This window comes from Acomys minous (assembly GCF_964271855.1).
Source record: "Acomys minous genome assembly, chromosome: 1".
Lineage (NCBI taxonomy): Eukaryota > Metazoa > Chordata > Mammalia > Rodentia > Muridae > Acomys > Acomys minous.
Genome location: NC_140483.1, coordinates 62,493,646 through 62,565,734, shown reverse-complemented (window position 1 = coordinate 62,565,734; position 72,089 = coordinate 62,493,646). Strand labels below are relative to the sequence as shown.

At 44.5% G+C, this 72,089-nt stretch overlaps 1 protein-coding gene and 1 long non-coding RNA gene across 3 annotated transcripts in view; both read right to left on the bottom strand.

Annotated features, from left to right (window-relative positions):
* The window catches only part of NCKAP5 (NCK associated protein 5), a 915,906-nt gene extending 906,553 nt beyond the window's left edge, over positions 1-9,353 (bottom strand). The window contains exon 1 of the mRNA XM_084799427.1: positions 8,962-9,353. The gene's annotated coding sequence lies outside the window, so the exon portion shown is untranslated. The remainder of the gene's footprint in view (positions 1-8,961) is intronic.
* A 33,121-nt stretch (positions 9,354-42,474) lies between these two features.
* Positions 42,475-45,886, bottom strand: LOC311605513. 2 transcript variants are annotated; one of them, XR_014781991.1, is made up of 3 exons: positions 45,743-45,886; positions 43,173-43,387; positions 42,475-42,639 (listed from the first exon to the last, which is right to left on the bottom strand). It is a non-coding gene; the product is annotated as an uncharacterized lncRNA (long non-coding RNA). The 2 variants fall into 2 exon arrangements; XR_014781992.1 differs by having other exon boundaries at positions 43,173-43,353.
* Between the last annotated feature and the right edge of the window lie 26,203 nt (positions 45,887-72,089).

Here is a 72,089-nt window from a genome sequence, read left to right as displayed (position 1 = left end):
CTCTCTTTCTCTCTGTCTCTCTGTCTCTCTGCCCCCCTCCTCTTCCCCAAGCCCCACCTCCTGGCAGTGTCTTAACTGGAATCTTTGCTTTTGTGTGTGTGAGTGTATACATGTATATATTAGTGCACTTGTGTGAATAGGTGTGCATACATGTGTACGAGCATATATGCATAGGCCATAGGAGGTCCTTTGGTGTCCTTCTTCAGGAGCTGTCTACCTTGTCTGTTGGGACAGACTTTCCAATTAGCCTGGGCCTCCTGGAATAGGCTAGGCTGACTGGCCAGGAAGTTCCAGGAATCCTCCTGCCTCCACCTCCCCAGCACTAGGATTACATGTATATACCACATCTAGCTGTGTGTGTGTATTCTGGGTATCAAGTTCAGGCCTTGTGCTTCCATGGCAAGCCCTTTGTCAACTGAGCCATCTCCCCAACCCTCACGCCTACTTCATGTGCCCACCGGCCTAGTTAGACATGGGTCAGGGCTGGATCACAGAATGACCTTATAGGCAGGACAGATGACGCGGCAGAGTAAGACAATAAGCCAATAGTCAGAACTCACTGGGATCGTCAGGAAGCTGAGGGTACAGACCCTCACTCCTCACCCTTCTATGAGGTCTTGATCAATACAGAAGATCTTGGTAAATACATCAATATAGCAGATCTGGAATCATATGTAAGCACAAAGCAAAGACTTATAAAGTTCCTCCTTTCTCCTGTATAAAACCCTTCCCTAGAAGGTGTAAGTCATAGTTGATAAAACTAAATCAATTGAACTTTTTTTAATTAAACATTTTTACCTTTTACATATACATTTATGTTATTACATGTACATACAATAAACTACCTATAGCAAGAAGAACCATGACACAATCAGGAATTATATAAATGTTACATTCTTAGTATTTTGGCTATTTGTATTTGGCAGCCTTGAAGAAAACATCTTTCCTATCTTGGTGCATCTACAATTCTGAATGTAAATCAATCTCCATCACATCTTGTCATTATGAACTTAAAACATCTATCTAGACCTAAAAACACCTTAAACCCTAAACAACTAAGCTTCATCGTAAAACTAAGAAACCTGGTCTTCAACTTCATCAGAGACCTGAGAAGGAATCAACTTGATCACTTGAGTATGCTGGGAGTGCAGATTAGTAGCTTTCCAAATGAGAAGATGACAAAGACAGTTTTCTACCTGAATAGTCACCCTCAACTGAATTTTTAAAATTTTACTAAATTACTAGATTGCATGAATTTATAAAAGGAAACTATCTAGCACTCCAAATTTTCTTAACTCGCCTTGAAAAATAGCATACAAGTATATATGTAATATAGGAGGCTTTCACCATCTATCCAACAAAGATAGAGTAGGAAAAAGTTAGTCACAATAAAAGCCTATCTTAGCAGTATTATCAACATCACTGAGTTTAATGGAAGCCATGCAATGTAGAATTTCAACCAAACAGAACCCAGAGACTTGAAGATTTTTATCTGTCGTCAGGCACGAGGGTGGAGGTGATCCAGTTATGGGAGGGGTGTTCTAGAATGTAGGATGCCTGCCAGAGCTTTAATCGTTTAAACTCAGATTCTCCCCCACCCTTCTAGAACCTGGACTACAGCCTCACACATTCTTTGCCAGTTATCAGCAGGGTCATCAGGGGTCACCAGGGCTCTTGTTCGGCTACTTCAGCCCATAGGATGGGGCTGCACCTTGCTAAGGTATGAAGTAGATTATGGTGCTAGATTAACCTCACTAGGCTGGAAACTAAACAGGAAGTCTTAGGTGACTGGCCAACATCCGGAACATTAAATGACAAGTGGGGTTAAATTAGAGGTTAAGAGCTTAGATTCTGGGGTTTGGAAGGTCAAGGGATTAAATCTGACTCCACCACACACTTAAGCAAGCTATTTGGCTAGGCAGAGTCTCTACTTCCTTCTTATAATTACTAATGCTTACTCCACCTGATCTTGTGTAGATTAAATAGGATAGCATATGTGGATAGCGTGTGGTGTAGTGCAGGGCTTACGATAAACCCCCAGAAAATGATGACGTCACCTAGCTCCCTGAGTACCCTATCCACGAGCAGGGTGACTTAGCTGTAGCTAGGTGGATATACTTCAACTTTGAAGGCCAAAACACATGAAACTACTGGCTATAGAACCATCTGCTACCAGAGACCTTTCTCCGACTAAATGAACCGCGCACGGATGGGGGTGGGGGTGGGGTGGGGGGGCTCCTGAGGCCCTCCCTCTCCCTGTGGAGGTGTGAGCAGTTAGCAGTTGCTGCAGGAGGGCACTCACACTCCTCAGTGGTGTAGCCACAGGCAGCTACTCTTGTTCAAGTAAATAGCCCCTGAGTAACACAGGCACCTCTAATTAACTGCAGTGAGTCACACTCAAAAGACGTAAAAGTGGGAGGGCAATGTGAGAAGAGGAGACAGAGTGGGAGCGGCAGGGAGGAGAAGAGGAGATAACGGGAAGACTCAGGACACTCTATACGTGTGGAAAGTTGTGGAAGAATAAATAAATACGACAGAGTCAATCCACTGTGCTTGTCTTCACATGTCACACGCTGACATTTGCTCTGCTCTAGGGTGGTGAAAGACTGGCGAGGGTCCTTTCTTAAGAGACTGCCTCTATGTGGGGAGGAGCCAGGGAAGGTTCCAGATACTCTATCCTAATACACAGACTAAAGGAAACTAAGATGGGAGGGTTGGGTTTAACTTGTTTATTTTTGATAATTAGGATTTTTCAAAGGGGAGGTGGTTTTTTGTTCCTGTTTTTTGTTTTTGTTTTTGTTTGTTTGTTTTGTTTTGTTTTGTTTTCTTGAGACAAGGTCTTGCTATGTAGCCCAAGCTATTAGATTTCTGGTCAATGTCCCTGCCTTTATTGAATTCTGTCACTCCAGGGTGCTGCTGCCTTTGCCCAGTCAGGTGTTGCCTGACTCCTTGTAGACTAAGTGCTATAGTGATACATTTTTTTTTTAAACCCAGGAGACCCCACAGCAGCTTGAGAGAGTAAAGAGGCAGATTCTACACAGCCATGCAGCTGTCTGCTCTAACAAAACAGAGGGGGACAGCAACTTAGGAAGAGAAGTTTGTTTACCTGACAGCTTTGGAGAAAGAAGGAAGGAAGGAGAAGAGGAAGAAAAAAGAGGAAAAGAAAGAAGCAGGAAGGGGGAGGGAGAAGGAAGAAGGAAAAGGAGGAGAGAAGAAAGGAGAGAAAGAGAAAGACAAAAGAGGAAAAGGAAGGGGAGACGAGGAGAGAGATAGAGAGAGAGAAAGAGAGAGGGAGAGAGAGAGAGAAAGAGAGAAGGCAAAAGAGTGAAGGAGAGAGAAGCAGACTGAATAAGAGCAAAAGAAACAGGAATAGGGAGGAGGAGGACAGAGAGGAGAGCAAGGAGGTACAAAGAAAAAGAGGAGAGGAGAGGAGAGGAGGGGAGAGAGAGAGCAAGAGGAGAATTGGAGAAAACAGAAAAGAAATGGGCGGGGGGGGGTGGGGAGAAAAGAGAGAGAAGAAGAAGAGAGAGGGAAAGGGGACAAGGATGGAAAGAGGGAGAGAGGAACTTTGGAACTATGTCGCCAGTCCTTTCAGGATGTCCCAGGCCCAGTCCTCTCCTGCTGGCATCACTTTGCAGGTGTGGCCGTCAATCAAATGAGCCTCTTTAAACAGTGCCAAGATCGCAGACTGGTAATTTGGCTGTTCATCCTCCCAGCAAGAAGCCCTGGACAGAAGCACTTATCGTAATGAAAAAGATAGCAGAGGCACTGTCGCCCTGGCGCTAGCCATGGTGCCATCCGTGGTACCAACACAGACACATTGGGCGATTCTATCACCCTGTTCCCAGGCTTTTCCTTGGACCTCTGCCCAGTGCCTGGCTCTTTCTGTGAGGTTTCATGTGCCACCTAAAACCAATAAGAAAAAAATCTTTCCTTCTACTTAATCCAGCCCAAAGTATTGTGGTATCTGTTACTGAATCAGACTGAAACAGAGAAACGTGGGCTAAAGAGATAAGGAAGCAGCAAAAGGGAGTAATAACAAGGGAAGCTTTGACAGTAACAAGTACAGTGAAGAGATCTAATGGGAGGGCCAACGCGCTGGCTCACTGGGCACAGGTGATTGCCATCAAGCCTGACAACCCGAGTTCAATCCCTAGAACCCATGTGGCGGAAGGAAAGACTCAACGCCACATATTATCCTCTGATCTCCATATACCTGCCATGGTGCAATTGAGTCCCTTATAAGACACACATACAAAATAAATAAATGTTAAAAGAACAACTGTGAGATAAGGGAAAATTTTTGACACGAAGTAGTCAAAAGGCCTAATTGATGCTATGTATGTGTGTGTACATGTCTGTGTACTTCTATGTATAAGTGTGTGTGTGCTTGTGTGCACATTTTTATATGTGTGCTTGTGTGTGCCTGTGTGTGTATGTGCGTGTGTGCGTGTGTGCGTGTGTGTGTGTGTGTGTGTGTGTGTGTGTGTGTGTGTGTGTGTGTAGCTGCATATGCTTAGGCATGTAGAGACCAGAGAATAGCCTTGGCTATTGATAAGATGCCATCCACCTTGTATTTTTGAAACAGGGTCTTTTACTGGCCTGGAACTAACCAAATAAGCTATGCTGGCAGGTCAGTGAGCCGCAGGGAAGCCCCTGTGTCTAGCTCCCTGACCCTGGAATTCTAAGTAGTGTCACTACTTGAAGTTGTTGCTGTTTTCTATGTTGGTTCAGGAATCTGAGCTCAGGTCCTCATGATTGTGAGGAACACGCCTAAGGGACCGAAGCATCGCCCCAGCCCTGATGAAGTCAATCTGGACAGAGAAGAGGGGAAGAACTAAGAAAAGAATCCCACGGAGATGCCTCCAGGCACCATGAACATCAACAGCATAGCCTTTCGCTAACTCTCCAAAGTAGAGAAGAACGTGCTGGCTATACTCTTTGGTGCACAGAGGAGCATGATTTGGAACAGTGACTGCAGAACCTTGATCAGGGGACCAGAGTTGCTCTAAGTTGGCACAAGACTCATGCCACCTGTACACAACTTGCTGTTGACAACTAGATCAGTTAAAAAAAAAAAGACCCGAGAGATGGCTCACTGGGTAAAGAGCTCACCTCTCAAATGTGGGGACATGAGTTGTGATCCTCAGAACTTTTCTGTTGCTGGGATAAAATACCCCAACAGAAAACAAGTTAGGAAGAAAGGCAAATAGTTCAGAGGGCATTCAGCCCATCAGAGCTTGCAAGGCATGGCAGCAGGAGCTACCGTTTGGCTGACAGGAGGCAGGAAGTGGGGCTAGGGTCCAAGACTCCACCCCTCCACCCTGCCCAAAGGATTGTATCTCCACCAGCAGCCTCTGCCTACTAAGGCCTCCATAACCTTTGCAAACATCTTCCCCAGCTGAAACCAAGTGTTCAAACTTGTGAATCTTAGGGGGGTCATTTCCTTTTCAAATCACAGCACTGTGTAAAAGACCAGGTGCAATGACACAACATCTATAACCCTAGTGACAGTAAGACAGGAGCTGAGATAGGCAGAGAGGAAGCTCACTGTAGTGACAAAGTACCAGGCCAGTGAGAAACTCTGTCTCAAATTTTAAAAAGTAGATGGTGCCTGAGGAAAAATATCCAAGATTCAGTGCCTGGTACTCTTCACATGTGCAGTGTGCACGCATACACATATGTACACATCACATGCGAGCAGAGAGAGAGAGAGAGAGAGAGAGAGAGAGAGAGAGAGAGAGAGAGAGAGAGAGAGAGGAGAGAGAGGAGAGAGAGGGAGGGAGGGAGGGGGGGAGAGAGAGGGACAGAGGCAGAGAGAGAGAGAGAGAGAGAGAGAGAGAGAGAGAGAGAGAGAGAGAAGGCACTCAGAGGTTTCACAGCAGTTCCACAGAACCACAATGTTGAAGCGACATTTGAATCACATCTTTAAAAAATGACCCACCCCGACACATGACAGAGTGGAAATTCAAAACAAGACTTGTCCTTGTCCACAGGTGACTTGAGAAGCATCATTCTCCATGTCTGGCCTCTCTGGCTCTTTTCCTGCAGTCAGTTTTCTCAGCGTCGTGTGGCCACCGTGACTCAACTCCGCTGGAACAGCTCAGAGGCAGCCACAGACAGCAAGTCAACAAACAGGTGTGGCTGGCTTCCAATAAAACTTTATCTACACAAACACACAGTGGGCAGGTTTTGGCCTGGTTTGTAGCTTGTCAACCCCTGTACCTAGCCACAGAAAAGAGACTGGACTTGACTTTGAGACAATAAAACCACCTGCTCTATCTTTCTCTTGAGCCTCCTCATCACGGTCTAAATGTACTAGTCAAATCTTTGTGTCTTAATCCCTACTTCAGAAAGGCGGCTGCAGCTCCTCCTTGCTCCCAGCCAGGGCTTTCTCATAACAATCCTGGCAGAAGTTCCTGCTTATAGAGAATATGTATCTGTAGGGTGATCAGCCATAAATGGGTCATCTATACATCACACTCCACCCAAAGGCTCAGGGGCCATTGAGGAAGAAGAATTAAAAAGACTGTCGGAGCCAGAGGTTGGGGAGGACCAGGCTGGAGTTGTCTTCTGGGTATGGCAGACTGTTAGAGTCATCAATTTGCAATGGATCAAGCCAACCAATACTCCAGCACAGAGGGATGAGGAACTTGGGAACCCCCTATCCTAATTGAGGAGGTACTGTCAGATCATGGTTGTGTGTGTGTGTGTGTGTGTGTGTGTGTGTGTGTGTGTGTGTGTGAGTGTGTGTGTGTTACTTTTTAAGAGAGAGAGAAAGAGTTGGGGGCTGGAACAGTGGCCCAGCGGCTAAGAACATTGGTGGCTCTTGCAGAAGACCCAGGTTCTATTCCCAGTACTCACATCGTGGCTCAAAATTACCCATAACTCCCATCCCAGGGGACCTGGTGCCTTCTTCTGATCTCTGTGGGCACCAAGTTTATATATGGTATACATACCACATACAGGCAAAACAGCTACATACATAAAAATAAATAAAATCTCTTTTTAAAATGTGGATATGTGAGATCTTGGTAACGGTGGTGCACACCACTAATCCAAGAACTTGGGAGGCAGAGGCAGACAGATCTCTGAGCTCAAGGCCAGCCTTGTCTACAGAGTGAATTCCAGGACAACCAAGGCTATGCAGAGTAACCCTGCCTCAAACAACAACAGCAAAAAGTAGATACATGTTTGGGAGGAAAGACAGAAACTAAGGGTGGATCTGAGAGGAATACAAGAGAGGGAATATTTTATACACTATTTTTATACACTGTGTAAAACACCCATGAATTAATAAATATTATTTTTAAAGGAAGTGCCTTCCTATGGAACATATGTCTAGAAAGAGAATCAGCCAGGAATATATGACTTTAAACCCACGTTCCGGGTACCCTTCACTCTGTTCTGCCTTGGTGAGTAACTCAGAGCCATTCACTCTCTGGGACCCGCCAATCAAGGCCAGGCTCAGCACCTTGCCACTCCATTGGCCAAGGTTTTCATCCCATTACTCACCACAAAGTTGCATTTGGGGGTCCAAATGGACTGCTGAAACCATTGCCTGTCTCATCTAGGGGTTGGGGGGTGGTGGCAAATAATTGCATGGGACAGGCACAGGTCATACATGTAGCCTTGTTTTCCCTCCAGGCTCTGACAGTGCCACAGGCAGGGAAGCTAACTATGTTCACACATGTCTCCATGCATACAGTACCTATTTCATAAGCATAGCCCCATGTGCACATGAAGCAAAGCGGGTCTTGCCCTGTCCGCTGGGAGCACAGCGTGCACGAGAGGACAGACTCTTTGCAGTGGTCCGTTCAGTGGGCAGAGAGCTGAGTCAGACTTCTTTCCTGAAACTCTTCTAGTCAATATTTCTTTCACTGACTCACGCCGCTCTTAATGGGTGAAACTTTGCTGTTGTAAGATCCCTTAAAATACCCTCCCGGGCCAACCACCGTTTATCTTGGCAACACGTAGCACAAAAAAAATTTTTTTGGAAAGTCTCTGCTTGGCATGGCCTCTGAGCTACTGGCACGTTAGAGCTTAATAACGCACACTGAACAGAGCTCGGGCGCCTGCAACACAATCCCTCACCGCGAAATGTGCGAGATTCTTTGTTCACCGTGAACGAAGCTGAAGCCAGAATGGGCCAACTGTGACAAGCAGTGATACGAAACAGTGGAGAACCTGGAACATCTTTCCTCTGGCAACTGGCCGGTAGGAATCGATGCCCAGTGCTCAACTACACAACTGCTCAGTGTTCTCTGCTATATAAGCTGGGCGGGGGCAGGAGACCCCCTGAGCCGGGGACTGATTGAGCAAACAGCGGCACTAAGATATTTCCTCGAAGTTCAAGAAAAGAGTGGATTGAAAGACAGTGCTAACATTAAGGAGTATCTCCAGAAGAAAATAAGTAAATAAAAGTCAGGATTTACCAAGACATTTCCAAACATTTTCACTTTTCTTTAGGAGAGCGAAATGCTTAGGTTCGGTTGTATGTTAGCCTTGGCGGGAAAACAGTAAGGTTGCAAACCTGGCTTGAATGTACAGGTGTGTGCGGCTGGTAACACAGCAAGGAGGGGCAACAGCAGCAAGAAATGAGAACTAAAGCTCAAACAGGCATTAGACGCTCAATTACAGGTTCCAAGAAGGAAGCAGTCCACTGTCAAACCCCACACATCTGGATTCTTACAAAGCAAGCACCGGAAGCAAGAAGCAGGGAGCCCTGGCGCAAAGGCGCCACGGTGAGTGCCAGAGCAGCCTCCACACGCTGGGTGATGCCTGCATGTATTTACACTGAATGGCTCCTAAAGAGTCCTCCAGAAACATCACACAAACCTGCAAACCCAAACTCCAGCGACGGCTCTGCTCCTCCTGAGCACAGCGACCTTAGGTCTCTCTACATCAGCGTCCACATGCAGGGCGACAAAAAGGCAAAGCAAAGCAAACTTCTATCCTTACCTAAAAGGCATAGCAGCCAGGCCAGCTGAACGCTCCGCCACTGTTAGCCTGCTCCTGTGTTCTGTCTCATTCCATCCAAAGTCCTAGTGCTATCCAGGAGGGCTCCTGGGGGTCCTCGGGTCTTCCTGTAAGAGTTTTTGATCACCGGCTTGCTTAACAAACACGCCTGTGTTCTGTGGGTGTTTGAATGCAGTACCACTCTGGGCACCCGGCCAACACTCAGCTTCCACAGGCAACGAGAGGGAAAAAACTCACACCCTCCAAAACAGGCTCCCCTCGCTGGTGTCTTTTAAGGTAGGGGAATCCAGGTGTCATCCACTGGTGGGAGGCTAGCGTGAAAGGTAGCTCCCGTTTCTGACTTCCCTACTGCCTTTGTGGGAGCCCCAAAGTTTGTTTTTCTTTCTCACTGCCCTCGAGTTCTGCTCGCGATTGGGGATCGCCCGGCTTGCCTTTCCACCAGCTGCACTTTAAATGTATTTTAATTGGCTGGAATGTCGAAAGAATCTATTTGGCAGTCGTTAACATGGGAAGCACGCCCAGGGCAGCTGAACAGAGGCCCCCAGAAGCGGACGATTACTTCATCAAAAGCGGCAGTTTGAATAGCACTGACTCCTACATGACTGCAAGGAACGGAGTTCTATAGCCAAGATGGAATAATTAATAATTTGTGGAGAAAATTCTTCATTCATCTAAAAAGCCAGAGCAGGGGGGTGGGGGTGGAAATCCCCGCAGGTAGGAGAGTTCTTTCTGAAAGGGGTGATTTATTAGGACCCCTGTTCCGCTCTCTACAAACATTGATTTTGTATAGCCTTACAAGAGGGACATATGCATAATTTGGTCTGGCTGAAAAGTTAAATCAAGTAATTTTCACTATAAAAAAGAGCCCCTGAGATACATAGTACTCTTTCACCCTTATACATTACAGTAAAGACTGTCCATGAGTAATATGCATTTGCTCCTTGTCTTTCTCTTGGTTCGTTGGTTGCTTGGTTTGTGGCCTCTCAGCTCGATCCAGCTGCAAATAAATTCACTGTGAGTCAAAATAGATAATCATCACCAACCACATAGAATTTACAGGCCTGATTAGAATTTGAAACATTACAAGAGGGGAAGGGCTGGGAGATGGCTCTGTGGGTAAGAGCACTCGCTGGGCGATCATTAAGAACTGAGTTCAAATCCTTAGACCACACATTAAAAAGCCAGGTGTGATTGTTATACTTGTCTAATCTCAGTAGGGGGATAGCTGGGGCTTGCTGGCTGCAAGCCTAGCTCTGCGGTCAGTGAGAGACCCTGTCACATGAGATTAAAGCAGAGGAGGTATCTAGGAGGATGCATAAACATGGGCGTGCATGTACTTGAACAAATATGAGTATACACTCTCTCACACACAAGCACATACACACACACACACACACACACACACACACACACACAAAGCCACTCAAAAGTGCCAATTTGGACAGATTCTGACATTAAACAATAGATAAGTGCACACAGATCTATGCATAAACATCTCAAAAAATAGAATAGACAAAGAGAGCCAGCCTTAAGTCAGATAAAAAGATGGATAAACGGAAGCGCCTTCACATTTTTTTCTTGGCTACAGATTTTCCAGGGAGCTGCTTTATGTATCTCCATGAGGCTTACAGATTACAAAACCCCAGGCCTTCTGGCTTGCCCTTGTGATCTCCTTCCTCCAGAGCACCTGCCTTTACTGGGGTACCCAGAGCGAGGCAAGCACCCCGAGTTTGCCTCTCTGTGGAAAACGTGAGCCAGGAAACACTGGCACATTCATTACCTTGCCTTTTCTTCATGTTAATAAAACTGTCTGTGGTTCTCAACAAGACGGGACATGAGGACCGGTGATGTATGTGTGTGTGTGTCATTCAGGAAGATTCGTTGAACTGCACAGAGGCAAAATTCAGCACACTGGGATGTAGAAGAAAGGACTGGGCCAGCCCTGTGATCTTCACAGTCCTGCAGGACACTGTTCCCTTCAAAAATGTGTATGTGTATTAGTGTACTGCCTTGTGATATTGTTTTTGATTATATTTATTTGTTTATTTTGTGTGTATAGGTACCCGTGTAGCGATCAGAGGACAGTTGGCAGGAGTCAGTTCTCTCCTTCCGCCCTGTGGGTCCCCAGGGTCATCAGGCGTGGCAAGCACTTCTACCTGCTAACCTATCTCACAGGCCTTCCTCGTGCCATTTTTGACTTTTTTCCCTGTTAATTAATTTATTTATTCACTTCACACCCTGGTCCCAGCCCCCTCCCTCCTCTCCTCCCACTCCCACCCTCACACTCTCCTCCCCTGATTCTCTCCTCCCCTTCTCCTCAGAGACAGAGAGGCCCCTAAGGCGGACCAACCCACTCCGGAACATCAAGTCTCGGCAGGACTAAGTGCATCCTCTCCCACTGAGGCCTGACAAGGCAGCCCAGTTAGGGGAAAGGGATCCAAAGTTAGGCAACAGAGTCAGAGACAGTCCCCGCTCCAACTGTTCGGGGATCCACATGATGACCAAGCTGCACATCTGGTACGTATGTGTGTGTGGGGGGGGTTTAGTTCCAGCCCATGCATGCTTTTCAGTTGGTGCCTCAGTACTGAGCACCCATGGGTCTGGGTTAGTTTACTCTGTAGGTCTTCTTGTGGTGTCCTTGACCCCTCCAGCTCTGTAATTTCTTCCATGAGACTCCTAAGCTCTGTCTAATGTTTGGCTGTGGGTCTCTGCATCTGTTTCCATCAGCTGCTGGGTGAAGCCTCTCAGAAGACAGTTATGCTAGGCTCCTGTCTGCAAGCACAACAGAGTATCATTAGTAGTGTCAGGGGTTGGCTCTCTCCCATGGGGTGGGTCTTAAGTTGAGCCAGTCATTGGTTCACCATTCTCTCAATCTCAACCTCCGCTCCATCTTTATCTCCCCCCTTCTCGTAGGCTAGACAAACTTAGAACGTTTTGTGGGTGGGTTGGCATCCCCTCCTCCACTGGAGGTCTCTCCTGGCTACAGGAGGTGGTGACTTCAGGTTCTATATCCCTGCTGCTGGGAATCTCAGCTAGGGGCGCCCCCATAGACTCCTGGAGCCTCCCCCATCCTAGAGATCTGTCCCACACACACTAATTTCCATTCTCTTTCCCATTCTTGACTTCTTAGCTGAACAAAAGTCCCTGTGGTTTTGTTTTTCTTTGGGTCTGGAAAACAGGCAGCTGCCCTTGGAAGAAACAGTATCTGTCTATGAGGTTTAACACACCGTTGACATTTTAAAACATAGGGACAAGCCTATTACAGTGTGTATCACAAGTGCTTTCCACACTGTTGTCTTATTTGGTGGTCTGCTCCTGGGTGGATCATAGGTCTAAGATGGAGAATGTCCACGGCAAACAGAGATGATCTGAGTTGTAAGCATTTTACTCTGGTTGACTACATCACCACACTGCATCCAGTGTGTTCAGAGAGTCTTTATCCCCACACTGGCAATCTCTCACTGAGTTATTCTATAGGCAGAGAAAGCCATGCATAACCAGATGTCTTCTTCTTCAAATTAACTTAGACTAAGGTAACTTTGGTTAATTTTGCCCAAATCAGAAGGCACTGCTAACCCGTCGCTATGAATTTCAATAGCTCCCAAGTTCTTAGGGAGGCAGGTGTCTCTGAAGAGCTCTCCATGACTTTCCCTGATGCCTGGATGGGAGCCTCCCTTGGCTTACCAGAAGGCATACAGAAAAGTCTTCCTGTCTAAGAGAGGAACTTGGTCTCAGAAGTCAAGCACTTCCTGTCTCCAGTATCTTGGGCATTACCTGGGCTTCTAAATGCTTGGTATGAGTGTTTAAGCAAACAGACTGGCATTCCAGAAAGAGAATTTCAGAGATTAACTAATTCTATTCTTTTTAAAAGGACATGTGAAGCAAGAAAATAATCACACCACACACAGAGACACACAGTCTCACAGTCTTTCTCTCTCTCTCTCTCTCTCTCTCTCTCTCTCTCTCTCTCTCTCTCTCTCACACACACACACACACACACACACACACACACACACACACACACAGAAGGGGTGGGGCAGGGAGTTTGTATCCTTTCCTTTTTTACACATGTTCCTACTTTGTGTTTGTGTGTGCACATGTTCAGATGTGCATTCATGTAGAAGCCAAAGATCAACATGAATCATTTACTCACTCTCTCTCTCAGCCTTATTATTTGAGACCAGATCTTGTCACTGAACCCAGGGCTTGCAGACTTGGTGAGGCTGATTGATCAGTGTGCTGGTCTGGATATGAAATGCTCTCCTTTGGTTTGGGCATTTCAACATTTGGTCTTCGGTTGGTGGAGGTTTAGGAGGTGCAGCCTTGCAGGAGGAAGTATGTTGAAGGGGATAACAAGGGGAAATAAAAATGGGGAGGAGGGCAGAAATGATATAAATAAAGTATTTATGTATAAAATTCTCCAAAAAAACTTAATAAAAAATTATCCAGTACATGGTTGATTATTCTCAATGGTGCATGTGTTGCCTCTTTTTAATCCTCACAAAATGCTGTGGAGTAAACAGGATTTATCCTCATTTTGCTAACTTATAAAGTGGGATAAAGACCTGCCAGACCTCTGTGCACATTGTCACCTCCAGGGGCATGGTAGAGATTTAAACTCTATTCTCTGTGGGGTTTTTTCCTTCAACTACCAGCCTTTCAAAAGCAAACCAAGGAACACAATACAATTCACTCTTTGGGAGCCTGTAACCCTAACACTGGGTGCTGATGTAAGTCAAAGGTCCAGGGCAAAGACAAGATATGGGTCTGGGAAACTATGAAAGTGAGAGGGGAAGAGGAGGGAGAATGGAGGAGAAAGAAGGGGGAAGAAAGAGGGGAGAAGAGAGGCAGGGGAGAAATAAAGAGAAAAAGAAGGAGCAGAGAGGGGAGGAAAAAGTAGGAGGGGAGAGAAAAGAGAGAGTCACAAGGAGGGAGCTACTTTGATTGTTCCTTGCATTCCATGATGGTGTTATAAAGCCACTGTGTCTACAAGAAGACTAGGGGTGAAGGAACAGCCCACCAACGTGTTGGAAAGCCAAAGGAAATTCAACACACACGAGTGCAGCTGCTGTGATGAAATCATAGTCTTACAATGTCCATTGTATCTTGACCATTGAAGACTTCAGCAGAGTCACCAGTGACAAAATGATTAGTGAAGGGCTTTGGAAGTTGTTCTTGCTAAGCAAACTTCCTAGCTATTGTCACAGGCAGTCTTGAGAAGACCTAGTATCCTCCAAAAATCCTATCACTGTGCTGTTGAGAAGCAGGTCAAGAGAGTGTTTTCGAGACCAGCCACAAACAGTGGTTTTTGTATGATGGGCCTTGGTCCAAGTTCTGATATGGATTAGATTTTTGGAAGTAGGTACCATGATTACCCAGATTTTAAAGTTGGAGGAACCAGGGACATAGAGAGTGGATTTGTCATTTGCAATGACAATGACATAACGGGGCCTTCTAGCTTCCAAACACCACCCTCCTGCCACTCACAGCAGCCCACTGAAGAAAAACCCAGGTCTGGCTCCCTTTACTGCATCTCTGATTTTCTGATATTTTCTCCAACCAGTGGGAGTGTTTCCCTGCCTCTTAACGCAGGTCTGCAAGAGGTCCAGTTTGACAGAGGTGTTTTACAAGTTTTTCATGGCTTGTTTTGGGAGATTCTGTCTTACAACTCAGGAAGATGGTTTGCTAAAACATAGAGTGTGTCAGTTTCATTCTGTTACTGTGATTCAACACCCTGATCAAAATCTACTTGGGGAGTTGTTTATGCTGCCAGGTCACAGTCCATCAAAGGAGGTCAAGTCAGGAACATGAAGGCAGGTCTGCTTGCTATTACACACAGCAGTGTCTCTGACCAAGGTACTTGCTCACAGCCAACGAAGTGCAGCAGAAATCATGAAGGAATTCTGTTTAAACCTGGATTTCATACAGTAGAGCTGGCCCTGGTGGCATGGACGCAGGTAAGCTAGACCCAAAGGTATGAGACTACAAGAACTGGGCCCACCCCTGCAGCATTGGGTGAGCTAGCCTGGGCAGTGCTATAGAGCTGGCCCAGGTATTGTGGGTTCGGGAGAGCTGGCAGGCTGACCAATTCAGCTACAACCCAGGTCCAGATCCAGCACTTTGAGTTGCCTCAACCCAACATCTACCCCATCTATGAAGTGCTGAAATGAGTGAAGGGGTTGGTCCTACAGATACAAAGCTGCAGGATCTCCATGACATAGGGCCACAATAGAGTATCCAAGAGGAGTTCTAATGAGGATCCTGTATTGATAGTATAGCAGAAGCCAGAGCCAGAACCAATGACTCATTGCAATGAACATTCTCAAGTCAAGATGTCTGGAAGAAAGGATATACTGTGAGATGCACTGTGACACACTACAATGAGAAATGGGTTTTTTGTTTGTTTGTTTGGTTAGTTGGTTGGTTGGTTGGTTTACTTTATTTTAATTTTAATGTTTTATTTTCTTTTGGGGGTAGGTTACAAGGGTGGAGAGTGGATATGAAGTGACGGGGAAATTGGTGAGATTGGGCTGCATGCTATGAAATTTACAAAGAATCAATAAAAATTAAAAAATAAAAATTTAAAAACCTGGCTTTCAGATTCAGCTGCCTTTCTTAGAAGGTTCAGGACCACCTGCCCAGGTAATGGTGCTATCACTGTAATCTGGGTGCGTCCACAATATTTAACCATCAAGGAAATCCTTCACAAAAAACATACCCATAGACAACTCTGATCTGGACAATTCTTCAATGGAGGCTCTCCTCTATGAAGACCTGAGGCTGTGGCAAGTTGATAATTAGAGAAAAGTGGGACACTGGGTAAACTTATTTGTTTAGGCTGAGCACCATTAAGGAACAATCTAGTGGGGCTTGGGAGATGTCTCACTCCATAAAGGACTTGTGCAAGCATGAGGATCTAAATTCAACTCCAAGAACCCACGTAAAAAGCCATGCTTAGAATCCCAACCCCAAAGAGACAGAAACAGACAGAAACAACACTCTCGGTTGGTCCAGGCACTAGTTGGACATTCCCTCAATCTCTGCTCTATCTTTATGCCTACATATCTTGTAGGCAGGGTAAAATTTGGGCCAAAGGTTTTGTGGGTGGTTTGGTGTTCCCCTTCCTCCACTAAGAGTCCTATCTAGTTAGAGAGTGTCTTCTTCAATTTCCATGATCCCTGCTACTAGGAGTCCCAGCTGGAGTCATCTCCATGTCCTCCCAGAAGCCTACTTCCTGACATAAGTCTACAGCTTACCAGATAGATGCCGCCACCCGTGGTTTCTCTTCTCTCTGCAGGCCCTCTGTCCTCTAGCCCACACTCTCCCCAGGTCAGATCTCTACCCTCATTTCTCTCTGTGCTCCTTCTCCAACCTGTTTCCTCTCTTGAACCTCTGTCTATCCATCTTAAACATGTCAGAGTGGCTAAGATCAAAAACTCAAGTGACAGTACATGCTGGTGAGGATGTGAAAAGGGGGAATACTCTTCCATTGCTGGTGGAAGTACAAACTTGTACAACCTCTTTAAAATCAATCAGGTGCTTTCTCAGAAAATTGAGAATAGCTCTACCTCAAGACCCAGCTATACTACTCCTAGGCATATACGTGAAAGATGCTCTACCATACAAGGACACTTGTTCAACTAAGTTCGTAGCAGCTTTATTCATATAGCCAGAATCAGGATACAACCTAGATGTCCTTTAACCGACAAATGGGTAAGGAAATTGTGGTACGTCTACACAATGGAATACTACTCAGCCATTAAAAAGAGGGAAATCATGAATTTTGCAGGAAAATGGATAGGACTAGAAAAGATCATCCTGAGTGAGGTAACACAGACCCAGACACACGGTATGTACTCACTTATAAGTAGATTTTAGCCTTTAGTACAGGATAAATATACTACAATTCACAGACCCAAAGAAGATAAGTAACAAGGAAGACACAAGGAAGAATGCTTGAGTCTCACAAGTTCTTCTTAAATTCTCTAGACTAAAAGATTATATCCACACTCTAAGATTTCTCTTGCTGCTACTCTATGTAGCTGCACAACTCAAGTCAGTTTCTCAAGAAAAGGCCAGGGACAGGGAGATGGCACAGTGAGTAAGCTCTGCCTCAATCATGAAGACCCATAGTATATATATTTTGATAATGTTTTCCCCACCCCTCCCAGATCATCCCTTCCCTACTTCCTAAGATTCTTTATCTCAAAAAAACAAACAAAATCCCCCACACGTACACACACACACACACACACACACACACACACACACACACACGAAAATCTAAACAAATAAACAAAACCAAAGACAAAAACTATTAAAATGAAGCAAAAAGCCCATAGCTGGGTGGCTGGGAGGAGGACAAGATGGGTTGATGTACTCAGTGAGACTCCTTTGGGGAAAGCTGATTTTCCCTCTGCCAGCTGGTACCCATTACAAATAGCTTCTTAGTTAGGAGTGGGACCCCATGTCCATTCTCCCATCTCAGTGCTGACACACCATCTTCTTGAAACTGTGCAGTCCCTGTGCATGCTGCCAGTCTCTCTGAGTTGAAATGGGACTCGGTCCTGTTCTGTCTGGGAGGCACTCTTAGTGCTCTTTCCTTGGAGTCATCCAGCCCTCTGGCTTTTACAGTCTTTCTACCTCCTCTCCACATAGATCCATGAGCATTGGTGTGTGTGTGTGTGTGTGTGTGTGTGTGTGTGTGTGTGTGAGAGAGAGAGAGAGAGAGAGAGAGAGAGAGAGAGAGAGAGAGAGAGAGAGAGAGAAGGGAATAGGAGAGGTGATTAAGACTGCATGTTCTAAAGTCTCTCACTCTCTACACATTGGAAGACCTGGATTTGATCTCCAGAACCCATGTCCTGGGCATGGCAGCACGTACTTGTAATCTCAGCACTGGGGAGGTAGAGACAGGAGGATCCATGAGTTTTGTTGGTGAATCCAAGGACCCAGATAGGAAAGATGACAGCTGCTGAGGAATGACACTTGAGATTGACCTCTGTCCTCTGTGCATATACACACACACACACAAGCATACACCCCAAAAGGCCTATACACATACATGATATGTGGCCTCATTTTATTGTTCCATGGGGCATTTGAACAAGGGGAGGGGTGTGGATTCCAAGTCTGCCTGAAAGAAATAAGGAAACATAACCAGCCATTAACAAGCCAGTGTGAGAATCCTTTAACTCAATGCAGTAATGAATACATACAGTCAAAGGATGATGAATCATTTTTTCAAAGAAAAATCTTATTAATGTTTCCAAAAAGCAGAAGAAACAAGCATAGTTTTATATTAATATCTGTGGTTATATTTAAAACCCTTAATCTTCCACAGCCAGCACGGGTAAAGGGCCTTCCCATCACTTTCCACATTATTCATTTTTCAATATCTGTTTTCCCTCATAGCTACTTTTGTTCCTTTTCATAACATTTCAGGGAAAGGTGTTTATGAAAAACAAACCATGAACTTTCACAGAAGAAAGAAGGAAGAAAGGAAAACTGAAATGGAAGCCCAGGCCAACAGCTTTTTTTTTTTAATGTGTTCACGGAAGATATATGTACATATATGGAGGTGTATGTACCATGTATGTGGTCATCCTCCAAGGCTAGAAGAGGACGTTGGAGTCCGTGTGATTCTTTCAGTTTGCATGTTGGAAATGCTGGGTGCTCTGGAAGAGCAGCAAGTGCTCTTAGCCACAGAGAATTTCTCCAGGCCTAGAGTGAATTTTTAACTATACAAATATGGTAACTTATTTCAGAGGCAGTAAATTGATCTAGAAAAGATAAACAGTGAAATTATTCATCGTTTATTTATCATTTTTGTACTGGAAAACTGGCCTGAATAATGATTGAGAGGGAAAAAACAATATATAATCATAGCAGTAAGCAACGACTTGACAAGATGGATGGGAAATGCGGTGTAGGAACAACAGACATGAAAGCTTGTAAAGAAGAAATCAATAGATGGCTGAAGGCAAGTGCTCTTCCTTAGAAGCCTAGGGTCCCTATGGTAAGAGGTCATCATAGGGCTTTACTTGAGGGTTGGGCCCTTTTCTTTTAAAAACTCTTTCTTTGGATGGAAACGACCAAGGCAATGACCAACAAGAAAATTACAAAGGACTTTAATGGCCAGTGTTGTGGTGTGCCATTAAATTTGTGGGGAAACTATACTGGATCAAGAAAACAAAAGAAAGAAAGAAAGAAAGAAAGAAAGAAAGAAAGAAAGAAAGAAAGAAAGAAAGAAAGAAGCCATCTGTTTAGAAAATAGGAAAGAAAGATTTGTGCTCTGAAATATACCAGATGGAGTGACCAGTTCTGTTTAAACCATGGAAGCTGGCCCCAGCTCTGTATCATTTCCAGGTGAGCACACTTGTCTTTGAGCTTGTTGTGTTTTCCTCTCCTTGATACTGTAGGCACATTTCACAAACAAGAACACACACTACACCCCACAACATGATAGGCATCATTCTCTCTCTCTCTCTGTCTCTCTCTGTCTGTCTCTCTGTCTCTCTGTCTCTCTGTCTCTCTCTGTCTCTCTCTGTCTCTCTCTGTCTCTCTGTCTCTCTCTCTCTCTCTCTCTCTCTCTCTCTCTCTCTCTCTCTCTCTCTCTCTCTCTCTCTCCCTCTCCCTCTCCCTCTCCCTCTCCCTCTCCCTCTCTCAACAAACAGCTTTGTGTATGTGTGTGTCAGTCTGTTTGTGCACATTTGTGCATGTGAGTGTGGGCACGCGTGTGCCAGAGCCCATGTGTGGAGGTCAAGTGTCAATCTTCACTATTCATACTGTTTGCAACCACATCTCACTTTTGCATTTTCATCACCTATTACAGGCTAGCTGGCCCACAAGCTTCTGGGGAATTTCCTTCCTGTCTCTAGATCCCAACACCCTGAAGGAACACTGCCTGAGGTTGCAGGTGAACACTGGGATTACAGACAAAAGGTACAGAATTCTGCTTTACCTAGGACGCCAACTCAGGTCCTCAAGATAACACAGGAAGCACTTTCCCTAGTGAGCTGTCTCCCCAGCCCATGTTGAGATGTTTTTAAAAATATTTTAGTAGCTCAACTATGGAATTCTGGATGACAATGTCCATCACAGTGTCAAAGACTGGCTAGTCTGACAGGGCCTTGGGCCCCACTAACACCTCTGCTGGTTCTTCTTAAGTTTCCTTGGCCTTGCTCTGCCTAATTTATGGTTGACATCAGAAGACAATATGTATGTACTGTTATTTCTCCCTCAAGGATGGGGAGAAACAGAGCAATGAGGTACCCACCCCATCGCTGTGCTGGAAGCCCAGGGATGCAGGCATGTCCTCCACACACCAGTCAGTGTCTAAATATTCTGTCCTTCTCAGTTCTACATCTCAACTCAGTCTACGCCTTCCACCCAGTAGCTTTCTCTCCACAGGTCAGCAGTACCTGTCCATTCTTTTAGGACTCTTGCCTTAGTTTCCTTTCTGTTGCTGTGATAAAATACCTTGACAACAAGCATCTTACGGAAGAAATGGTTTATTTTAGCTCAGAATTCCCGGTTTCAGCCCATCAGGACAGGGAAGTCTCAGGAGGCCTCGGAGCCTGAAGCAACTAGGACATGCAGCCAAGAGCAGAGAGAAGCAAATGTATGCATGCTTAGGGTCCAGCTAGCTTCCTCTGCTCTACACTACCCAGGGCTCCAAACCAGGGACCAGTGTCACCCACTTTTCAGGCTGTGTCTTCCCACAGCAACGGCGACGATCACAGCAGTCTCCCACAGATATTATCACAGGCTGGCCTGATCTAGACAGTCTCTCACCGGCACTTGCTTACCCAGTGGTCCTAGGCTGTGTCAAGTAGGCAGTTCAACGTGACCATCACAGCCTTTCAAACTTGACAAACTCCTTGCTGCTCTTCTTGCCCCCCCCCCCGACCTCCCCTCCCTGCTAAGGGAATTGGTGTGCTCATCCATCTAGTCGCCCTGCAAACATTCATTGACATCTATCCTGTAGGGTGACAGGCACTTTGGGAAGCTCACAGAGCTTTGGTCTTTGCCTTCAAAGAGATGAGGAAATCAATGCCAAGCGTTCTGTAACAAGTGCTGTAAATGCAATCAGAACTTACTGCTTTTCCCTGCTTTTGAAGTTCCTATTTCTCTCTTTGCCTTTTTATGAGGCTTAGAATATTCTTTTTTTTTTCTCCCTTACAGTAGGCATATTTCTCTTTTACACTCTGATTGGCATATAGGTTGATTGAAGCTGGTGAATACTTCGTTTATTCCAAGGATCATCAGGGCAACTTCAAGCTCAGAGTCTCCCTAGAAAAATGAGTGATTTTTCAGGTCAATGAGAAGGCTTGTCTCAACAAAGCGGGGTGGGGAAGGATGGCAGCTGAGGAACAGCCACTGATATTGCACACAGGAACACACACACAAAATTTTAACAGGCAATTTTGCATTCTAGGTCTAATGATGTAAGAGATATGAAAACATGGGCTTGACCCCTTAGTTTGGACAAGGTTGCAAAAATGGCTGCTACTCCCTAGGATTGAAATACTGCTGTTGTTTTTCTAAAGGAACACCCGTACCAAATGTCCTTCTAAATACATATCTCTCTACCCAGAGATTAGCACTGCCCTCAGTCCTCATTGTGGAAGCATGTTTGTGTGCAATGGACAGCGTTTAATACAGAGACTCAGCACTGCTAAAAAGGACAGAGGACTAGTGTCTGCGCAGTGCTCAATAATAAATGGGAGATCTATGTCACATATCTTCTTCCCGGGGCTCAGAAAACATTGCGGAAGAGGGGGCAGAAGGATTGTAAGAGAGGACAATTGTTGGGAGGAACTGAGTGAAATAGTGTCTTCTAGTCTTGGCAGGACTGCTGTATTCACGGAGTCGCAGCAGCTGCGGTGACCTGTACAAGACCTGTACAACATCAAGCCAGTCAATAGTCTAGCATGGATGGAGAAGGGGCCATGAACTCTCACCTCTACCTGAGGAGTGACTGACAGATGGCAGCTACTATGGGAGAGAGAGCCAGCTTTCTTTAGGTGTGTGGTCCCTGATGGGCTGGTCATGTCCTAATGATAGCCCCACACCCATAGGTATATATATGGCAGCACTAACTGGATTCAGTGGTTATTTAAAAAAAAAAAGAGGGAACATGAATTTCTGGAGAAATTCTTAGGGCGATCTGGAAAGTGTTAGATGGGGGAGTATGGGGGTAAATATGATCAAAATCCACTTTATGTATGTGAAATTCCCAAAGAATAAATTTAAAATATTTTATTAAAATGGGTATTTTTTTTTACCTTTGCCTTATATTAGCCCAAATTACTTACAAATTAGCATTAAAATAATATCAAACATATGAAGTGAATCCAGGACAGCCAAGGCTACACAGAGAAACCCTGTCTTGAAAAAAAAAATACAAAAAAATACTATCAAACAGATTTAAGGAACAAAGGTTAAAAATGTCTACAACCACACCCGCACCTAAATATGCCTCTTTGCAATGAAATAAATCCAACGGCCAGGCATTTATCACAATCCAACCACCTGCCTATGTCAGCTAAGCATTCTGAGACTCAAACATATGTCCACTTACCCACGGGATCAAGGGAAATAATGAGCGTCCATTACATAGAACCCCGGGTTTTGGTGGCAATGTCTACCACGTGAGATAAAAAGGCAGGTTTTCCCATTGCTTGTGCTGCATGTGGCTCCCCCCTGAAGCTCTGTTTCTTGGGAAACAGAACATCATTAAGTTAAACCCAGAGCTAATTGTGCTGTAAAGATCTCCCTCTTCAGTATTTCTTGGGAGTGACAGTAATCAAAGGGATAATGTACAAGACTGTGCCTCTGGCAAAAAAAAAAAAAAAAAAAAAAAAAGCAAAGCAGTCCTGTACTGCTGGAGCAGTAGCCAAGGTGGCCCTGATGAGCATCTGGGGGTTGTAAGGTGAACAGGGCCGGGATAAGTCAGCATAACCAGCATCTCCTAGAAGTGCCAAGGACTCTGGGCATCTCAGCTCACAGTCCACCCTTCCCAAGCCCAGCCATTCATGTCCACTCAGCATCTACAAGCACCATCCACACCCCAAAGAGAGTCAGTATGTCTTACATAGAGGTACCACACAGTTGCTGGGATTACAGAGCCATCCATATCCCTAGCGCTCAATTACATCCCACCTCAGCTCTTCTCGCCTACTATGTTTCGCTTATATCCATTTTCCTGCACGTACACACTACTGACCACCAAGTAAAGGGTGTTTGTCCTACAAGTGGACAAATCCCAACCACAACAACCACAACAAAGCCTTCTTTCTTTTCTTTCTTTTTTAATTGTGAAGGGTACTGTTTTCTTTCTCTTTTCTTTTTTCTTTTTTTAGTGAGTATTTTTTAGTGATTTTTATTGAAAAATAAAATCATTCATATTACATCTCAATTAAAGCCTTCTTTCTTAATCTCTTGTGATTATGACCATATGGCAAAATAAGGTTTTGCTGATCCTGGTTTCGGGAATCCCTTCTGTCATCTTTCTATCTCTAAGGAGCTACCTACCAATCATCAGAATTAAAATATAGGCTGGTTTCTAGTGGTCCTCACTGTCCCATGTCATCTTCAGTCATATCAAACCCCATCTCACCCACAGTCATCATGAGTGTTGTTACCATTAGCCTTATATATCTGTGCTTTTCCACAGTTACACACATACACACACACACACACACACATATGTACATCCCTATGAACACACACACACACACACACACACACACACACACACACACACATATATGTACCTCCCTATGACAGTACATCCCTATAACAGTAAAACCCTGGTATACATAGATACCTTTGAACTGCTTTTTACTTTGTCTCATTTTTATTTCCTTCATCATTTAAATTATTTTCAAATTACGTTGATTTATTTTCTCATTTGTGTGTGTTCACCTATATGTGTGAACGGGTGCTTGTGTATGGGTACATGCATCTCATGTCCTGTGTATAAATGCTGGAGGACAATTCGAGAGGGTCAGATGATTTGCTCCACAACATGGGTCCTGGGGCTCAAACTCAGGTTCTCAAGCTCAGCAGCCAGCACCTTTACCTGGCTAGCCACTCACTAGCCACGTGTCATATTAGACCAAGTCATAGTTAACGTAAATATGTAGCACATTTATGTAATGTCTTTTCTCTTTTTGATTTGAAAGTATGCACTCTGTTTGCCTTTATTTATTTATTCTTATGGTTTCCCCAATCTTTCAAATTAGAATATATTCTAATATCTATGTATATACATGTATTCCAATATATAGTGAGCAGATACATATTCATTCTTGTTCTGCCCTTGACTATGAATATGATGGGATTGGCCATCTCTAGCTTCTGCTACTGTGCTTTTCATCTGAAATAGACCTGGAATTGTGAGAGCAAGAAAGAAAGAAAGAAAGAAAGAAAGTTATTCTCTGATAAGCAATACAAGTAAAAGTAGGAAAAAAGCATATGTCTTCCACATCTTTGGCTGAGTATATAATACATTAAAAAACCAGCCAAATAGAAAAAAACATCATCATGTTATTATCTGTCTTCATGCAAACAACCCCAACCCTTATTCATTGTCTGTGACTCTCCCCAGCACTATAAGAGCAGGCACATCTGTTCATGGTGATTTTTCAAGAATCTTTAAAACATCAGAAAGAATGAAGAAGGAATCTGTCTTAGTTATTTTTCTGTTGCTGTAATAAAATACCCTGGCCAAAACAACAGCAATCAAACAAAGAAAGCTCCAGAGAGAATGGCTTTATTTAGACTCACAGACCCAGAGGGATTAAGTCCTTCCGGTTAGGCAAAGCCATGGTGGCAGGAGGAGGAGGCTGGATAATCACATTGCACTTGCACACAGGAAGCAGCGAAGGGAACACAGCAAGTAGGACCAAGTTTTGCAGAGCGACAGCCCATCCACCCACAGTGCCACACTTCCTCCACCAAAAGAGCGCCACCAGCTGGGGGCCAACTGTTTCAATAATGAGGCTGCGGGGTAATTTCACATTCAAACCACAACAGGAACATTTCACGCGTGAGAAAATAAAGCAAGAAAAGGAAATGGAGAAATATAAACTATTTCTGAAACAGGGAGTCTGTGTAAATATTCATTCCAGCTTCACTTGAGTCCTACATTTGAAACTGCTCAAAAGGTGTATTTGTCTATCGTCATTACTAAAATTAATTATTCTTTCATCCATGTGTCCATAGGATTTGATGTATGAGCTCAATTTAGTACTGGTATTCATTGGTATGGTTCACTATAGTATTTCCTGTCTAGCCCTTCCGGGTGTATGCTAAGATTTCACTTCCTTGTCCCACTCTGAAGTTTGGTATAGCCATTTGAATTGGCTTAGCCAAAGAAAGTTGAGGAAATGGGTTCTATCATTCTGGCTGGAAGCCTCCCAAAGCTGATTTTCTTCAGCCGTGAGGTATAAGATGTAGATAGTCAAATACAGCCTTGACTGGCTTCACTCCTTTTGCATATTATTAGTAGGAAAGTTTTGATGAACTACTTTGAGTGTGCATGTGAATGAGAAGACAGTGGTGCTGGTTTTGTCAGCAACATGATCCAATATATTCAAAGGAATGTGCAGTGTTTGCATATGTGTATGAGATGGAAAGTGTGTGTTTCTATGGGGAGGAGATGAATTAAGTAATAGAGACACAATAATGAATAAAATCCAAAAAGTCACCCCAATGTACACTGGGTTACAGAAAACCAATGACTCTTGACCTTTTTGTGTACTATGAATCAGAAATGTCAGCATTTACCTGCCAGTCAAGGTGTGCCCATTGGTGCAATAGTGGCACAGCTGCTCTGGGAGCAACCAATAGCTTTCTGATTGGATCTGAGTATGAGACTGGGTCACATTGTAAATATATTTTAAAAGCCCATAGTATGAAAGCGGAATGAAACCTTATTGCAAAGAAGGGATTCAATAGATTTGGATGAGAGAGAGTAATGGCAATTTTATATATCAAAATACATTATATACATGTATGAAATTATCAAAGAATAAATACAAATAAACACTTGACTAATTTATGATTGTAAGTGGAATTTGTTTGAGAAAGCTGGGTGCTGGATTCTTTTCTCTCAGTTAAAGAAAGGATGCTGCCTTATTCATGGGTGTATTCTAAGACATGACCCCAAATAGAGGAGCCAATCCATTCCTCTTTTAGTAAATACCTGGGGATTCTATCCTTGGCTCCACCTCAAATCTCTCTGATCACCTCCTAGCTGGTGCTGCTATTACTACAACTCATGTGAAAATTAAGAATTCTTTGAGGAGAAAAACATAGTTTTCCTAGGATTTTACCTGGATAGTCCCAACACCCTTTCCCCAAGTTTCTCCTGTCAGCTGGTTTCAGGGTGACATGGGTAGGAAGATGAGCCCTTATGATCAGCTGAGAGTCCTCACCTCTGATTTCTTCTTTCCTTTTGGTGTCATGAAATGATCCCATGGCCATCCTTGTGATAACACTGCTGATTTCTAACTTCAGAGGATCTAGAATGACTTAGGATGCAAACTTTTGATCACATCTCTGAGGAATTTTCTCAACTGGGCTAATGAGAAGGAAAGACTCACCTTAAATAGTAATGTGGGCAGCAGCATCCTACAGGAATGCAGTTAGTGAAAAGGAGAAAGGTCATCATCATCATCATCATCCTTCTCTCTCTCTCTCTCTCTCTCTCTCTCTCTCTCTCTCTCTCTCTCTCTCTCTCTGTCTCTCTCCTTCCTTATTATGGATACCATGTGCCCAGCTTCCTCACACAGCAGCTGCCCAGACTTCACCATGGCCATGGCCAATGCTATTTCTTCTTAAGCTGTGAGCTAGAACCCCTTCCTTCATTTGAATGCTTTTGTTGGGTTTTAGCAGTGCAGCAACAAGATAAGGAAGCAACCCAGAAGCTGAGCATTTTGTTCCCTTTTATTCAAAAGCTGCACTCCTTCTTCGGGCTCATTGTAGCCTGCCTTCTTTAAGTGTTCATATGGAATCCCTCTCAACACTAACTGCAAGTTCTCTCCCCAGACCACGGCTGACCCCTCCCAGATGGGGCTTTTTGGAGTGTGTGAGGGGACTGGCCTTGTTTTGTGGTTGGGACAGGGTGACACTCATTTTCCCATGAATTTATTCGATTGCATTCTCAGACTTCATTTTTGTCCGCCTGGGGGAAGAGTTGCCAGTTATCTCCTCCTAGGCCATGTACCTATTTTATGTGACATCGAAACGTATATGTTCTTTAAACTCATATGCTTGACTGAACAGAAAGTAGCTGCGCTTGAATGGAAGCTTCAGACCTGACCTGATTATCTTTTTGACTCTTTCCTCGTAGTGACACAGCCCTCTGTTTGCAGCTGAGCTGGTTTGTGAGTTTACTCTTCTTGACACTTAAGCCCTGAGCTTCCCGGGTTTCAATCTTCCCTTTATTTACATCTCCGAGCATTTAACTGGGTCAGGAGAAGTCATGATCCCTTTAACAAACAATACGCTAGCCAGTGCTTGAGATGAGAGATGGATGTGAATAAGAAGTTTATTTAAAAAAAAAAAAACTAAGAACGTGAGAGTAGCTCACCAAAAGACTTTGCTGTGTATATGTAAGGCCCCAGGCTCAACTCACAACACTGAAAAAAAATTTTAGCAAGAATTTGAGCACAGAAATGGGTAGAACTGATCATTAACACAGATCACAAGTTGCCACCTCTTAGTTACTCATGGGAACAAGGAAGTTATTCTGAGGCCAGCAATGCCAAAGAGCATGGAGGAGAAAATGCCAGCATCGGGGTGCCTGAGACCGCTCAGGGAGTAAGGGATCTTGCTGCCAAACACAAAAGCCTGATCTTTATCCCCAGAACCCACATGGTGGAAAGAGAGAATTGACTCCTGCCAGTTGTGCTCTGAACACACAGACACACACATGCACACGCACACACACAAAGAAAGAAAGAAAGAAAGAAAGAAAGAAAGAAAGAAAAAATAACATTTGTGAGACATAGAAAATTAGAGAAAGAGCCTTTTGTGGAGCTGTTTCAGGCAAGTCTGTAACAGTGTTTACAAGTTTGCCTGTGAGGCCGAGGATGGGCAGTGATAGAAACTGTGTACCACACATAATGAAAAATAGCATGTGTGATGGAGACACTGGAAATTACTCATCTTGGGCCGGGGAGGTGGTTCAGTGTGTAGAATGTCTACAGTGCAAGCGGGAGGACCTGAGTTCAAGCCCCAGCAACCACAGGAGTAAGTCAGGCATGGTAGTGTATGCTTTTAATCCCAGTGCCAGGGAGCTTCCTGGGAGTGTTGGCTAGCCAGCCTAACCTATATAGTGAGCTCCAGACCAGGGATAAACTGTCTCAACAAACAAAGTCGATGGGGGCGCCTATGGAATCATAACTAATGTCGTTCTTGAGCTTCCATGTCAGTGTAGACACACAGGAACAGGAACACACACACACACACACACACACACACACACACACACACACACACACACACACCATTATTCATCTAACAGGTCTCAGGTAATGTCATGTACCCTGAAAGACATCCAAGTGCTAATCTCCCTCTTACTGATATCCAGACATGCCACCCTCTGCACATAAAACCAATATTAGTCCAAATGGCACAGAAAAAGACAAGAAGGCTAAATCTGCGACAGGCTTTAGAGTTTTGCCCATCCACTGCCATGGCTGGTGTAAATGCTCTTCTCTGTGACTAAAGACTGTATCAGTGTAACCAAAGACAAGCCCTCGATTTCACTAACTGCAGATGGAGAAGCAGAAGTCTCTGTGCGGGGGCAGGGGAACTCCACTTACACTAGAAACAAAGATTTTGAAGGGAAACCAGCTAGTTTCAAATGCTAGCCTTCTGCTCACCACCCAAAATACTAGTGTTAATACTTAGTCTAGCAGAGGGGTCCGGCGCCTCTCACTGTTGCTGCTCAGTGCTCGTCATCTCCCTACTCTCACCCCCACCCCACCCAACCCCGGAGCGCTTGTCAAATAAAAGTCAAAAGTTGGAAGGAACAAAGCCAAAGTCAAGAGGGAGAAATGGTAAGCCTTGAGAGAGAATGAAGGGAACGAGCAAATGCACACAGATTGGGAGTCCCAAGGGAACAAGAGAACACAATTTGTGGGAGAAAGAGACCCCAAGGGGGAGGACAAAACAGGTCTAGACCAGCTTCAAAGGATTCTTTCTGGCTGAGCATAGTAGGAAAGGTTAACATAACACAGGCTTCCCTCAGTAAAATGCAAGAAGAAAACAACAGCAGCAGAGAGCAGGACCAGGGGTTTGCATTCCTCTGGCACCTGCTCCGTTCCGAGGACCTCGCTGACCCTGGGAATTGAATTAATCGGACAAATTAGTAGTTAATGTAAGTAGTATGTTTACGTTAAAGACTGTGACAGCTCAACGTGCATTTATAATGTGCAAATTTATATGAAAGGCCAAAGGCTTTGTCAAAAGGAACTTAAGGAGAAAGGGCGTACTCTGCCTCACAGGGTACCATCCTCCTTAGTGGACAGGTCATGATGGCCGGAGTGTGAGGCGGCTGGCCATACCGCATCTGCAGTCAGTCAGGAAGCAGAGAGAGATTGAGTGTGGTGCTCCGCTTGCGTTGTCCTATTACAATAGGACGCCAGCCCATGGGATGCTGCCCTCCACATTTAGGGTGGGTCTTCCCTACTTATTTAAACCTTTCAGGTGCGTTTCCGTGCTGACTCTACCTCAAGTTAGCATCAAGTTGACGGTGAAGAGTAGTTATCCCAGAGGGTACTTACTACACGTACAGCTCCATCATTTCTAGGTTCTAGGATTAGAAATGAACTTCCCTCGATATTCACCAAGACAGACTGTGGTACAACTTCAAGTCAAAGGCACATTTTACTCAAGCTTTCTATTTTTAACAGGCTCTAAAAATTAACTGAAACTCATCCCTTAAACTGAAACCCCACCTAATTTTTAAGAGCTCAGACAAGCACTTAAAATTTCCCCACCTTTCACTATGTGTATGTGTGCGCAGTGTGCATCTGTGTGCATTTGTGTGCATGTGTGAACACCTGTGTGTGTGTGTGCACATGTGTGTGCATATGTGGTGGGCACACAAGTCCCAACACATCTGTTTAGACCCAAGGTAAACTTTATAGAGTCAGTTGTCTCCTTCACATGGGTTCTGGGAATCAAACACAAATCACCAGGTTTTCACAGCAAACGCCTTTGTCCTCTGCATCAACTCATCTGCCCTCAGAGAAGTCTTTTAAGGGTAAAAAGATAACGATCAAAAGTAAACATATGACCAAGGCATTTATTAAATAGCCTTTAAAACATCATTAAATGATCTAAGCCTTGCCTTTCACAAAATAAACCACAGCCCAAAACTCTCAATCCCACCTGATGCTTCTTCCAGGCAATTGGCTTGTCAACTATCAAGCTGTTCATTTTTCCCGCTCTTGACCTCTGTCTGTTTCACGCTACCAGGCGCCCAGTTCCCCCAAGCTCAGCAAACATTTACTGAGCACATAATTCAGCCTGCCATCTCTTTATAGGGTCACGTCCCTGTGTCTTTTTCTAACCTTGTATCTCACGGGATGGAGGGGGATCTTGGAGAAGGGCCCTGGGAAGATATGGAGGGGACTGAGGAGTGGGTTTGACCAAAATAAAATGTGTTCATGTAAAAAATGTTTTGTGTGAAAAGGCTTGATGAGTTACACCTTCTTTTACATCTGTCTGCACACAGAGGACCCAGGCTGCCCATCAAGAGGGTGATGGTGTAGGAACAGGGACACTACACTTCCTGCCTCTCCTGTGGAAGAAACTGGTAGCCTTGCCACTCCATGAGCTAATAATCTCCCTCCACAGACTGGCTCCTTCTCTCATCAGGGCTACAGACACTGTGAAAAAATTTAAAGGAACATTTTTAGAGTGCTTAGGATACCCTCAAATAGAGCCATCATATGAGAATTTGTGAACTAATTATCTTCTAATAGGAAAGTCTTTTTGATCCAACTGCAGTGTTTAGAACTTTGTTTGTTGTGGCAAAGTCCTCTCCCTCACGGAGTGTAAGGATCTGCATGGTTTTCTAAAATGTGTTGGCCAAGAAAAGACATGGTTTGGTCCTACTGTATACGTCAAGTACCTTATCACTTATCAGACCAAGTCAATGCTCTCCCTCTCGTGCATATGAGTCAGAAAAGAGAAAGGTATCTGAGAAATGTTTACCTTATTCCATGGATAGGAAATTCCATAGCAGGAATTTGTATTAGAGAGGCACTAATCTTAGGCAAGTTTTAATTATCCTCTTTATTTTGCATATAACATTTAGCTGAGAGACAAGCTCTCATCCAGAGGAACAACACATGCTACTCACATTGAGAAAGAGATGCAGCCTTACACATGTATATTTGTGTGTATTACTATTGATATATATTAATATATATTCATATATATATTCATATATATATCAATAAATGATGTGCTGTTTGTAGTGGATGTCAACCCAGGGCAGAATTTTAAACATTTAATAGCACTGCATATACTACAATTAGGATGCTGATTAGGTGCTGGCTCAGTGGATAAAACACTTGACTTACAAACTTGGGGACTTGCTTTTGGATCTCCAGCACCCATGTAAATCCTGGGTGTTTAGGTCAGCCCACCTCTCCAGAGGCAGAGACAGGATGTCTGGAGCAAGCTGGTCATCTAGACTAGGCAAGTTGGTGAGCTCTGGGTGCAGGCAAAGACCTTGCCTCAGTAAGTAAAGTGGAAAGCAATCAAGGAAGGCAACCCATTTCAACCACTGGCTTCTATGTGCACATGTGCCTGCACACATGTGTGGCCACGCTCATGCTAATAGTCCATCACATACACGAAGGAAAGAAAGGTCAAAGGGATGTAATGGGACAAGTGGCTCAAAGAAGAGACCACAGGAAAAACACTGTTTTACTAGTTGTTGGGATTCTGTTTCAGTTTGCCTACCTGTGATGTCATTCATTGCCTATCTGCATTGCGGCGTGGCTCTGCTCAGTATATAAAAGGGCAGACTGTCTCTCTCTCCCCTTTCTCTCTGCCTGCCTGTCTGTCTGTCTGTCTGTCTGCCTCTCTCTCTCTCTCTCTCTCTCTCTCTCTCTCTCTCTCTCTCGGGTACCCCTTCCATCTTTCCTTCTTCCCCCCCCCCCATGCTCATCTAATAAACCTCATATATTCTAATATCTGGCATCTGGGACCTTATTATTTTCTTGCCTTATATCTTATTTTTTATATTAAACATAAAACTAGTTACTAAAACTTGCAAAATCTTTAAATACATTAGGGTCAAAACAATTTAATTTCTATTCATTTTGACATTTAAACATGGAGAATCCTATTTCAATTTATACAAACACAATAAGAAACATAAAGCCAGTAACACAATCTATTGTGTTGGAGAAATTTTCCTGTTCTTAAGGGGATTTTTGAACAATCAATCTAAACTCCAATAAAGAAAGAGCTGACCAAATTAAGCTAAGAAAACAATCGTGGACAACACATTTTACATTTAGGTCTGCTGAAAAATTTGTGTTCAACTCTCAGCAAACTCCTGACCTTAATTATCTGTGGGACACATTATTTTTAAAAATTCATTGCTGATTTCAATGCACTGACTACATTTAATACCCAGTGATGTTACAGAGCAGAATGGGGGCAGCTCCTTAACCAACAGGAAGGAGACACTCTATTAATAAAATAGTCAAGGGTCAGCGAGATGGCTCAGGGAGGCGTGCAGGTCAAGGTGCTGCCTTGTATAAGGGCCTGAGTTTGATCCCTGGGATTCACTGGATATGTAAAGAGAGCAGACTCCCCTGAAATTTGTCCTCTGACCTCTGCATATGTACCATGGTGCATAAACATGCGTGCGCGTGCACACACACACACACACACACACACACACACACACACACAGACACAGACACACACAAATTAACTAAAATGAGATAGTAGTACATTTTTCTTAAAAAGAGAGAGAAATTTCTAAAGAATTAACAAAATCTACAGTAAAAAAAATAAAATAAAAAGAAAGAAAGAAAGAAAGAAAGAAAAAAAGAAAAAAAGAAAGAAAGAAGTGTAACTAGGGGAACTGACTGACTAATTGGCAGCTATAATTTTTAAATGACACACAGCCATGAAGGCTCTCCAGAAGATTTGGGGAGCTCACAATACTACTAAATAATAATTGCTAAGTCTTCAGTACACTAAACAATAAACGATAATGTCTAAGTAGTGAAAGAAAGCTGGTGTACACGGTACTACCTCTTCCTCAGTAGAAAGCGTCTCTCAGGTTGAAGCACACCTGTTTCCCTTGGATTCGAGTATGTGGGAAGAATTCTGTGCTGTACCTCTCACTGGGACCTTGGTGGGTATAAAAGCATCTGCACAGGGTCACCTGCTTTTGGTCATTCTGAAAGACACTATCCCCAAATGATATCTCTAACCAGCACTGAACATCTACTGAGCACCTTTTCCCTGTAGTTCCCAGGTGTATATTGAAAATGCAGATTCCACTAGTAGAAAGTTGTCAGACCACCACTGTGTGAGGACCTTAGGCTAACCACCACCCAAACAGGGACGTGCGCCTCTCTCTGAGAGGAGGAACAGCATCTCCTGCAGCCTTGGATCTGGACTTCACAGACTCACGCATTGAAGTGAACAGAACTCCTGCATCCTCTGCTGTTTTCCTCAGCTCTCAGACTTGATAACCCAAAAAAAGCCCATCACCTCAGGACTCTTGACTCCCATGCTTGTTTCAGCTATGTCTCCTTCCAGCCTTTGATCTTGGCCTTGAGCATGGGAGCTTCCTCATCTCCACCATCATGTGCTACTGACTTATTGTGTGTGCACATGTGTGCATGCCATGGCACGCGTGTGGAGGTAAGAGGACAGCCTTGGGTGTCTGTCCCATCTTCCACCTTGTCTGAAACATGGGCTCTCAGTACAGAGCTCTCACTGCTCTGTACTCCAGCTGGCAGGGAAGGTTCCAGAGATGTTCTGGTCAGCCTTCCATTTCTCCATCAGAGCATCGGGTGACAAACAGGCGCTCCTACCCTGACTTGACATTTCTTTTGCTACTATATCCTTGTCTCGAATTTGCCTTCTTCTGCCCCTAGGAAGTGGCCGACTCGGGTCTCATGTGACCACATGAAGATTGTAGAATTTACACAGACTGACTTCATCTTGTTAAAGGTACAGAAGAAGACTGGAGCATCCAAGGTACCCATCTTTGTAGCACTCAGGCCTTCAGGTGTGCTCATAATTTCTCATTTTATACGGGGTTTCATCTTAATATCAAAACTGTCAATAGACTCAAAAGGGCAGTTTCTGAGGGAAATTGAGATGTGGAGGGCTGGGCTGTGTGTTACTTTGTTCTGAAAAGCCTTTCCTCCTTCGTCTGTGAGTGGCACTCACTCCAGTCCTTCTGTGAAAACAACATCTGCAGCAATATGCAGTACTATGATTAAGAGATCCGTGTCTTAAATATAGCTTTCACCTTCTTATTTTAATTTTAATCAAGACAAAGCAATACTCACCCTCATAACTCCATATAAACTGACAAGACTTAGTGTCAGCTCTGATTGGCTCCTATGTGCACAACAAACTTCTCTGAAGACGAGAAATGTAGCCTGCTTCTGACACTAACACCTTCCCAGCAATGCCTGTGCTACAGAGTCACTGCACCAGCCGGTGGGAGGTGTCCCAGCCTTGGTATCCTCCACTTCTGCCACTGCTCACCCCAGAAGAGTGAAACCACTTTCTGAGCATGCTGACATTTGCTCCCAACTGTGTAAAAGCAGGAGCTGAAGACTCACTTACTCCGCTCTGAGGTCCTGGAGGTCAGCCGAACTCTTAATTCTGTTCCTTTAGGGAAAAAGAGCACACTTACTAGGGTAAATTTGCTTATTATTTTAGGAGAAGTATAAGGAAATGAGCCTCTGCTCTAGCAAAGGATTAAACCATAGCACAAAGGAAGGATTACTAGTTCAGAGGTTATTATGGTTGCATTTGGGCAATGGGGAACAAACCCACTGAAGAACGGGGTAGCGACTGCGGGAGGGAGAATCAAGTTCATGAAGGAATTCCTCATTAGACAATATCACCTGTTGCTTCTTAATGAGTCAGTCCACTTGTGGCTTTGGGGGCTTTTCTCTGTCCATCAGAGATGACATGATGGGACAGCTCACGTCATAGCAGAAAGGGAGTCAAGAAACGTGGGTACCAGCCCTGTTGTCTTGCTCCTTCCTTTTATTCCTTTCACACAGGATAGCAGCACCTACCTTCAGTATCCCCCACCCCCAGTTAATACCCTCTGGGAACATCATCCTTGCAGGGAGGGCAAGATAGATTCTGGCAGGCAAATAGGGACAGGAGAGACATCAGTTTGACCATTGTACACAGAGGCCTGGAGATGAGGGCATGTAAATGGCACAGTATTTCATTAGGCACAATGAAGTCTGACCTGGGGAGCTAATTAGAGCTCGATCATCCAAGGCTAGCACCTTCATGGTCCTCTTCAGGCCCTGAAAAAAATGTCGAAAAATGTCGAGAGAGTAGTGGGGTGCCATGTGCTGCCATATGCATTTGTGGTTCTTTATTTTTAATACCTGTGCACATGCATGGGCATGTTCACGTGCATGTGTGTGATATGAATGTATGTGCAGGTGTGCATACCTATGTGCACATGTGTGAAGGACAGAAGGAGATACCCAGTCTTTCCATTTTCAACTTATTCCTTTGAGACAGCGTCTTGTCTCTCATTAAGTCTGGAGCCAGGCTGGTAGGCAACAAACCCCAGAAATCCTCCTGTCTCCACTCTCCACAGCTTTGCTGTTAGAGTTGCATATCCGGCCACAGCCCCTTCCTTCTCACCACAAATACAACAAAGCCACTTAGAACAAGAATTCTTCTCCATGCCAGGTGATGGAAATTAAAACTTCTCGGCCCAAGAGCAGTGCATTGAAGAGGAAAGGTCACCTCGTCTTCTCTGAAAGCCTCTCATTTCAAAGGCATACTGCCCCAAACTCTAAAGGGAATGACACACAGAGAGCTCCCGGAGAGTCAGAGCCAGCAGGCCTGTTGTGTTCTCTTATGCTTAAGGCTTTCCTCCTGTTCTTCTGTAGGAACATTTCTCTGAGGTCACCCATTCTTTATCAGATGCACACACAGAAGGAGTCAACCTTCTCTGGCCTGTTGGTCCTCATTTGGGAGGCTCCCGTGTGATATGAAAGTTTGATTAAGTAAACTTGCTATGCTTTTCTCTTATTAACCTGACTTTGGTTCTAGAGTGTCCTCCTCGACCCCTGGGATAGGTGAGGAAGGGAACCATGTCCTTTTAGCCCAGGAGGACCTCAGTCCTACCGTGGGTAGACTCAGGTCCTCTTTTTCATGCAAAGAATGGGAGGAATCGTGGCATCTAGTTATGGTTTCATATATGTTTGTTCATGTGTGTGTGAGCATGTACCCATGGAGGAGGGATGCAAACTTCAGGCATCATTCCTCGGGCACTACCACTTTCTTTTTTTAACACAAGATCTCTCACTAGCCTAAATCCCAGTGACTCAGCTTGGCTGGTCAGTCAGGGAGCCCTGGGACCCAGTGTCTCTACCTCCCCAGCACTGAGATTGCAAGCAGATAGCACATGCCTAGATTCTTAACATAGGCTGCAGGGATCAGGTCCTCAGGCTTGCGTGACAAGGACTTAATCCACTGAGCCATCTCCCAACTCAAGTCATGGAGTCTCTATTAAGGTACAATTACCATGAAGATGGAAAAGGCATTAGCACATCACTCTTGAATGATGAATGTGCAATAGATGGTGAGGGTTACAACAGTGTTACAGAGTGGAAAGAGGGAGGAGAGAAAGAGGAGGAGGAGGAGGAGGAGGAGGAGGAAGGGACCAGGAGGAGGGGAAGGACAAGAAAGAGAAGTAGAGAGGAAGAAGAAGGCGAGGGTAGAAGCAGAAAGGGAGAGGAAAAAAGAGAGGGAGATTTACAGGGGAAGGGGGATGGGGACGGTGAAGCCAGTGTTGAATTCATTTCTATGCCCAGCACTGGCACAAAACATGGTGTAGCTAACTGGAAGCACTTGTTGAATTAAAGAAGACATTTATCTCAGAGAGGCAGATGTGTATTTGTTTCTTATCTTCACCAGCCTCAGAGAAGTGGCTGGGGATGACAAACTGAGAACAGCAGGAGTCCGTGGGATGCCCAAGGAAGAGAAATTTGCGGTGCTGACTGGAAAAAGTCTATGATGATAATAATTATTATGGACCTCAACTACACTCGTTATCTTTCCATCACAACAGGTAGAAAAATGCCAAAGTCAGTGCAAAGCACAGGGCTGACTGGAAGTCCTGGCACCTTGCATGGTAATTGGGTGTTCTTGCTGGGTTCCTTCTCATTAGAGGTCATGGAAATGTTTCTGAAATGCCAAGGCATAATGACAAGTCTGGATTTCCACACATCACTCACACAATCAAATGGGCACTTAACACCCACTGTATGATGACAGCCCCATCAGGCCCACATTAACTGCCCATTTGAATGGCTAAAACTAACCTGTCACCTTGCAACATGCACATGATGAGTGTCCATCATCACTGAAGCATGGTCAGCCCTCACTCATAAATCTGGGAGCAGCTCTGCAATCTCATCTTAACAGGGGTCAGGTGATACACACATGCTACCAGTTTCCCCATGGTGTCCCTGAGATCCAATTGGGAACAGGAAAAGGTACATCTGAGTCACACAACTGGCAGCCAGATGCAGGCTGTTGGAAGGAAGCCGATGTCAATTAGAGTTCAATTTGGTTCCCAGTGTCCATGCTCAGAAGCTCACAACCACCTGGAACTCCAGGTCCAAAGGATTTGATACCCTCTTCTGGCTTCTTTGGGCATCTACACACATGGCACACACACACACACACACATACATGCATACATTAAATAAAAAAATAAATCTTGAAGAAGAAGAAGAAGAAGAAGAAGAAGAAGAAGAAGAAGAAGAAGAAGAAGAAGAAGAAGAAAGAAAGAAAGAAAGAAAGAAAGAAAGAAAGATTGCTTCTTAAGTTCAAGCTTCGCTACTTGCTGTGGGCAACTTCTGAGATCAGCCCAACTCAGCCAGCTCAGATTCCTCCACCCAACACAATGTAAAGAAGAGTCCGAAACGAGGCTGGCCTCACAGAACTCAGAACGTTTGTCCCCCTTCCCCTAGGAGGTCCAATGTGGTGGTTTTGCATCAGGAATCTCAAGAGGAAATGGCTTTGAAAGGACAGCCTTCAAATGCTGTTGAGGCAGAAGAGAAAGAAAAGATTCCGGGGAAGGCAGCTGGACTGTCCAGCTGCGGGCCAGAAGCGGGAGTGATGGACGGCTTCAACTGGGGACAATGGATGTCCATGCGGGATAGGCCTTTGTTCTCTGGTTCCTGTACCCTTTCTCTGACCTGTCCCACTGACCTGTGAGCTTTACACACGCCAGGGACGCTCTGGCCCTCTCCAAGGAAAGCCCAACACAATTGCTCAGGCAAAGAACACTGCTAGCTGCCCCACCCCCTCCTGCTTCCACTCAGTCTGGCCAGATGGTGACAGGGTTGAATGTGGACTTGTGCACCATGCAGGACAAGGCTTCCAATCAGTGAACTCATTCCAGGAATGACACAGATCAATGACACAAAGAGATAAGAGCTGGGAGATCCAAGATGGGGACTTGTTTTCTCAGCAGGGGAAGAGTTTACAATCACAGTCAAACCAAGGTGGTCGTTGAGGGCACAATTAATTCAGATTGCAAGAGATTTTTTTTCTTCAATTAGAATTGGGGGGGGGGTAGAGGTATGCATATTCAAAAGCTAGTGAGACTCAAGATGTTTTGTTTTGTTTTTCCCGCAAATACATGAACTGGTCAGGTTTGTGATGTGAAAGGAATTAAAGCTTTTGGTGTCACCTCTTGGTAGCCTTAAGATCTTCCTCTTTAAAGCAGGTTGATACCTTTGCCCTGCCTAGGATCCCAGGACAAGCAAACTTGAAAATTTTGTCTAGGCAAGCATGGTGGGGGGGTGGGACAACACACCCTCTGGTGACTTAATTTCAGATTTCACAAGCCCTTGCATTTACTTGTGAGTGTTGAAGTCTGGTGATCATGACAGCTACAATTCACTGTCCGCCGACATTGCGACATGTGGATAACATGGTTACTAAGCATCGTAACGCACCACTCATCTCGTCTCATTTTATAGAGCAGGAGACCCAAGCTCCCTCTCAGTCACCCCAGTCCCTGAACAAAGGATCCAGGCCTCCCATGGGTCATCTTCCATCTGAGCCGCTGCCCTCCCTCCCCTGTGCCATGCTGTCTCCGTGTGAAACTCCCATGCTCTGAGGTTAACCAAGTTCAAATCTGCGGAGAGCACCTGAGTGAGGTCATGTTGCTATGGACACAAGGACCTCCTTTCTCCCCAGCTCCATGTGCCCAGATCAGTGACTCTCAATCACATCCAGGGATGTTATCTTTCTAGCCGGAACTGCCATGTAAGAAAGCACAGGCATCTGTCTTCAAACTCCACCTACCGGTGATTGTGCCTGTCTCAGTCACTCAGATTTGGTGTGTGTGTGTGTGTGTGTGTGTGTGTGTGTGTGTGTGTGTGTGTGTGTGTGTGCGCCACTGATCTGGAACTCTCATTCAGTTAAGATAACTGACCAGTGATCTTGAGGATTCCTGATCCCACATCCCTGGAGCTGGGGTTACAAGTATTTGCCACAATGCCCAAGTCCTTCCCCCGCCCCCTGCAATGGATTCTGGGGACCAAACTCAAGTCTGCATGCTTTTGAAACAAGTGCTTTGCTGACTGACTGAGCCAGCCTTCCGGTCCTGATTCTTGGTCTTCTGGATCCCTCAACCTCTCCTCCTGCAGTTCCATAGTGAGTTTAGACTCTTCAATTCCATCTGTACAATCTGATCTCCTCTGGTCCTGTTTATCCTAAATGCGGGTCGAACATCTTTTCCTGAAACATAGCAGGGACTATGTCCTTCTCTTTCTCAGAACACAGTTACCTCCTAGACCTTCTTTAAAAACAACAACAACAACAACAACAACAACCCTAAACTCTTCATTAAGCATTCAGGACCCCCCCTCCACTCAGACATCTACTTGCTGCCATCTGTGAGGGCATCCTTCATCCTCCCCGTCTCATATACTGATGTGCTACTGCAAACAACTACTTGGAATCCACGTGGGCAGGATTTACGTTGGGGAGGATGCTGCACTGGTGGAACCTGGCTACCCACCAGTCTGTAAGCAGCCAGAAGCACACTGGGGAGTCTCCTCTAGCTGACACTGACCCTAAATCCTGGACCACATTTCCTACCTGCTGGAAACAAGGTGTGTTTTCAGGACGTGGACAGGCAGGAGGCAACAGGGACGGGGCAAGCGAGGCAGAAACCTGAGACAGGAATTGCCCTTCAGTGTGGGAATGGAAAGAAAAAAAATACTCAAGTGACAGAGCTCAAGCAACTGCCAGGGTGGACCGAGAGCACCACACAGTTGGCAGAATACTCAAAAACTTGTTCTTAAGTTACTGTCTTTATTTGGAATCTCGAATGAGATTTGTTGTAATAAAAGTCTGGGGAGACAATCAGTAAAGTACTTAATATAACAACATGAGGACTTGCATTCAATTTCCAAAACGCATAAAAAGAGGCAGGTGTGGCAGCACTGAGGAGGTGGAGGCACATGGATCCCTGGGCTTCTCTGGCCAGCCAGCCTAGAGGAGTTGGTGAGTTCCGGGCGAGTGAGAGACCCTGCCTCAAAAAATAAGGCTGGTGGTGCCTGAGGAATGAAAGTAGCAGGCCTACCTAGGCTCTACCCTTCTTGACAGCTTATGATACTTCCACCATCTCCTCTGTGAATAGAGCATTGGGAGTGAAATACTAAGGGTTGGGTTCCTTCAGTGGTCTGTGCTCAGCTTTTACCAGCAATTTTTATTCCTATTTTGAGAAAAAAATTAAAACCTTACAATATATGAAAGAAAGAAGGGAGAGAGGGAGGGAGGGAAGGGATAGACAGAGGGAAGGAGGGAGGGAGGGAGGGAGGGAGGGGGGGAAGGAGGGAGGGACGGAAGGAAAGTCAGTGTTAACCATTCTCACACACGGCTGTGCTCCTTGGCCTGCAAGGTTCCCAGCAATTGTCCATGTCTCTGTTACCCTATGTTGTCAACATTTTGCTCACAGGAGTGATTTCTAAACTGGAGGGTGATGCTGGCTTGTCTGTATCTTTCACCTGCCCCTACCACAGTCCACATCAGTTATTCTTGGAGGCTAGCATGGCAACCAGAGTGTAGATTCCCAGAGCACACATGAAAATCTAGCCAACCATGCTAGATGCCTGTAATCCCAGCACTGGGGAGATGAAGACCCCAGGCAGGCCAACTAACTAGCCTGAGGGGAATTAGTGAAATCCAGTTCAGCAAGAGCCCTTGCTTTGCAAAAAACTAAGTGGAAAGCGACTGAGGAAACCACCCAACAATAGCTTTGGGCCTCACATACACACACACACACACACACACACACACACACACACACACACACTCACATATGTGCACACCAGCGAACAGTTGATTTCTCTCTCTCTCTCTCTCTCTCTCTCTCTCTCTCTCTCTCTCTCTCTCTCTCTCTCTCTCTCCCCTCCCTGTTTTTATATCATAATTTACTTTCAGTTGCTCTCAACAGATTCTTTTGTCTTTTTCATAAACCTCAGACTCACAGAGCCCTGCAAACATTGTTATGTCCAAATGCCTCAGCTTGGGTGCCAAGCTGCATGCTTTGTGTAGCGGACTCCTGCCTAGCATCCGGGAAGCACAGCAATCCAACAGAAGCAAAGCCATCTCTGGCATAACTAAGGCCTTACAAAGACAGTCTTGTCTGCATGGTGGCACCAGCCAACACTCCACTACCCACAAAGAAGGGGACAGTTCGCAAAAGCCTTTTTCCAGAACCGTTGTAAATTAGAACATTTCTGAAGACAGGTCAGCCTGGAGTAATTTTCCAGTTGGCTTGTCACATAACCAGGGACGAGCTCCCACAGCATAAATGTGATGCAGATGAATCCCCAACCTCCATCCGCCCCCGCCCCCAGCCCCATGTCCCTGGGGTTTCTATAATCCCTTGTTTATGGTGTGGAAAGTCACCAGTGTGTGGCTGGACGGTTGGGCTGGCTGGTGTGAACCTCTCCATGGCACTAGCTGGCACACAGCGGGCGCTGTGTCTACAGTAGAGATGGAGAGGTCCTGGTCATTTGTCTCAAGCATGCCACGGAGGATTCTTGTATTTCAGGCACCCCAACAGCTCTGGTATCCTCCCACCCCCACCCCCACACCCATACATTAATCTTCCAGCCAAATTGGCATGGCTGTAAAACTAGGGATTGAGTTAACATTAGAGAAAATGGAAAAGCTAAGTGAAGCCTTTTATTCTGTGCCTTCCACATATACTTATCCGTTCTGGGACCTGGTCACTGGTTTAGCATGTCTTGTTTCTGCTGCCCTTTTTCATCCTTTCACGCAGCAAAACTGCCACATCAACTAAGCCTTGGTATGTCCTTAGTTCTTCCACCATGGCTGCTAATTTCTCTATAAATTAATTAATTAATTAATTAAAATAAAACCAACGTCAGGCCACAGCTTTGGCTTAGAAAGGTAGTTCTCAGTCTTCCTAATGCTGTGACCCTTTAGTACAGATCCACATGTTGTGGTGACCCCCCCGCCCCCCACAACCATAAAATTATTTTTGTTGCTACTTTATAACTGCAGTTTTGCTATTATTATTCTTCATCGTAATGTAAATATCAGTGTTTTCCGATGGTCTTAGGCGACCCTGGGAAAGAGCCACTGGCTTAGTGGGTAACGTGTGTGTAGCACAACCTTGAAGAACTAGGTTCCGATCCCAGCACCTACATAAAAGTGCAGTGGCGAGTGTCTGCAAACCTAGGACTGGGAGCGAGGGGAGTAGAGGCAGGAGGACTCCTGGAATTCACTATAAAGACTTAGATACAGCAGAAAGCCCAAAAAAAGTAAGCGGAAAAGCAAGTAACATTTAAGTACTACACACATTAAACAGAAATCTCCCAAAGCATGCCAAATAACTGAAGTTTGTAAAAACACACCACTAAGATTAAGGTCCCCGTTCAGCTCTGTCTTTACACTCAGGGCATCCATCCTGGGGCTGTCGATCAAATCCGGCATCCATCCTGGGGCTGGCCATCAAATCCAGCATCCATCCATCCTGGAGCTGGCCATCAAATCCAGCATCCATCCTGGGGCTGGCCATCAAATCCAGCATCCATCCTGGGGCTGGCCATCAAATCAAAGTCAGAGTGCTCTGTTCAATGATATTTCATTTTAAAATTCTCTTTCTTTAAAGATTTTTCCCCCATGGGCTGGAGGTATGCCTCAGAGGTTAAGAGCACTGACTGCTCTTCCAGAGGTCCTGAGTTCGATTCCCAGCAACCATGTGGTGGCTCACAACCATCAATAATGTGATCCAATGCCCTCTTCTAGCATGCATACATGCACTGTATACACAATAATAAACCTTTAAAAATATTTTTTTTAATTGTGTATGAGTGTGTGGTGGGGGGCATGGGCATGTGGGTACATGCAGGTACTCGCAGAGGCCAGAAGAAGGCACCAGATTCTCTGGAGCTGGAGTTCCAGGCAGTTGTGAATTGCCCACTGTAGACAGTGCTGGAAACTGAATGTGGGTCCTCTGGCAGAGCAGTAGTTGCTCTTAACTACTGAGCCATCTCTCCAGCCCCTCTCCCATTTTTAAAAAATTGTTTTCATTAATGATTGTTTGTCATCCCATTTCTCCATTATAGGCTCAGCTTCCTAAGCATCTCCACCCCTCGCTTTACAACTTTCAGCTGCCAACTCAGCATTGCTTGCACAGTAGGCATTCAGTAAACACACTGACGGGCATTCAACACTTAGGCTAAACCAACAGCCCCGTGCACAGCAGACATTGCAAAACTAGGTCATGCATTTGGCCCAGGCATCATCATGGAGAGAGGGAGAGACAGAGAAAGAGAGAGAGAGAGAGAGAGAGAGAGAGAGAGAGAGAGAGAGAGAGAGAGAGCTGAAAAAAATTTTTTGAGGGAGGGGTGCAAAGATGCAGAAGGCCCAAGAATGGCTAATACCTTGGGGATTTTCCATGGAGCCATCAAATCATCAAGTGGCTTAAAAAAATTAGAATGAAGATCCCTTGTGAGATCTCTCCCAGTGAAACAGGAGTAGGCTCTGGGCCAAGGTTAGCCATGCACATAAAGAAAATTGCTTTGCACTTACAGCAAAGAATTAAAGGAAGGGAGAAATCCTGCAGCCTGCAGCCGGCAGCCGGTGTAGAGGGCAGACAGAATGTTGAGTCCTCTGGGGCTGGGCCTAAAGAGAAGGCTGCCGAAAATGCAAGCACTGTGGTGAAGCTTATTAATCCAGTTTTATAAAAAGGGTTCAGTCTATATGGGAGGCATTTGGGGTATTTGTTTTAATAACATTCCAAGTGCAAACTTTCTCTCTGGTGATAGAATTTCTTTCCATTTTTATGAAGCCGAAAATGAAAACTAAGCGAAAGCAAAAGAATCTAATTTCCTATAATAAGGTTTTGCTTTTAGTCGCTTATAAATGCAAAATCATGGGGCCTTGGACACCAGAAGGCATATGTCGAAATAAGAAAAATAAAATAAAACCTTAGAAACCCACTCATAAATATTGACCTTCTCCTTCTCGCCACCTCCGGCTCCGGCTTACAGCTTCACACCTGTGTGCCCACACGCACAGCCCCCACACCCCAGAGGAGAGACAACACCACTGGCTTTCAGAGGCCGTGGAAGGAACACTGTGAGACGACCTGTTCTCCAGATAGAACACATTTGTTCGATGCATTCATCACCTCTGGGTGGAAGCCCTCAGAATTCAACTCAGGACTGCCAACACCCCAGACTCAGAAGTGGTCAGGGATCGCAGGAGGTCCCTAGCGCCCAACTGGAGGCTGAGGGTCTTCAGGGCCTCCCTGACTAAAGCCTTTAAGAATTACACACAAGATCCGTTGTGTGAGCCTTCCTTGGGGCCGGGGACATGAACGAGATGTCTATACACCCCAGTTAGGAGCCAACAACAGACCCATAACAGCTCCATCCACATCCAGCTTGCCTGCGTAACCAATGACGTTAATGAAGGTGACTTACAGGCGTGTGGGAGAGAGGCTACGTACAGGAGTGCTGTGGAGTACATCTTCCCTGGATGCGCTGTGCCTCCTTGCACGATGACAACCACAATAGGACTTTGTTTAGGACGTAGCCTCATAGGGAGGAATGGCTTTTTGGTTCCTCCTCACCTAAGGTCCCAGTTGCTCTTCCCAGCTATCTGCATGTGATTCTGCCCTAACTGCACGTGGACTCGGGGGACCGGGGAGGTGCTGGCTGGGAAAAGTTAACTGAGAAGATTGCAGCTACTCAGTAGTCATCCACGCCGGGCAAAGACTTTTCACTGTGGCTGCTTTGAGGTTGCCCAAGCTCCCAAAAGGCCCCGAGAAACAACTCTCTCATCTGTGAAATCATTAACTGTGAGGGAAGGCTGTTTGAATTACCAAATAAGTTGACTATGGAAAATAACCTAAAGCCATGTAAATACTGGATATATCTTTTTTTTTTTAATGTGAGACTGGATTGTATTCACTTACTTCGTCACTGTGAGCAAGCATCGGAGAAGAAGCAACGTCATCGTCTGAGAGCTTGCTCTGGCTTATAGGTTAAGGAGATACATGCCACCACCACGGCAAGGGAGGCTTGCAGGAAGTAGTGGGAGGCTGGCTAGTCCCATCACACCCACAATTAGGAAGGAGAGAGTGAACAGGAAGTAGGGTCGAACATTAAAATCTCAAGACAGCCCGCCCCTGATGACTACTTCCTCCAGCGAGACTCCACCTCCTAACTCTTTCACGCCCTTCTAAGAAAAAAAAAAAAAAGCTGGCAACAAAGTGTTTAAATGTGATTCTATAGGAGATAAATCACATTCAAGAGAAGAGACCAAAACTCGAATATGGAGAATGCCCCTTCCCGCCCCCCGTCCCGTACTCTCTGGTTCTGAAGTCATGAGGGGCTTTGATGTGCTGGGGGTATTTTAATAAATGTCACTGCCTCGATTTTATTCCGGAAGCTCAGTCTCCAGGGGAGGGGTGAAACATTTTTAAAAGCTCCACTAAGTTATATTTATGTGCAGGCAAGGTAGAGAAACCACTTAATAACAGGGATAATTTACTAAAAAAAATAGCTATTATTACTATTCCTCTATACATGTATAGATGTGTAGTGTAGAATCTCACAAAGGGAAACAAAGTACCCTGCCTTATAAAATGATTGCATACTCCATAAAAAATATCCTGTGATTATTCTGATTGCACCCACATTCCACCCTAATCTGAATTCATTTACAAAGCGTGAGGCATCTGCTAGAGAATGCTGACCAACACAGAGTAAACGGGCCACATACTAGACATTAAAAGCTTTGTATGCTGCCAGGGTCTCATGTTTGTTTCCTGTGCTGAACAGACTATGGTGTAAGCCAACAGGAAGAGACTGATGAGGACGTGAGCATAGGGCTTAAAAGGAACAGACATGTGACCCAACTTGAATGTCACAAGCCTGTGTACCCCACAAGACACTCACCCACGTTAAACCGATTTTAAAAAACAAATCAACAGTGAAAGGCAAAGGGGGACGGGCGGGGAAGATTTGTTTAATGTAGCCACATTAACAAGAGGGAGAAAGTAATATTCTTGAAAGTAATTACAATCTAAATTGTATTTCATATGATTTAGTTAACAAGGCAAAAAATATACATAGTATATTTTAGAAGATAAAAAATAAATACTTTACATCCTTGTCTTTTAAATGACAAGGATGGTGTTTGTAATGTGGCCAGTCTCACTCCCTAGTGATGGAGGCCCTGGGGCATAAGGCTGAGGACAGTGAATTTTGCAGCCTATCCTATTGCTGGAATATAAGGGAAAGATGTGCTTCCCAGGAACACGGTGCCAGCTAATAATCTCTGCTGTTGACTGACCTGGGCTGCAATTCCATCCCAGCCTTATGGGCAGAGGCCAGACACACCAGGCTTGCAGACCCTTCATTAGGATCTCTGCTCTAAGCCAAACAGCTAGTTTTCTCAACCCTTTTGTGAAGAAAGGATGAATGGTACCCGTCATAACGCCATATGCTCCCTAGGTTACAATGCCAGCTTTGCTGGGTTGCAGAGTATACAGTATTAAGAAACAAAACTTGGGTTTGTTTTAATTTGGTCAGGTAAAACTATTTCTTTTTTAGTAGGTAGTCCAGAGGCAGGGCAGGCAGCATTTCTAGAGATGGGGAGATAGTTCAGAGAGTGAAGCAAGGACTGGAGTCCAGAAACCCAGCTTGCATATATCAGCACTGGGCAGACATGGCTGCCAACTGGAATCCCAGAACTCAGGAGGCAGAGAAAAGGCAGCCCCAGGCCCGCTTAGATAGCTAGACTACCTGGATTGGTGAGCTCTGGGTTTATGTGAGAGACTCTGCCTCGATATAAAAGGTGGAGAGAGATCAAGGAGGACAGTCAACGTGATTTTATGAGCCTATACTCATACGCACAGAGACACACACAAACACACATACACTTACGCATGTATAGCACACATACGTACATGTGGAAAATGGTTAGATCTGGCTACTAAGGGGAGACCCCAGTCAACTAGAGGTGTACTGCAATCTGGGTCTTTTGATGGGAGGAGAGGGAAGATAGATGGGGCAGCCTCTCTGCTGTGACTGTGTATTTGTGTGTATGTGTAGGGGAGGACACAAGTGGGCATGTGGAGGCCAGAGGTTGGCATTGCTTGTCATTCTCAATTGCTTTCCACTTACTGGTTTGTTTGTTTTCAGGCAAGGTCTCTGGCCGGTCTAGATCTTGTTGAATTTGTTATACGGGCCGGCCAGGAAGACCCAGGGGTCCTCTGGTCTTTACTCCTCCAGCATAAACTAAAAGGACACAGAGCCACGCAGGCTTTGTGTGTGTGTGTGTGTGTGTGTGTGTGTGTGTGTGTGTGTGTGTGTGTGTGGTTTCTAAGAGAACAAACTAAGATCCTCATGTTTGTCCAACAAACGTTTTCTTGACTAAGCTGTCGCCCCAGCACAGTGCCTTTCTTGAGCGTTGTTATGGGCAGGTACTTTGACACTATGAGGAAACTACTACTTAATTGTTGGAATTAGAAGAGTTAAAGGACAACAAATGCCTGGGCCCATGATGGGGTCACAGAGCTCTTGAGTCCAGTCTGAACTGTTGACCCTCTGATCTCACGTGATGCGTAATGATCACATACTTTGTTGCTCAACACACCCTTACTTGAGTCTCTATTATGTGTAATCAAAAGAACCTTAGCCCGTCCATCTGCCAACTGAAGGATATCAAGTTTCTCCTAGATCTTGGCTTTCTGATCACACCCAGCACATTCAGATTTGGCTTACAGAGGGGAGCACAAGCCATGATGATAAAAAAAGAAAAAAAGAGGACTACGTTGGGAGGTACCAACCCCAGAGCTCATGTGATGGTTCTATCATCACAGGAACTCACTTTAATCTTCTTGAGACACCATCTTCCAGCTGCCAGCCTCAAGAGCACCTCATAGCCCAAGATGGCTATTAGAGCTCCTGACTTCACCTGCACATCCCAAGGCAATGGAAGAGAAGAGGATAGAAGGGCCCATTCGTTACTTTTCTTACTCTGTGGCAAAATAACACATTTACAGACAGACAGACATTTGCACCCACATCAAGTCCTTTCAAAGGTCAAGCTTGTTAGTCTCACACTCCAAAGACTAACACTTTGCTTTCCATTTTATCACAAAACGTTGAGCAGTGGAGTTGACTGCCTATTACATCCAACAAAGTAGTGGTTTCTCTACTAAAGAAACCAGAGGTTGTTAACGAAGAAGCCAATACCAGTCCCAGCTTTTAAGAGGGGGAGTGTTAGCATCTTTAGAGAACCAGAACCAATAGATTATACAGGGATTTTCTATGGAAATTGGTGTGATTGAATACAGAGAGAGGCCCAAACCCCCCAAAACCCCAGCATGCTTTCTTCAAACTGGAGGATCAGAAAATGATGTCTCTAAGCTTGTGACTGGAACCCTGAGAATGAGGGAAGCCGGGCATGTGACAGGAATCTATGGTAATTAACTTTAACTGTCAACTTGCTACAACCTAGACTCTCCTGGGAAGAGAGTCTCAATGAAAGGTTATCTACACTGGGCTGGTCTGTTGGCATGTCTCTGAGCAGCTGTCTTCACTAAAATAATTGGTGTGGGAAGACCCAGCACCATTCCCTAGACAGGGTGTCTTAAAACATAGAAGAGTGGAGAAATTCACCTGAGCACAAGCAAGCAAGCAAGCAAGGAAGCACGCGTACAGTCATTCTACTGTCCACTGCAGATGTGCTGTGGCCATCTGTCTGAAGCCTCCCGTGCCTTGATTTCCTTGCAACAGACTAAACCTTGACATTGTGATCTAAAATAGACCCTCTGTCCCCCAAGTTGCCTTTGGTCAGAATGTTTTTTTTTATCACATTTCTTATTTAAAGTTACTATTGCTGTGATGAAATAACACAAATAAAGCAATTCAGAGAGGAAAATGTTTATTTGGCTTACATTGTCTGCATCACTGTCCATCATCAAAAGAAGTCAGGACAGGAACTCCAACAGGGCTGGAACCCTGGAGGCAGGAGTTGGCTCAGAGGCCATGGAAGGGCGCTGCTTACTGGCTTGCTCTTCATTGTTTGTTCAATGTGCTTTCATACTGAACCCAGGACCACCAGCCCAGGGATGGCACCACCCACGATGGGCTGGGTCCTCCCCCATCAATCATCAATTGCCTACAGTCCAATCTTATGAAGGCTTTTTCTTAATTAAGGTTCCCTCCTCTCAGATGACATGAGTTTGAGTCAAGCTGACATAAAACTAGCCAGCACATCAGAGCAACAAGAATAAAACAAAGTCAAGGTCCAAAGGCCCAACAACTGAGAGCTGTGATTCCCAGAACAGGGAAAACTGAAGACCCCAATGCCAGAAAAGGACTCTATCTTTTCACCATTTGGCCTAATGTAGTATCCTCAACAGGGTACAGGATGTCTGCCTGCATTGCAAGGGTGGATTTTATTTATTCTGTACACTGACTCAAATGCTCATCTTGTCTAAAAACCATCCCGAGGCCATGCTGGCAGCAGTGTGTTGGCATCTGTGCAGGCATCCCGGAAGCCAGTAAGGTTGACACACAGCTAATCACCACAGCTGGTTTTGCCATGGTTTCTTTCCAGTTCTCCCAGCTCCAATGACATGTAAGTACCTTCTGTACTCTGTCCCAAAATTCATCACTTTTCCAGGGACCTGGCAGGCTCCACAGAGGGAGTCGGGGTAGTAAAAACCAAAGTAACCACCCTTGTCTGATGACCAAGGGGAGTTAGTCGATGGGCTCTGTTCATTTCTAGTCCTGTATCACCAGGCAGACTGTGTGCATCTGAATGACAGAAATAACAGATCACAGTTCTTTCTCAAATCAACAGCAGCATTTTGCTAGAAGCCCAAATTAACCACTGCATGAACTAAGCGCCTAATTAATTTAATTATAAACTACTTCTAACTCATTTCTTCTAAATGAGTTTGGATTGATTTTTCTCTTGCTGTCCCACTTTCCTTATCATCAGATCAAGTTCCTCCTCCGACCATTTTTCATTCACTAAGCATTTATTTCACCTCAGCAAGGGGCCTATGAGCTAGTTAGCCTGGAATGCACAGGGTCCACACTTCCTCCACCTGAGCAGATGCACCAGGCAGATAGACTTTGCACGTCCGGCTGGAGACACATGCAGGCTCTGCATTCATCTTACTGGAATCAAGAAAACAGAGGAACAAGAATAGTGGCAGAGTGGGGGCTGTTCTCTAATCACACAGTGGAGATGGAATTGGGACTGGCTACTCCCAGTCTCACTCTGTGTGACAAAAATTACACCCTCACCAGAGTATAGCAATCCTTGGGCAAATAGCACTCCTTGACCATCCCTGATGGGAAGGCTCCCTGCAGCCAGGAGCTCTGACTCAACGCGAAGGCTCCTTGGAGGTGTCTGCTCACCCTGCAGCAATAGCTTTGATTCAAGTGGCCAAGGCCTCAGCTTCCTTCACTGGAATCTCTGACACTGCTGCTACTGCCAAACCTTCACCAGACTATGTCCGTCCCCTTCCATCTCGCACAAGGGACAAGAAGCTAGTGGTACGTGGAACATCAGTGATTCGTATGTTTTTATGACTCTCCAAGTCAGTGGAGGGAAGACAGTAAATTGCAGTGTTTGGGATACAGGGAAGGTGAAGCTGCCGACTCTGAGGGCCCATCCTGTTACAGCAGCCTTATCAAGGCTCCTACTGTAACCACAGCATGGCAGACCTTGGACAATGGTTACCTTCACAGGATATTTCATCTGGTACCAATAGGTTGAAACCAAAACACAAATCATTCAGTCTAAAAATTGGAGAAACACTTCTTAATTAAGTGTAAGAGGTTCAAGTTCCGAAATAGCCCTTTAACCATCATGAACATTCCTTTGCCCCTTAGTGTGCTCTCTGAGCATACCTGTCCGTGTCCCCGTCTGCCCAGGACCAGGTTATAAGGATGCTAAATGCTAAGAGGAGGAAATCCCAGGGCTACGTTAGTTGCCCAACATTCCAAGCTTCTGGGACAAAACTAAGAGGCAAGCAAAAGTCCCAAGCATCACCTTTTAAAAGAGGGCTTCACGGGGCTAGAGAGGTGTCTTGGCAGGTAAGAGTTTGAAATGTTCTTGTAGAGGATGTAAATTCAGTTTCTAGCACCCATGTCAGGCAGTTTCCAATGGCCTATAACTCCAGCTGTAGGGTAGCCGATGCCTTCTTGCCTTCTGACTTCTGTGTACACCCTCCCCTCACCCCACCTCCAAGAGACAGAGGGGGGTACTAAAAATACATTTTAAGAAGGTCATTGGTTTTCTTAACTGCAACCCCCACATTAGGTTCTTGTGTCCAATGTTTCCACAGTCGTTTGATCAAGGTTTTTTTGTTTGTTTGTTTATGTTTTAGTAATTTTGGTTTTTTTGAGACAGGGTTTCTCTGTGTAGCCTTGACTGTCCTGGACCTGCTTTGTAGACCAGGCTGGCCTCAAACTGACCTCTGCCTTCCCAAGTGCTAGGATTACAACCGCACTCCCCCTGATTGGTATTTTTTATGATGCCAAAAGTGTTTCATCATTCTTGAGCTAACCATTCAGGATAGAAGCGTGAACAAGACATGAGACCCTTGCTCTCTAAACACCAATTTTAGCGAAACGATATTCCTAAGACACATATAACAATAATAATGCTAATAGTGATGATGAAGCTAAAGCCAGGAGTGATGCAAAGGATAAAGAGACGCTAGACTAGAAGGAATGTGCTGAAGAGGACCAACAGCTTAAAGTTGGGTGGAGGTGAACATGGAGGAAACAGGCTGGCTTCTGGGCTGGGTACGCGCATAGCTTATCCTAGGCTCTAGCTTTTATTTTGTTACTGTTATAAAGTACGCTGACCACAGCAGCTTAGGGAAGGAGATGGTTTGTCTTACACTTCCGAGTCATGATCCATCACTGAGGGAGGGCAGGGCAGGAACTCAAGCAGAAACCATGAGGAATGCTGCTTGCTGGCTCGCTGATAGGCTCAAGCTTAACTAGCTCTTTTATACATGACCACCTGCCCAGGGAGTGGTGCTGGCCAGAATGAGCCAGGTCCTCCTACAGAGTTAACAGTCAAGGCAATCCCTCACAGACATGTCCATTGACGAGCGAGATAAAGATGATCATTCAATTGAGGCTCTTTTCTCAGGTGATGACAATTAAGGCTAAACTAGAAGCTCCTGTGTTGCTGTGTTCTGATATAGAAAACTTCCAGATAATCTATAATCCCTAAACTCAGACGCTGCTTTCCTTCCGGGCTCAGATAAAATACCTATTATTCTATACTTTGCTAGCTTGATACACATGTACACGTTTCAGTGTGTATATACATGTGCAGGCATATTATATGTACATAAGAGATTACATATGTGTGTATACACATGCTCACATACCATAGGTACACACCACTAATGGCTGTTTCCATAGTCCTTCCCAACATACAGGGATGCCTGGAGGTTTAACCTTGATCAACATGACCTTATGGGTTGGAGAACTGGAGGGAAGTTTACATTAAACAAAAGAGGAATGTAAATCCAGCAGAGGACCAAAAGGTATCCCCAGCACCTGTTCTTCATCACTGACACTCTATGAGGCCAAGTACTGATGGGTAACGGGTGCATTGTGGGTGCCAGCCTCCAGGCACATCACTGCAAGTCCCTGAGTGGTAGGTCCAAGAAACAAACAAACAAACAAAACAACTCCAGAGAAAGGTTTCAGGCAAAGAGAAAGTAACAAAGAGCTAAGACAAGAAGGAATTTGGTATGGACAGCAATGGGAAATTGATAGGGAAATGCACATCAGTTTTGTTGTTGTCAGAAAATACCTAAGAATAAGCTTAGGGAGGAAAGACTTAATTCAGCTCACAGTGTCACAGGATTCTCACCATCATTGGAGAGAGCATGGCAGAAGAGAGCTGCTCACCTCATAGGGGACCAGAAGCAGAGAGAAGAGAAACAGGAAGAAGCTGTGGCAAGGTACATTTTCAAAGACGCACAGCCAGTGATAACTTCCTGAGTTCCTGCCTCCTCCCCTTCAGCACCTCCCAATTATTCCATCATATTACCAACCCATCAAGGGACACTACTCCATTCACTTTGGCAGAGTCCTGGGAAGCTCATCATAGACAAATCCCTGAGTGTACCTCACTAACCTTCTAGATCTTTCTCAGTATAATCAATTTGACTGTCATGGAAGGCAAAACTCAGAAGTTCTACTTTTCCTTCCATTCTCACCCTGCTTTCTGCTTCCCAGAGTACATGCACTGGAACCTTCCACGACCTCCTCTGCCCTCTGCTCCTGACTGGACTCAGTGGAGCAAAGAGGAGAGGAAGATGAGACAGGGATGCATCACCGAGCTTCCTCTCTCCTCTGTTACTGCAGGCTCTCTGATGGCTAAAGGGATGTCCCTTCCTACAGCTTTACAATCTGGGCCCTAGTATCAGTTCTCAGCATGTCTACTCGCACTCAAGTCCCCCTTTATCTAATTCTCCATGATTACTGCCCTCAAAGGCGCTGCCTGTTTCCTGTTGAGACACGAACGGAGGCTTGAATGTTACACAGCATTATGACATAGACCAACAGTGAAGGTGTCAGCGTGACACAAAAGAAGGTGTCACCACTACCACAAATGAAGCAAAGAAGTCTCTAGTGATCATTCACGAGATCTCTGTTTATAGGGAACTACTGTGAAGGGAAAGGATCCACTAACTGCTATATTTGTAGATATACAATATTTCATTCTGAGATGTCACAGACCTGCCTGGGGAGACTGCTGTACAAGCATGTTTGCCTGAGTTCAAATTCCCAGTTACGTGTTTTATATGCTCATGTATTGTTGTTTATGCTCATGTTTTAAAAAATCAGTTATGGTTGTGTGCATACTTGTAACATCAGTGTTATCGGGGGAGAGGAAGAGACAGAAGGCTCACTGGGGCTGGAAGGCTGGCCTTCAAGGGTTCAATGAAAGACCCTAACTCGAAAGAATAAAGTGAAGGGTGACTGAGCAGAATCTCCAAAGTTCTCCGCATGCACAAGTATGTGCAATGTGCACACCTGCATACATGCCCACGCACGCGCGCGCGCGCACACACACACACACCTCATATTTTCCCTCAGTGACATCTCTGGTGACTTTTTATTCATAAATTTTGTGTCCATTATTCTTACTATACTTAGCTCCATGGAGATAGCATGTGGAAGAAGATAGCCCATGAAGAAGCCTGTTTCATTGCTCACCACATCCACAAGACCTCGAACAACACCCAGACATAGAGTTCAATAAGTAAATATATTGTTGAAGCATAGAACTGGAGGATAAAAGACAAGAAGAGAAAGGAAAAAAAAGAAACCATGGGCTCTAGAGGCAGAAGACATCTAGGAATAAGATAACTTTCTCCCCATATTGCTACTGTCTGGGCTTTCTTGCATGCTTAACCAACTTCTTAGGGTTCTGTTTCCACTTAGATAAAGACAAAACTAGGTTAGGAAGTCTTCTATTATTGCCACAACTGATAAAAATGCAGAAAATAAGTTACTGTGCAGTCCCCAATCCCAAATGGGACATCTATAACACAATGCCACCTATGGCCCAAGAAACAACATGGAAGACGGGGAGGAAAGACTGCAAAAGCCAGAAAACAAGGATGTCTGCTGTGAGTTAGCATCCTCTGGATAGCACAGGATGCTGCTCCCACGAACTCTTGATGCTATGGTTACCTACACAAGACACACAAGCACACACTAATAATCAGTCTGGCAAAACAAAGTAAGGGCTCACAAGGCCCACTCTTAGCTAGGGGTTGATATCTGCTGCATAATGGAGAGTCACTTTTCTTTGGGAGGCATCTACTGGTAGACTATCTATGATCCAGTGGATGACACCAATGCATATATGGGCAGCACTAATTGAACTCATTGGGTTAAACTTTTAGATGCTTAAAATTAAAGGATTTCTCTCCTATTTGACAGTATGAGAATCAAATGAGGTAATGTTTCCAAAGGTGAATGAAGCTATCACCAAAACTATTAGAAAAACTACATTTGTGAAGATAGGTCCCAGCCTGGCTTTTATGCAGCAGAGCTCAATATCTGAAGGGCCTGTGAAGACTTTACAATTTTTACTGTTTTCATTCAAGAATAGTTCAGCTCAAGTAGCTGCCACGCCTGGAATCCGGCAGCATGCATCTTACTGTTAAGGAATGCAGACAGCCGTGGAGGAGACATGACAAGATAACACATACCTTATTCTTCCTGGTTCCTGAAGCGGTAAAGCGAAGCCAGAGGCCAACAAACGCAATCATTTCAGGCAGCTTCGGGAGCAAGGTACCAAGTCCACGTACTTTTAAATCCATCACATACAAAGCATCACCTGTGTAAAGGCTGGGGAAGAAGGGATAAGGATGAGAAATAACCAAGAAGCAATGAGTTGGCAAAAACAGAAAAGATCCAATAGTAGAGTTAAGCCTGTGTCTATGCGCACACACGCACATGTGGGAGATGAGTGTACTCAGAGGTTGTCATTGGTCATCTTCCCCAGTTGTCATTGGACTTCCTTTTTCAGGCAGTCTCACACTGAGTCTGGAGTCACTGATTCAGCTAGACTGGCCAGCCAGCAAGATCCAGGGGCCCTTCTGTCTCTGCTCCCCTGCCTCTGAGTACTGGATTAGGTATGTGCGATCATACCCGTTCCTCATGTGGGTACTAGAGATGAAACTCAAGTACTCCTCTTTGTATGGCAAGCACTTACGTAAGTGGTCCATCTCCCTCTGCCATAGTAGAGTTGTGTCTCCTTTTAGAAACTAACAGAAAATTTGTATGTTATATATAAGCTTTTTTTAAAATTTTTGTCTGTGTGGATATATGCCATGTGTGTGGGGTTTTCCGAAGAGGGCGAAGATGACATTGGATCCCCTAGAGTTCAAGTTGCAGTCAACTGTGAGCTGTCTGATATCGGTCCTGGGGACCAAGCTCCAGAACTCTGGAATAGCTCTTAAAAGTAAGTCATTTCTCCAGCTCCTTTTACCCTAATTTTAAGTGATCTATAATTCCTATCTAACTGTGAATGAGCCTTCTCAATTTTAGTTGAATTCTTGTGAATTTTCTACTGTGTTCACGAGGATCCTTCAGAGAAATGGACTTGGTAGATCGGTTTCAAATATATACAGCCATTCTGAGTGTCTGTGACACCTTCTGCAGATACCTAAGTCTACAGACGCTCAAGTTCCTTTGATAAAGTGACAAGGTTTTATATAGGATTTGCACAACCCCTCGTGCAGACTCTAAGTTATCTCTGCTTTACTTTAACACCTAATAAAATGCAAATGCTATTTTGAAACTTGTGGAATGAATTGCGTATGGAATAATGACAAGAAAAATACATATTCAGCACCCGCACTTTTTTTTCCTACTATTACTGCTTTCTATCTGTAGTTGGTTGAATATATAGACATACAAGGTTGCAATATGGAGGGCTGACTGTGTGTGCATACAGAAATTCATCTTAAAGAGTTGTCTTAGACAGTTTGAAGGCTGACAAGCCCAGCATCTGCAGAGCGAGACAGCAAGCTGTAGACAATACAGAGCTGAAGCTGTAATTCAAGCCCTCAGTTCGGCTGGTGGAGTGTCTTTTAGCTCTGTGGACCAATCTTTGTTCTGTCCAGATTTTGGGTGGGATGAGACCCACTTACTCTATGGAAGACAGTTTGTCTTATTCAGTGTGCTTGATAGCTATAATCAGAGTGTTCCAGTTTCGTTTCTGTTGAAAAAAAGTATCCTGACAAAAGGAGTTTATTTCAGCTTACAGTTCCAGGTTAGAGCCCACCATTGTGGCAAAGCAAGGCAGAAACACATAACAGGGAAATGAATGCATGAATGCTCGGTTGCTTACTTGTTTGCTTGAGCTCACCTTAGCTTCTCCATTCTTACACAGCACAAGATCCCTACTAGGTGCCACCTACTGTGAGCTGAGTAGTCCCACACCAATTAATGTTGTTAAGGCAATCCCCTACAGACATGGCCATAGGTCAGCTCAGTGTAGACAATTCCTCACTGACACCTTCCTTCTAGATGATTCTACATTGTGTGGCATTAACAATTAAAGCAGACCATCACTAAGATGTATCCAAAACACATCCTCATGGGTGGTTCCAAAATAGTGTTTGAATAATCTTAAATTCATGAACACATTTGATATTAGACTTTTAAGGTTGGTAATTAGAAATGGCTCAAAGACACATGAATTTAAGCAGCCATTCATATGGCCCTACAATTTCACATACTTACAAAAAGCAATGAGTCCTACAGTTTCGTTGGATATTGGAAAACACTAGACTTTCAAATGACATCTTCAAAAGACATCTGCATTGGCAAGTGAAAATTAATGCGCACTTATTTCTATATGCACGTTCATTTGTCTCAGAGAGCTTACATCTTCCCAACTCGCTTCATCAGAGGTATGCTTGAATTTCTCGTTTAGGTATTTTGACCAGTTTTTTTTTCTGGAATCTATCTATCTATCTATCTATCATCTATTTCTTTTTGAAACAAGAGATCAGGATTTCCTCTTTTTATGTTTCATTCATTCATTTATTCATCTGTTTTGAAAGCATTTCATTGTTATATATCCCAGGCTGCCCTCAAAAATCATGATTCCTCCTGCCTCAGCTTCCTGAATATTGCAGACATTCATGCTCATCCTGATTTTATTCTTTTTATTTCTAGTTGATATTCCAGTACCTAACAGTATCAATTAATCTATTTGACATTTATATTATACATCTATTTGCCAGTCAATGAATACATTTATTTGGCTTGCACTAAGTATATTTACTGGACACTAGTTTGATGTAAGGCTCTATACAGACCATGATTGCAACATTTCTGGTCCTTACATAAATATGAACATGTGTTTTGACACCATCTCATAAATGGCAAGGTTGAGTTCGGATAGGTTAACTGATTCCTGGGACTAGTTGAGGTTGCAGTTTAAACTTTATCCTAAACTTCAGTATGCAAGAGTCAACTAAATGCCCTGTTCTTAAGAACACAGCCCATAACCACAGCCAGAGACCCTTAGTAGGTACCACTTTACTCGTCAACCTTGAAGGGCAGTACTTGTCCCTTCCCCTTTCTAAAGGAAGCACACACACGCATGGGAATTTTCCTTAAATGTTTCACACAGAGAAATTAAACTCTTGCCTGTGCTCATTTTGTGTCACCGAATAGGAAGTGTTTTACGGATTAATGAAACTGAGAGATGAGTAGCTACCAAATCATATCAAAGAATGGACTTCGGGTCATAAAGCTTATTGTATGCATCTTGGCAGTTGCAGCTTTAAGTATTTATGGTATTACTTAGTAGTAAATACGTCCAATTCATGACAGCTGGGTCACATGAGACCTAATTTTGGAAATGTGCTCAAGTTTTTTTGTTTGTTTGGTTGGTTGGTTTTTTTTTTTGCTATAAAAGATACTTGTAAATGGATTTCGTCCAAAGAGTTATGGGTTGCATATAGAAAGCAGGGCTCCCACTTCTGCGACCATCATTACTGTCAACTCCTATGCTTGGTTTAAGAGAATAAATCAACTAACACATCCCCGCTGTTGGTCACTTGAGCTGAATGTGAGAAATGCAACAGTGAGGGGCTGGTGTTGTATGGGAAAGGATGCTACTATGGGAGTGTGAGCTTGCTTTATAAACCATCATCCTGAAGTACTGGTTTTGTAACAGAAAGTAGTGCACATTCTTGCAGAGATGAGATGGCTCAGCAAGCAGAGCCTGATGATCTTAATTCAATCTCGGGAACCCACATGGCGGTAGGAAAAACTCAGCTTTCACAAGTTGCCTCCACACAATGTGACATACCCTCCACACAACAAATATATCAGTTATCAAAAATAATAATAATTACAAGTTCTTATATCAATACTGTTCTTACTTCTAAAAGAAATCATTGGTTCTTACAGAAAAATCCTATCTACTGGTCTCTATACTTAGCTCTATATCTATAGATTTATCATTGTGCATGTATGTGTATGTGTATGTACACACATATTTGGGGCATTAAGAAAAATAAAAATGGGATTTTAGGTAATTAACATTTTATATATAACCACAGACCTGACTCTGTCCCCCCAACCATAGGGGAAAATAATCTTGGGGTCAAATATACTGGGAGCATATTTATAAAATAATCAGAGACACAATTTTAGGCTTCTCTGAAAATTCTCACATGAAGAATTTGGATGTGTTGTTTCTCATTTTGCTCTTGACACAGAAAGAGGCTGGGTGGGAGGGAAGTAGGGCAGAGCTGGGAGGAGTTGGGAGACAGTGAAAATATACAAAATATATTGTAAAAAAATTAAATAAAAAATCTTTAGAAAATTTGGTGATGGGATGAACATGTGTTTGTCTACCATGCTTAAGGTCCTGGGATCAGTCCTTAGCACGGCTGTGATTTAGAAAGACACCACACAGGAAGGTGACAGGTATCTCAGACCCCTTTTACCTTCAAGAGTAGTTCAACTCCATCCCCACGTGGAAATCTAACATGACAGAACATGTTGGTAAACAGCAAAGGGTAAGTGTGTGGGACCTCCTATCTAAACCACAGTGTGGGGTACAGGGATGGTGTGCTACATCTACACATGTTCTCACATCACAAAAAGTAAATGCAGAAAAGCAAGCAGCTGCTTCTGAAAGGAGCTGGACCAGGAAAACTATTTCTCCCATGCCTAGTTCTCAAGTGCTTTCCCCCTCTGTCTCTGTATCTCTGTCTCTTTGTCTCTCTCTCCCGTGTGTATGTGTGTGTGTGTGTGTGTGTGTGTGTGTGTGTGTGTGTGTACTATTCCTGGAAGCCAAGGGTTGATGTGGAGTATCTTCCTCAATCACTCTCCACCTTGTTTTTTGTTTTGTCTTGTTTTGTTTTTTGATGCAAAGTCTCTCACTGAACCGAGAGCTCTCCAAGCACAATTGGGCTGGGTTCCCGGAGATTCCCAGGATCCCACTTGTGCCATCACCTCCCCAGTAGGGTACCACCACATTGGAATTTTTATATGTATTCTGGGGATTAAACACAGGTCTTCAGACTTGCATGGCAAGCACTTTACTGACTGATCCATCTCCTTAGCTCTTCTAGTGGCTTCCAAATTTTGACTTTCAAGGCTATATAAAATATTATACTGGCAACACATTATAAAAATAAGTTTATAGGATCAAAATGTCAAGATGATAGACATTTTTCATTTTTTTCTGCAAGACAAACCATGAGATCATTCATTTCTGAGCAACAGAAATGCGTTGATGCGTAAAGTAAATCTTGTGGCTATCATTTGTATTTACAACTTTATATTTATGTTTAAATCTATATATGGCTAAATGTGTTTAAATATTCATTTTTCATTTTAAATTTTTAAATATGCAATGTGCAATCATTTTCAATGTACTAGAAGGTTTAAGTGTTAAAAAATAGTGGAAGAAAAAAAGTAAAAAAGGAAGAACTCATATGTCTACTCAGACATTTTTCAAGGGGGTTTAGTTTCATTTCTGTTGCTGTGATAAAATTCCGCTTTCAGCTCCAGGTCGCAGTCCATCATTGGGGGAAAGTCAAGGCAGGAGCTTGAAGCAGCTACTCACACCACATCCACAATGCAGAGCACAGGAAAATACATGCGCCCTTCTTCATTTGCTTGCTCGCTTGTGCTCAGTTCCAATTTTTCCACTCTTCTACAGCTCAGGACCCCCTACCTAGTGAACGGTGCCACTGGCTGTGGTCCAGATCTTCCCATGTCAATTAACTCAATCAAGACAATCCCCCATAGATACACCCTGGGTCCAAACCAGTATCCACAGCCCTTCTTTGATATTCTTCCCAGGGGGATTCTATCAAGTTGACAATTAAAGCTGACCATCGTATACTAGGTAGGGAGAATCCTTGCCCTGTGTCAGCCGCTAAATTAGCCTTCCTGACCTTCCCTTCCACAGCTCTGAGACACATATTTCCTCCCTTCCTCCCAAATGCCCATAGCACATGGCCCTGATGCTTAGCCACTTTGAACTGGAGTCAGGTAAAGAAACACAAATTTCTATCTCCTATGCCCTTCATTACCTAATAGTTACTTTTCTCATTGTTGTGACAAAACACCTCAAACAAGCAAGTAAAGAAGTCATGGTTTATTTTAGTTCAAGAGTGTGAGGCAGCTGGTCATTTTGTATCCAAAGTCAGGACACAGAAAGGGATGAATGAATCCTGCTGTTCAACTCATTTTTTCCTCTTTATTTAGTCTAGAACCTCAGCCTATGGGATGCTGCCACCCACGTTCAGGGTGGACCTTCCTATACCAATTAACCTAATGCAGTAACTCCCTCACATATGTGGCTAGAGGTATGTTTCCATGGTGATTCTAAATCACTTTGACAACTGCTAAAGTCCTGCTGGCACTTTAGACTAGGCATGTCATCTTCTCTGAAAATTCCCTAGATGTACCTTGTATTTTGCCCCATCTTGCTCAGCATGCCCTAGCATGTGCTTTTTGTTCAGGGTCTCCTGCCTATCTTTGCCAAAGCCTTGAGATGACTTGGTCTGTTGTCCATGCTGAGTTATAATATGCTCTGGGCCAGGGAGGCCTTAACTTTCTGTCCCAGCAGAAAGTTTGTAGCAGAGTTTGGACTTGATCAATGTTGTTTAACTCCATAAACTACTTGGAATTAGTTTTCTAATTCACTTCTTATCTCCCCTGCAGTCTCTCTGATTGACAAAGGTGGGTTGAGTATGTATGAGTCTCCTCGGGCCCTACCCACTTGGTGCATCAGAAACCTTATAAATATTTGTTGAATGAATGAATGAAAATACTGTGACCCCAACTTTCCACTCAGATTACAGCACACTATAGAAATGAGAACAGAAAACCCCCATATGTAAAGGCCATGTTTTTTTTTTAATTTACAACTTTTTTACCTTTAAATTCACTGTCAAGAGAAAACTGTAGATTTTTGTTTTGTTTTATGACAAAAGAAAGCATCTGCTGGAGCCTAAAAAGGAAAACATACCTATGGCTAAGGAAAGAGGAGAAAGCAAAAAGCTCTCCAGATGTTTCCAGAAAACCTCAGATCTCTAAAGGTCTTGGAGGAAAGCCATCAAGGAGATGCAGCCCAAGTGGAACTAACCTCCCCTTAGTGCTAATTTAGTCATTCATCATCATGACCATGCGTGCATTTGTTCAAATGGTCACTCATGTGTTTATTATTCCCATTGGTGTGGTTATGCATTCAATTGACATGGTCATTCATTCATTCCTTTACTCAGTCTCGAGGCCAATTGTCATCTATCCATGCATACATGCATTGGTTCAACCAGTCATTCATTCATTCCTCCTCATGGTCAGTACACAAGCTGTGTTGAGCATCTTCCCTAGGTTAAGTGGCTCTCCATGCTGGCTGGCAGGAATAAAAGTGAATGATAGACAAACTTGTCCTCCAAGGTTTCAGGCCCTAATGAATACTTGACAAGAGCTGGCCAACTATTTTAATGCTATGTATGAGACAAGTGCTGAGGTAGCAAAGAACATAAGCAAAGCGAAGGCCAGAGTCATTGCTACGGAAGTTCCTTAATTCACGGAGTGTAGAGGCCTGTGGTCACGTGACATGGGACTTTGACTGAAAAGAGGAAGCCACGGGGGTCTGTGTGAATATTGGAATGGTGACCCCACATCCAAGGCGGTGGGGTAGGGAAAGATCATTGGTTTTCTACATCAGTTAGAGTGTGTGTGTGTGTGTGTGTGTGTGTGTGTGTGTGTGTGTGTGAGAGAGAGAGAGAGGGGGGGGGGAATCAGTGTTTAGTATCATTCCTTAGGCACTACCAGTCTTTTTTTTCTTTTTAAAGAAAATTTCTCTCTTTTGCCTGGAACTCTCCTTGGAGGCTAGACTGGTTGGCCCTAGAGTCCCAGGAACCCCTTTTCTCTAGATCCCCAGTTAGGATTACAAGCACAGGCTGCACCGCACCCAGCCTTTTCTGTTTGCTTTATATGGCTCTGAGTACTGAACGCAGATCATCCATTTGCAAGGCAAACACTTTACTGACTGGGCCATCTCCTTTGTCCCGTTCATTGAATCCTCCATATAGCTCCAGCCTTCATATTTTCAGGTGTACGTGAGTCACATGGAAATCCTACATAAACACGGGTTTGAAGTAGACCCTTGAGCTTTGGCACTTCTAAGTTCCCAGTTTACGGCAGTGTTGAAAGACAATAGGCCCACGCAAGAGCACCAGGCTTCATAGACTGGCAAAGAGACCTGCCCAAACCCTAGCCCCAGCAGTTCCCACATGTGCGTTCTTGGTGACTTGCTTTGGCTTCCTGATCCACAGTGTGCAGTGTTTGTGATGAAGGGCAGCACAGTCATCCTCGTGCTGTAAGGAGTAATAGACATGTCTGGACTCCTCTTACAACGGAAACTACTACTCGGTGGATTTCCACTCTTTCTCCAAATGTGTTTGGAGACTTTCTGAAATATTTCTAAATATTTCTAATTCTTCTCTCTTTCACTCTCCTTTCCCAGTCCTCTCAAACACTGTGTTTGCACATGCGAGCATCTGGGCATAGGAGGAGTACATGCGCAGATGTGAGCGCACGCATGCGCACATGTGCATGCGTAGCCCAGACATCCTCAGTCTTTCACCACTTTGTTTTTGAAGCAAGGCCCTGCACTGAGCCTGGAGCTCACCGCTTTGGCTAAGCTTGCTGGCCATCAAGCCTACAGCATCTAGGCTGCTTCTGCTCCCCAGCACTGGGGTCCCAGGCACACGCCGCTCTGCCTGGCTTCTTGTGTGGGTACAGGCTATTAAACTCAGATCCTCGTGAGCCAAGCTCCTTACCCACTGAGCCATCTCCCTCGCCCAATACGTGAATTCTTTTGTAAGTATCACTCTCTCCTGTTTTCCTCCAAGTGGGCCATTGTCCGCTGGGGATTTCTTTTTATTCCCAGCACCTCTCAGTTTAATATCAGATGCTGTTCGTGAACTAGAAGGCTTGTTTATCTGCGTTATTAATGAAGTTGTTAAGTGAGGTTGGAAGGGGGAGCCAGAGGCATCGTGCTCTCTACCTCTCCATAAATCACCACCCGGAGCGGAGACAGCGCCCGCCGCTCGTCAGCTCCTATCATCCCACTTATCTCAATGAATTTGAATGAAGCTCATGATGAAAGTTTCATGAGTTGCCGTGTTGTGCGTTCTCTGAGCCTCGAGTCTCTCATGTCCACGGCTTCCTTTTTGTCTTTTCATCTTGCAATCTTATCACAAAATAGCACACGGGGACACCTTGCCTTATGAGGTTTCTCCTTAGAGGCACCCTCTTACCAATTCCTAGGGACGCTGTTATCTGGCTGGTGTTGAATGGTCTCGGACCTCCAGCTGACAGGCGGCCGGGTGGCTCTGCAGAGACAACTTCCCTTTTGCCTCCATGATGAATCTGGTGGCTGTCTGCCTGACAACTTGCGTATTCACGCTGCCAGACCAGGTCACCACATCCCCACTCTCTGTTCTTACACAGGCACCTTGCCCACAGGCAGCCATTTCCTCCCAGGGCCTTTTTTCAACTCCAGCCATTTTGGGACGCATGTTCAGGGCAGCACAACATTTTCTCTGGGAAAAGGAAATGAAAGGCTTCCCTTCTCCAGGCTTCCTGCCGTGCCAATACATGTGCATGCTAACATCATCACACGTGCGCGCCCTGGACCTCTCTCCACCATTCAGTATCCGTACCACAAACAGCTGTGACTACAAACCCTTGAACTGCTCATCTCCCTGAGCATCTGTGTCATATTTTAGCAGCCACATGGTGGTACTTCGTCATAAGTAGCACACGTATCGAACACTTTCTCCATCACAGGGCCTTCTACTGGCCAGCGGTGGCCTGAGTGGCCCATGCTATACAATAGCCTCTCAGGAAAGCTGCTTTACTATTTGACTAAGTGAAGGAACAAATTTGTTCGAATTCTCCAAATGTATTTTTCCTCTTGTCTCTCTTCAACTTCTCTAACAATGTCCTATTAACTTAAAATTAAGTAAAATTAGCCGGGCAAGGTGGCACACGCCTTTAATCCCAGCACTTGGGAGGCAGAGGCAGATAGATCTCTGAGTTTGAGGCCAGCCTGGTCTACAAAGCGAGTCCAGGACAGCCAGGGCTGTTACACAGAGAAACCCTGTTTCATAAAACCAAAATAATTAATTAATTAATTAATTAATTAAAAGTCCTGCCTCATATCCTAATCTACACAGAGCTCTCACATTTGGCATACACCTAAAACAAAGAAAAACCAAAACAAAACAACAAAAACTATATAAATTTGAGATGAGAGAATTTCCAGTATAAAAATGAAAAAATTCACAGGTTTACTGTGTAAGAATTCAAATTCCTAAAAGACAAATATTAAAATGGAAACAAAATGGAACATTTCTTAGCATACATGACTAGTAAGGAACTCACATGTGTCAATTCCTTTTCTTTTCACTGTTTTCATTTTTGTTTTTTGTTTATTTGTTTGTTTGTTTTTAAATACAAGATCTTTCTAATAGTCCTAGCTGGTCTAGACTTCCCCTGTAGGCCAGGCTTGGCAGATATACACCTGTCTCTATCTCTTGAGTGCCCAGGTTAAAGGCATGTGCCACTATACTTAGCTAGTAAACTCCTTAATATATAAACATATCAAACTCATCCTGAGGCTGAGCTGAGGACATAGCTCAGTGGTACCATGCTTCCTAGGCCTGTGGGCCGTGCCCTAGGAACAATCCCCTCTTTGCTGGTTGTATTTATCAATCAGAAACAACCTACAATCACTGGGAAGAAAGTCTCAATGAGAAACTGGATTGGGTTGGCCTGTGGGTGTGTCTGCAAGGGACTGACATAATTAAGTCAACTGATGCGGGAAGATCCAGCCTACTGTGGGGGGAACCAATCCCTACGTAGAGGGTCCTGGGCTGTGTAAGAATGGAGAGATGCTGAGAAGAAGCAAGCAGGCAGGCAAATGTGCATTCATTTCCCCTGTGCTCTTGACTGTGGAAGTGAGCGACCAGCTGTTTTAAGGTTCTACCTTGACCTCCTAATGATGGTGGACAGCAACCCAGAATTGTAAGCTGAAATAAACCCTTACTTCCGCAAGTTGCTTTTCTTCAGGGGTAATTTTGTCACAGCCACAGAAATGAAACTAGAACACCTTCTCAAAAGACAAAAGAGAAACAATTGGCTTTTAAAAAAATATCCAAGTGAAAAGATGAGCGGAAGTCTAGTGCTAATTCAGACAAGGCGAATCATCGTTTCATTTATTAACAAGCTTAAGCTCACCGTGAATAAAAAAAAACTGCTATTAAAACAACAGTAAGAGGTTTTCCACCTCACAATCTGATAAGGATTTTAAAAATGTCCTCATAATTAGTGTTGACAAGATTCTGGAGAAACAGACTCTTTCCACCTTGGCATTCTTAATTATAATTTATGTGGCCTGTGGGGAGGGCCTTTTGGCAGCTTCAACCAAAATGTTAAGCATGCATATATTTTCGTCATCTGTTCTGGTTTCGAAAATTTATCCCACAGCAACGCTCAGACAAATGCACACAGATTTATGTGCCCAGACATTTATGATAGCTTTGTTTATACATGTGAAAAACTAGACCCACATAAAAGTCTGTCAACAGGTGGCATGCAGGTGATGTAATGTTGGGCACTTTTTAAAAAGCAGCTTTGTGTTACTGGAGTATTGCCTTGTTCAGTCAAAAGTCCAAGGCACAAAAGGATTCATACAGCACCCCGCATGCGTATTAACATGTGCTTAACAGTTAATCTCCATCGTCAGCTTGACAGGAAGCGGCAAACTAAGACCTTAGTGTGCCTGCGAGGGAGCTTCCAGAGAGTGGGAACACCCGCCCTTTCACTTGCTTCCGTTCCATCATGGTGCGAGCGATTCTGTGAGCTGCTGCACGGTGATGGGCTAACCCTGCTGAAGCCTTGCGCAAATAGATCCTTCCATTCTGTCGAGGACATCGGCAAGAGAAGCAACTAATACACCGTCACTATATATTCGTACACACACAAAGATGTCGCACGTGAAGCCTTAAACCACGGACCTTTTCCATCCTCTCTGCTAGACTTGTCTTCTAAAACTCCACCTAGACCTAAGCTGTAGGGACCACGCTTATCGGTATTTCACCAGGAAGGGTCATACGCTGTACAGAATCACTACCAGAAAAGCGTGTGGCTCATAAACGGAAGAGTCACTATCGGATTCCAGATCTTTCTCCTATACACATACCGCTGCTCAGAAGTCTGCATGTATGTTCAATCATGTCACTGTGTGAATGCATGCACATTTATACATGTACATATATGGACACCATTGGTGTATCTGTGCAAATGTGCATCTGTGCATGTGTGTATGTCATGAATTTGTGCATATGTATGCATATGTATGTGTTTGCTGTGCAGTATGCATACGAGTGTAAGCGTGTGATTCTGTGCATGCATGCATATGTATACAGTGAATACATGTATGTAGATAAAGAAATAGATTCAAAACTGATGTGTGATAAAAGCTGAGAAACAGAAGTGGGCTTAGAGTTGGCTGGATAAAAATAAGTACAATAAGGAAGATTTTAAAACATAAGAGAAACTTCATTTATTATTAACTCTTTAAATTTAAATTTTTACAGTAAGCATTATGACTTAAAAAAAAAACAGGAGGCAGAAGCAGGCAGATCTCTGTGAGTTTGAGGCCAGCCTGGTCTACAAAGTTAGTTCAGGACAGCCAAGGCTACACAGAGAAACCCTATCTCAAAAAAAAAAGTCTAAACCTGAAAAACCACATTCTGTCTCATTTTCTCCAAAAGATTAAAAAATGTCACTTTATATTTAGACAACTGAAAGAGTTGTGTGATTTCCAGCCTGTTGGAAACTCTCCATCACTTCAAGTTTTTCACTCATTCGGTGAGCAGGGCAGCAAAGGAGAGTCCCCCAGCTGCCAGAAACTTGCAGCATATCTGAGTCAGCTGTGTGTACTGTGAGCTCAGCGCTGCCCACAGCCATCTCTGACCTGTGGCTGGGGGCGTGGCCCTTCTCAGCTTTGAGTTTCTTGCCTGCAGGAAGGAAGCAATCGGTGGTTCGTTCTGCCCATAGACTCTGCAGGCCAGAGTCGAGGGCTTTGTGCAGTGCCTGGAATCTTGTTAGTTTCAGTCAGTGTTGGCTGCCCTGGCTGCCACTGCCCTGATTGGCAGCTCTGATGATTGCATCGTCAGCCTGAGTTAGAGACTGGCTACCTTGCATTGGCCTATGAAGACGTCTGAAGGGGGTCGTCTTAAATTGATTAACATGGGAAGACACAGCCCACAGTGGGCAGCACCGTTCCCAAGAGAGAGACTGTCGAGGTGTATGAGTGGAGAAGACTGAGGATAAGCAAGCCAGCGAGGGAGACAGCATTGCCACCTTCATTTCTCTCTGATCTTGCTGTGGATGTGAGGTGACGAACTATTTAAAGCTCCTGCCTTGATTTCCTGCAACAGTGGTTGGTAGCCTGGAGCTGTGAGCTGAAATCAACCTTTTCTCCCCCATATTACTTTTTGTCAGAATATCTTCACAGCCTCAGAAGTGAAGCTATGACAATGCTCCTCTCTTCGGGGAATTCAGGCTTAAGCTGGCAAGTGCATCAGAGATCCCCCAGTGCTGCGGAGAGGACAACTCACAGCGTGCTAGTTTGGGGGTGGAGGTGAGTGTAGAGGTGACACCTTTGCCAAGCTGATGCCGAGACACGTAAAACTACGAATGTTTGAACACAATAAATACTCACTGAGAGGCCACATGTATCTGACCCCCTTGGAAGCCAACCTATGCCCTTCCACTCTCAGAATCAAAGCTGCTGCTCACCGATGTCCTCCCACTGCCTCTGTGTCTCAGCTCCTCTGGTTGCTGTAACAATGTTGCCACAAATGGGGAGATGCAGATGGCAGGACTGTTTCTCAGGGTTCCAAAGGCTTGGGAGTTCAACATCAAGGATCCAGCAGGTTTGGCGTCTGGAGAGGGCCAAGTTGACCATTCGCAGACAACGCTTTCTCACTGTGCCTTCACAGGGGTCTCGCATAAGGGCTGTATGATGGTTAATCTTGAATTTCAACCTGATGGGATTTATAGTCCGCATGGAAATACACCTCTGGGGGGTTCCAGAAAGGTTTAAATGAGGCAGAAAAGTCCTGATGTGACATTGGGCAGCTCCATCCCATAGGCTGGGGTCCTGGGCTATATGAAAAGGAGAGAGCGAGCTGAACACCAGCGCTCACCTCTTTCTGCTTCCTGTGGATACCACGTGACCAGCTGCCTCCGCCCCTGGGGCCAGCCTTCCCTCCCGTCCTGTACTATCCTCAGACTGTGAGACAAAATAACTTTCCTATCTTAAGCTGTGTCTGTCAGAAATTTTGTCACAGGACTGAGAAGAGTAACTAGTAGAGGAACTAGTAGCATCCGTCACCGCACCCCGTCCGAAGGCAGCGTCTTACTGCCTTAGATCAAGATTCGGTCTTTTCACCCATGATTCTGTGCTGTGGGACACCAACAGACTACAATACAGGGTGCTAAAAATCTCCCGGGACGAACCTTCCTTATTCCCAAGGCGCTTATCTTTGGTTCATAGCTCCTTATTTTTACTTGTAAGAAGAGAAGAGGAAGGGTGGTGCACACCTGTGATCCCGCTGCTTGGGAGGCATACACAGGAGGATAAGATGTTCAAGGTCACCCTCAGCTACGTAGTACATTTGAGGCCAGTGTAGGCTACGAGAAACCTAAAAGGAAAGAGTGAGGAGATAGAGAAGGATGGGAAAATGTAATATGTAAGAAAATGCTAGTCCAAGATTCATTTGCCCTATCCTTTTTTTTTTTTTAATGTAAGGGTTTTCCTCTCCTTTATTTTACTTGTTTGTTTGTTTGTTTATGTTTTTTGAGACAGGCTTTCTCGGTGTAGCTTTGGCTGTCCTGGACTGGCTTTGTAGACCAGGCCGGCCTCAAACTCACAGAGATCCGTCTGCCTCTGCCTCCCAGAGTGCTGGGACTGAAGGCGTGCACCACCATGCCTGGCTCTTAAATGTAATTTTCCGTGTATGGGTATTTTGTCTTCATGGATGTGTGTGAACCACATGGACGCCTGGTACCAGTGGAGATCAGAAGAAGATAGTTGATCCCATGCAGATTGGAGTTGCAGACAGTTGTGAGCCATCATGTGGGTGCATAGAATTGAATCTTGGCTCTCCGGAAGAGCAACCAATGCTCTCAACTAACTACTAAGCCATTCCTGCAACCCCTTGTCCTATGATTTAAACACATCACTTTGAAAATGAGCGCATCAAAACACCACAATCTTCAACATCCATTCCAGTACTTGCTGGCTCTGGATGAGACACTTACACATTTGAAAAGATGCAGAGCTTGTCTCCTCCAACGCTGTTTTGAAATACAAAGCACAACCAGGTTAATAAAACACACCCAAGGCTATGTTCTATTTGCTCATTAAAGTGTAAAGCATCCTAAACCCACAATTAATTCTTGCTAAATTAAAGTCATGACACAGCCACGGTGAGATTGCCAAAGCGTTCGTGCTAACATCTTAACATCTCTGACTCGAAATCACCCCCCACTGAAAGGTTTAACAGCCATTTATATTTATGAGTGTTCTCTTGATTTATTTTTTTGTCTGCCTCAGTTGGGGGAGCATTAGCAAAGCTAATTTGAGGGAAGAACTCCAACTCTGAGTTCTTTTTCCATGAGCTACTTCAGACGCCACACAGCAAGCCCTGAATGTGTTAGCAGTGGCTTCTCATGAGTGTTGCTTCTTGGAATATAAATAAGTGACCAGCTAAGAATGTTAATGCTTTGTTTTGACCAAGGGAAAGTTCTTGATAAATGATAGGGAATTACCCTCCTTGGACTTTTTAAGTTGTCTTCTTTTTCTATTTAAAGGGGTGAGTTAAACCAAAGCATGGATCCAAGTGGTCATACGACTTGCTGAGATCATTCTTGAAGTAAAGGGACAAAAAGAAAATCAGATCTAATTGGTTAATTTCCAAAGTCATTTCTAGGTGGCAAATTCAACTGGCAGAAGGCCCTTGAAGGGGTCACTGGTGAATCGAGGTCATGTGACAGTGGACTGTAGCTAAAGACCCTCAAAGTCAGACATAGCCACTATGCCCTTGAGACTCAGAGGGCACAGAAAGACACAGAAGCTGGAGTGAGAGAAAGGACAGAGTAGAGGCCAGG